The sequence below is a fragment of the Macrobrachium nipponense genome, chromosome 12 (genome assembly GCF_015104395.2).
Source record: "Macrobrachium nipponense isolate FS-2020 chromosome 12, ASM1510439v2, whole genome shotgun sequence".
In the NCBI taxonomy this organism is placed as follows: Eukaryota; Metazoa; Arthropoda; class Malacostraca; order Decapoda; family Palaemonidae; genus Macrobrachium; species Macrobrachium nipponense.
The window spans coordinates 15,776,578-15,848,666 of NC_087205.1; the positions used below are offsets into that span (position 1 = coordinate 15,776,578).

Here is a 72,089-nt window from a genome sequence, read left to right on the forward strand (position 1 = left end):
ATTCGTTTCTCTAGAAATTGCATCTCAGACACCTCCAATTCTTCCTTTACCGAATTGGAGGGGTCCTCTCTCTAGATCTGGAATTCTCCTTCATGATATCAAAAGGAATCAAGAAGGACCTTCTGTGGTGGGCGACCCTCTCCGATTTGCAGAAGGTCTGTCTCTGTACATGCCAATCCCAAAAAAAAACCCGAACCAAGTATTGTTTTCCGACGCGTCGGAGACGGGTTGGGGTGCGACCCTAGGGTCAAGAGAAGTGTCAGGCACCTGGGAGGGGGAACAGGTGTCCTGGCACATCAACAACAAAGAGTTGATGGCAGTTGTGGTTGGCGTTAAAAGCCTTCAAGCCCCACGTCCGAAATGCTATAGTTCAGGTCAACTCGGACAACAACACAGCCTTGGCTTACATAAGAAAAAGCAGGGGGGAAGGGGGGGACACTCCTTCTCCCTTTACGACGAAAACAGCAAAGGGCTTGCTGTTGTGGTCTCAGGCAAGGAAGATCGTTCTCCTCACCAGGTTCGTACAGGGAGAAAGGTAATGTCAGGGGGCCGATCTCCTGAGCAGGAGGGATCAAGTGCTCCCCTCGGAGTGGAATCTGCACTCAGAAGTTTGCCAAGACCTGTGGAGGTTATGGGCAGACCTCATATCGACCTATTTGCGACAGCAAAGAACAAAAGGATTAGACCTCTACTGCTCCCCGATCTCAGACCCAGGAGCAGTGTCAGTGGATGCTTTCCTTCTAGACTGGAGAGGTCTGGACGTCTATGCCTTTCCTCCATTCAAGATTCTGAGTCAAACACTCAGAAAGTTTGCGGCCTCGGAAGCGACAAGAATGACGCTGGTAGCTCCATTCTGGCCGGCCCAAGATTGGTTCACAGAGGTACTGGAATGGCTGGTGGACTTTCCAAGAGCTCTTCCACAAAGAGTAGATCTGCTCAGACAACCCCACTTCGACAGGTATCACAAAAACCTCCCCGCTCTCAATCTGACTGGCTTTTGACTGTCAAAAGTCTTGTCAGAGCGAAGGGGTTTTCGGCTAAGGCAGCGAAGGCTATCGCCTCAGCTAGAAGGCCCTCTACCCTTAGAGTCTACCAGTCGAAGTGGGACGTCTTTCGCCGTTGGTGCAGAAACCAGAAGCTTTCCTCTTCAAGTACCTCTGTGACCCAATCGCAGATTTCCTGGTTTTTCTCAGGGAAAAATGCGGTCTTGCAGTTTCAACCATCAAAGGATATCGGAGCATGTTAGCAGCTGTGTTTAGGCACAGGAACCTAGATATCTCCAACAACAAAGATCTACATGATCTGCTAAGATCTTTCGAAACTTTGCGCAAGAAACTCTCGACTGAAATTCCGAGCTGGAATCTGGATGTGGTCTTCGTTTCCTGAGGTCCTCGAAGTTTGAACCACCCCAGTCATCTTCTTTCAAGGATCTTACGAAGAAGGCTCTGTTTCTTTTGGCTTTAGTATCTGCCAGGAGAGTTAGCGAGCTTCATGCTCTAGAAGGAAGGTAGGTTTCAAAGGAGATTCCGTGATTTGTTCCTTCCTTCCTTCTTATCTAGCTAAGAACAAGAAACCCTCAAATCCTTGGCCAAGGAGTTTTGAGGTTACCAGGCTTAGCTCCCCTGGTAGGGGAAGAGCCAGAAGAACTCTTTGCCCTGTGAGGAGTTTAAGATACTACCTCCAGCGGAAGAAGTCTCTTAAGGGCATTAAGGACAGACTTGGTGCTCTGTAAAGGATCCCAGTAGACCATTGTCTAAAAATGCTTTGTCCTTCTTTATTAGAAGCCTCGTGAAGGAAGCACATTTGGCTTGCGGTGAGGATCAGTTAAAGCTTTTGAAAGTCAAGGCTCACGAGGTAAGAGCCATTGCTACGCTCCTTGGCTTTCAAACAAGAATATGTCACTCCAGAATCTGATGAAAGCAACATTCTGGAGATGCAATTCAGTATTCGCGAACCACTACCTTAGAGACGTCAAGATTACTTACGATAAGTGCTTCGCGTTAGGCCCTAGTACGTATAGGCGGATTCGGTGCTGGGCAGGGAGCTAAAGCATATCCTTTGTAAAAAATTTTCCCTTATTGTTTGTATTGTGTTTTTATGGTTGTTTGAAAGAGGATGCGGGTAGGGCATCTCTTTCTATTCGTATTGCTAACATTAGAATGGTTAGGTGATCTGTTTGTCTAGAGCTCCCTGCAATTGGTAGTGGTCAGGCTCTGTCATTTAAGAGGGCGAATCCCCATTGACATGATCCGATTGGGATTCTACTGAGTAAGCGGATATCAAATCCCTTCGGTAGACCAAAGAGTCTTTTCAGCTGTAGGTCACGCCCTCGCTGTAGCTCTTCAGGCTTTGCAGACTAATAGACAGTGCCTATGAAGTCTTCAGCCTTATCAGGTAAGAACCAAGGTTTGTTAGTATCCTACAAACAGATGTTGTTTCCCTTTTTCCTTGTTAGCTCTGTCTCTTTCCCTCCACCAAGGGTGTCAATCAGCTAAGTATATATCTGGCAGGAAAGTTCATGTACAAAAATGATATTGTTATTTTACAATAAAGTTTTGCACATACTTACCTGGCAGATATATACGATTGATGCCCTCCCAGCCTCCCTCAGGAGACAGGTGGAAGAGAAAATATGACTGGAAAGGGGGATTGGTTCATACACTGCCACCCAGCGGCGGGGTGGGGTAGATCACCTGACCTACCGGTCGCGTTTGCCGCGAGTTTTGTTTTGAATTCTGTCGTGACGTCAGAGGACGTAAGCTAAGTATATATCTGCCAGGTAAGTATGTACATAACTTTATTGTAAAATAACAATATCATTTTGATACATTAAGCAAAAAAATTTGTACTGACATTGTTTATAATTTAATTAACCAATTTCTCGTCCTTTCAGGTGATCTACAGCTTGCAGGTTCATTGAGGAAGTTCTGATGATTTTGAAGTAAATACTCCTACAACGTTTTGTGGCTCTCTAGCAAAGGTAGGTGTATAATGAACATAAAGTGAGGTGTCCTGGTACAACTACTATCCGACTTACAACTTGCTCGGACATACGACCACTCGTACTTAAACCTTACTTCAGACAGTTGACCATTGAGTTACTTGGCACTGCGCCTCTCATGAGAACTCTCATCACTCAGGCAGCATCACTTTGAGTTACCCTGCCCTATCTGCAGCATCATTTGGTATTAACTGTACTGTAGACTGAATTGCAAACCAATTTACGTAAGATCGACTTATGACATGCATGCAAGAACCTAACCCCATTGTAACTCATGCCTGATTGTGCTAATATAGTATACTATTACATAAATTATTAAAATGTTTTAGTAGAAAGTACATTATGGTAAAAAGATTGAAATGATTGTACATTACATTACAGTACTAGGTAGGCACTTTTATATAGCAAAGGTTTTGATAGTATACCCTACCCAGTATGTTGGCCACTTTCTAAGGTTCGACTTACATCCATTCTGACTTACAACCAGTGGGTCGGTCAACCAAACTTGGTTGTAAGTAGGATGGTACCTGTAAATGCATTATTACGGCAGGATAGAATTAGTTGTTCAGATGAACCTAAAACTGTTTGTTTTTTTTAGCTTTACAGGATTTAAACAAATTCAGTCGAGTTATGGACTATGGTTTAGGATAGAAGAAAATATTACAATGTGTTTTATCTAATTGGTTTCAGGAAAAGATTATTTAGTTGTACACTTAATACCGAATCCTTTGGTATGACCAAAACTTTATTATCTTTGGAAAACGTGAGATAAATGAAGAAATATAAACATACTGCATGTTTTTCTAAGTCACAGAACGAAAATATGACACAATGAGCGAGCGGCCTACCTCCCGGTACCAGCCAATCAGAGGCCGCCAAACAAATGTATCGTAAGCGCAAGAATCTACCTTAAATGAATCGATTATAGTGAGTTAAATTTTATTTAACGTCGAGTTTTTAGGGTTGTTTGAAAGGAGTTTGGGGATAACTCTTTTCAATTTAAGTACTAACCCTCGTGTTAGGATCAGGTGATCGGGATCGGTGTTGTGCTCCTTAATTATGCCACTAGGCAAGGTATGTTGTCATGTAAGTGGATAAGACCCCATTGACAAATGCCATCAGGGCTCTGTCGAGTAAGTGGATAAGACCCCATCGACAGACCCACAAGAAACTCTTAGCCATAGGTCACATCCTCGCTGGGGCTCTTGAGGCGAAGCAGACTCCTAGGCAGTAGCCATGAAGTCTTCCGCCTAAACAAGTAGGAAAACCAAAGGTTTTATTTATTACCTACAACGTATGTTGTTTACCTGTCTATTCAGTAAATAGCTGTCTCTTACCCTCCACCAATGGTGTGAATCAGCTAAGTATATATCTGACAGGGAAGTTGAATGTACAAAAATGATATTGTTATGATACAATAAAGTTTTGTACATAACTTACCTGGCAGATATATACGATTAATGGCCCACCCAGCCTCCCCTCAGGAGACAGGTGGAAGAGAAAATCTGATTAGAAAAACGGGAATGGTTCCTATTCCTGCCACCCAGCGGCAGGGGCGGTAGATCACCTGACCTACCTGTAGCGTGTGCCGCGAAATTCGAATTTCTGTCGGGGACGACGGAGTCTATAGCTAAGTATATAACTGCCAGGTAAGTATGTACAAAACTTTATTGTATCATAACAATATCTTTTTTTTTACAAAAAGGAAATTGGTTTCCTAGTGTACTTCTTGGCTATTCAATTAGCTGTTATTATTATGCAAGTCACATGTATTTCTTAACTAGTCAAGTTCCCCACAGAGGAACTGATTTTCATGAAAGATGTTTATTGTAGTAATTAATGTTAGATTTGTTCATGACACTTACCTGCCAGATATATATATATAGCTGTATTCTCTGACGACCGACAGAATTTCGAAACTCCCGGCAAACGCAGTTGGTCGGCTAGGTGGCTAGTACCCATTCCACCGCTGGGAGGCGGATACCAGGAACCATTCCCATTTTCTATTCAGATTTTCTTCTGTGCGCGTCGGTAAACATCTGTTTACAGACCTCCGCTTAGGATTTCGAAAACTTCATTTGTCACTTGAGTATTTGGATTGTCTTTTGGTTTCGGACTTGGCTTAGTGATTTGGCATACGCTATTGTGGTTTGGATTTTGATTTTGGCTTTGATTTTTCTTAGAATTGAGATGTCTGGATCTAGTTCTACTAGTTTCAGAGTGTGTGGTGTAGAAGAATGTAAGGTGAGGCTACCAAAAGCCTCGGTAGATCCTCACACAGTGTGTGTGAATTGTAGAGGCATGTTTGCTTGTTGGATGATAGGTGCAAAGAATGTGAAGTGTTAACTGATGTCGAATGAAAGGCGTTATGAATCTTACATTCGTAGACTTGAGCGTGACAGAATTAGGAGTTCTGAGAGGGAGGCTTCAACCTTCCGGACTCACCAGTGGTAGCTTACACACTCCCCCTGAAACCCCCCCCAAGAGGCGGCGCGAGCGCTAAACCACGCCCCCTTGGGCGGTGCTATCAGAGACGAGCGGGTTGACTCGGCAAAAGTAGTCACATTTTGAAGTTGACTTCGGCACAGAAGGTTCTCTTTTCCCTCCCGCTCTGCCCACTGCTAAAATATGAAGAGGCAAATTCTTTCCTACGTGGATGTTCATCGGCTGAGTGACGATTCCAGCGAAGAGGAGAATGTAGACCGTAACAAAAAACGTCCACAATCGACTGCAGGAAGTGAAATGCCTTCAAATTCTGATATCGTGAATATGTTACTCCAACAGAATCAAACTCTCATGAAAATTATTCAGAAAGGGTAAGGTTTTAAATTAAGTTTACAACGAAACCGGCATATGGAAAGCAGCGGAGTTAGACTTATGACGTCACAAATGCAAATGGATGCTCCAATTTATATATAACAAGCTTACTAACTAGGTATACAATACAAATTGCTTGCTTGACACATCAAACCACGTAGCTTAATAGGTAGTAGGCTAGGCCACAGGTAAGTTAGGCTGTTCGAGTTCACGTTTCTCATTTTAAAACCTATCGATGCTAGCCTGCCCTGGGGGCGATCTGCAAAGGGTACATAGGAAGCAGGTCTAGATTATGTTAATAATAAAGATACATTCCTTACATAGTCACTTAATAAGGCCCTGAATTAACCTAGAGGCTATTTGAGTCGTGAACCCCTTTGCTGACTTCGCCTTCTAGGTCCGCTGCTGTCCATATTTACGATACCTGTTTGATAAACACTTTAATTAAAGGTTTGGTAAATGGAAATCCTGAAATAAAAAACTTTCAACTCGGCAGAAGTGGTTTCACTGCTAAGAAGAATGAGGCTCCCCCTCCTACTAAACGCTCGAGACGAACCCTGAATTGCCTGGAAAGTTGCAAATTTAGACCTCTTTTCCTTTTTAATAATGAAGATGAAAGTGATTATGAAGATTTCAACCTTCTTACCTTCCATAAACCCATTCCTTTCATATATTTTCCACCAATTTCAAAGCTGAACCATCTTTTTCATAGAGAGGGAAAATTCAATTGAATAAAACTCACTAGTAGCATTAACTTTCAGTGAAGGCCATAGTGATAACATTGATAAATTCTTTGTAAGTAGTCCAAAATAAGGAGTTTTCAGACTTTTTTAAATAATAAATACTCCAAAGTTGAATTTCTGGCCTGAAGGTAAGATATTTATTGATGACACCCACAAGAGGAAATTTTTCTATGACATAGAAAATATTAAGAATAGGATTTCTGCCTTTCAAGGGCATGCAGCACTGGCACACATAGTGTTACCCCTCCAAAGTAAATGACATTGAGTTCTTGTCCAAGATTATTATTGGTCCCCTAAGGAAGAGCATAGACCTTATACAAAATTTGATAAGGAATTTCAGAAGTAGAGCACTTCCTAGATACCTCAAGGAAGAGATAAGAGATCTTATAATCAAAGCAGACATTAAAGAAGTTTGGAATTTAACTGAAGACCAAAAAACAGCCATTGCTGCCTGCTTCGTAAGGGTCCCCTCCTCAGAGGAGGGGCAGCAAACTTCAGGGGTAGGAAATTCACTTTGGGGGCAGATTTCAGGGAAGAAGGTTCAGTTTCCTCAAAGGTAACCCTAGCTTTAGATTCAAGTCTCAGCCGCTTAGAAGAGGTAATAGGCGAGGTGGGTACAGGGGGGGAGGTCCCAAAATGGACAAGCGAATAGTTCAGGAGCCAGAGAAAGAAATAAAAATAAATCATTCTCTATCCTAGAAATTGAGCCTTGCTCCACACCAGGTCAAAGAGAGGTTTTTTCAGCACTAGTTTCTTATGCACCGAGCACAATAAGCTTCACTCAGCGCCAGACCAAGATGTTTGCTCAGCACCAGAACATGAGTTTTTCTCGGCACAGTTGATAACGAGGGTTCACTTCGGCACCAGTTGATAAGAGCTTTGCTCCGCACCAGTTAATAATGAGCTTTGCTCCGTACCAATTAATAATGAGCTTTGCTCCGCACCAGTTAATAATGAGCTTTGCTCTGCACCGAATCACCATGACATTGGGCCTAATGCTATAAATAAGGGGATAGAATCAAGAGACCTGCCTTTGGACTCAAACCCAATGAATACTACTCTCAGAGACCCCCAGGCGAGTAGGATAGGTAAGTCATTACTATGAACAATTGATAGTTTGAGAAAGCTTCCTAATGCTCTTTTGCTTGTAAATTTATCAATGAAGGGGTGAGAATTCCATTTAATAATAAACTAAAAGCCCAGAGATCATTAAAAAGGGTAGGTAAAGATAGATGTTTTATTCAAAACTAACAAGCGGAAAATATTGGGAAAGAGAATGTGACAGACTGCTAAAACTAGGAGTCATAGAGCAGATCCCCAGAACTTCCTTTTACTTTTCCAACCACATATTTTAAATTAAATTAAAACCAGATGGAACAGTAAGACTAATCTTTGATATGAGGTGCTTAACACCATGATAAGAAAACCTTCCTTTACATGCTTAAGGCCAATACAATATTTCCCTACTACATCTAAACTCTTGGGCCTGCAAACTAGATTTAAAAGATGCTTATTGGCACATTCCATTACATACAAGTAGCCAGAAATTTCTAACCTTCAAGCTAGGTAAAAGGAAGTTCAAATGGACTGTGGTACCCTTTGGACTAAAGACAGCTCCTTATATATTTTCAAAGATAATGTACACGGTGATCAAGTATATTAGAACTACATACAACATCTTAATATTCAACTATCTTGATGACATTCTCATATTAGCAAAAGGAAAAGATATTTAAAATGTAAAAATCACATTCAGTTAGTCATTAGGATATTGTCAGACTTAGGATGGAATATCTCTTTTAAAAAATCTACAATTGAACCGGCTCAAAGAAATTGAAATTTTAGGAGTGCGTTACAATATGATTAAGAAAACTATGAATCCCATTCAGAAAAACATAGAGAAGTGTATCAAATTGGCCAAAGCTTTCTCCAACTCTGTTAAATCTGACCCTTCACTATCAGATGTTAATTGGAGCCTTAAATTCAGTGCTTCCTATACAAGCTGGGGAAGATTCCATCTTAAATATCTCCACAGATACCACAGTTTATTTTAATTCAGGGTACAAAATCATTCCACACTCCTTCAAAAAATACCTAAAGCCATGGGAACTGAGACAAATGTACAGAGAGGTTTAACATTCCCAAAACCACAAATAGATGCAGAACTTTTCACAGATGCTTCCAACAGGGTTGGGGAGGAGCATTAGTAAAAAAAGAAAAAAAAAAAAAAAAAACTAGCGGGTAAAATACTCTCAATAAATGGAACTTGGACACATGAAGAATCCTCCCTTCACATTAATGTAAGAGAGTTATTAGCGTGCTCTTCTCATTATATGGAACACTTCACTACAAGGTTTATCAACAAAAGTAGTCTAATTCATGTAGATTCAAAGGTTACAAATTGTTGGCTAAGGAAGCAGGGTAGTATCAGAAACAAGGTAGCTCATGAACTTGTCAGGAAATACTAAGTAACATGAAGGATCATACATACAGATAAATTCCAGATGGATCAGGGGAGTAAGTAACACCATTGCAGACTCACTTTCCAGAGACCTGGGTTCAATCCACAGAAACTTGCCTCAGTGACAGTCTATTCTCCTTAATCTGCACCGACTTCAATTTCAACCCGGAATAGATCTGTTCTCAAATGGCTTCAATACTAAGTGCAAAAAGTTTTGTCATCTCTTCCAAACCAAAAAGCCATCAGCAATAATGCACTTACGATTAGCTGGAAGGAGAACCAACACCTCTCTATGCCTTTCCACCAGGATTCTTACTACACAAAGTAGCTTTTAAAATCTATAAAGAATGCAATAATAACATGCTTTTCTGTACCATATCGCAGGGGACAGAACATGGATTCCATTAGTGCAGGTCAGTTTCGAAGCAGCACAAACTATATACGGTGAAGATAGAAGACTACCAGATAGTTCTCAAGACTGTATCTCACCCTCAGCAAAGCTCCAATCAACTTTGATCGCCTTCAAAATTTAAAGGACCAGCTCCCAAATGTCTTTCCTCCTGAGGTTTGCACCAAAATTGCTATCAGCTTGAGGGACAGCTCCATGCACAAGTATGAAAACCTGTATAACATTTTTAAAGTTTCATTCATAAGGAGTATGGAAGCGACAACAAATTCCCCCTGTTAGCAATTATTTTTATTTTTCAATCACCTTAATAGACAAGGGGACTGGCTTACAATACCCTGAAGAGCTACAGAGCGCTTAGGTCCTATATTGTCAGGATATTTCCCAGGTTACTGTCTTGCAGAAGACAAATATGTCAAAGCAATGATATCGGGGGTGAATAGAAGGAAGCCGGAGCAACACTCACCAGTTCCTGGCTGGGATCTAGACAAAGTAATTTCGTTTCTCAACACCACAAGAGATAACTCTACATTACTACTGACACAGAAAACCTATTTCTAGTAGCCTTAGCTTGCCCTTTAAGAGCAAATCAATTTAACAATCTCTGCATTCCAGGAGCACCTTCACCCCAGAACACATTGTCCTACGGAACCACCCTTCCTTCATGGCCCCCCAAAAACCAAAGAACAAACTACAACACCAATAGAGATCAGCTTTAGAAAGCTTCCTAACAGACCAAAAATAGTCCAGTCAGACAATTGAACTTCTATTTGGAATACACAAACAAAGTCTGTAGGGAAAGAAACATAGACAGAAACCACATATGGCTAGATGAACACTTCAAGATATGTCTTTACAAAAATGAGACAACTTTTTAGGGAGTGCATTTTTTTTCAGAGCCGACCCAAATGCAACTAAACAGTCAACTAATTTCCACTCTATAAGGGTCAAGCTTCATCAAGACTGCTATACAATGGTATATCTTTACAAGAAATCATGTCCAGAATGAATTGGAGAAGCGACTCTGTCTTCAGCTCTTACTATGCTCTCCTCGGCTTACAGGGTGCTTTCGATGCTGTGGTCGCTGGACTTCATCTTCAAGCCCTGAAGCATCGGCCTAGCTACCACTGGTGAGTCCGGAAGGTTGAAGCTCCCTCTCCAGAACTGTAAGTTTACTTGTGAACGAAGGTTCTGGAGTGGGAGGTGAGACTTCCGGACTCAAGTCTGGGTCACCCTCCAACCCTTCCCCCGGGAGCCAGAGGAGACCATGTAACTAGGAGAGGATATTCTAACAAACTTCATAATCCAACAGAGTAGGTTATATATACAAGAATACATACATACAATCACTATTATCCAGAGAAAACAAACTAACTGCAATCTTTCATTATTTATTTCAACCGAAACAGCACAAGAAGATTGACCTTACTAGTAAAAGACCTTTGTGTTCAACAAATTTGCACCTTCACAGTAATTTCTTCATAACTTGAACAGCCTAAGGTAAGCTCAACCACTTCTGTGTTAGTTTTTGTGCTTTAACAACTTCAAAAATGTGAATACTTTTGCCGAGTCAAACCCGCTCGTCTCTGATTAGCACCGCCCAAGGGGGCGTGGTTTAGCGCTCGCGAGCCTGCTTGGGGGGGGTTTCAGGGGGAGTGTGTAAGCTACCACTGGTGAGTCCGGAAGGTCTCACCTCCCACTCCAGAACCTTCGTTCACAAGTAAACTTACAGGTCTTCCTCCAGGAGTGCTTCTGTTAAAGTCAAAGTAAAGTTGCTCAATCTCAACAGAAAATGTAGAACATGTTACGCATAACCCTATAATTTCTCCTTCAGATAAGGAAGTGATTGTTACCGAGGGAATGCCCTTTCTACCATTTTAGAATCTATTCGGAACCTTGAATCGAAAATGAAAGTGCTACAATCTAATGTGCAAAGTGTTGTGATAATGTTAGTGCCCCTAGTGAAGTGGAGGGGGCGTCAGATCAGTCCTATAATGCCTCCAGGTTGAGACCTCTGTCGGACTCCCAGAACACAGGGAATGGACATGTCGAAGGCCGAAGGGAGGGTTACGGGAATTAAACACCGGTCTGGCGCCCTTCGGCAGATCCTGAGACGCATCCCAGGCTGCCAAAGATCGCGCGCAAGCTCGAATCTTGAAGGAATGCTTCTCTTCCTCCGAGACGTCCTCGCCTCACCGTGGGTGGGAATCTCGGAAGACCTCTCCAACTGAGAGTGGTAAGGAAGACGTAAGGTGTCGCACAAGCGGCCATCGTCTTTCTCGCCCTCTTAGGAAAGGTCTTACGGAAGAGTACGCAGCCTCTCCAAGTGAGAGTGGTAAGGAAGACGTAAGACGTCGCACTGGCGGCCATCGTCTTTCTCGCCCTCTTAGGAAAGGTCTTACGGAAGAGTACGCAGCCTCTCCAAGTGAGAGTGGTAAGGAAGACGTAAGACGTCGCACTGGCGGCCATCGTCTTTCTCGCCCTCTTAGGAAAGGTATGATGGTAGAGGACGCTTCATCGGGAGATCGAGAGCGTCCTCCGCCCGTCGATTTACGCTTCGGTCTTTCTCCGGAAGACTTCGAAGACAGTATCCCGCACAAGAGATTTAGGACGCTTTCTGAGCGTCCTGATTCGAGTCCGGAGAGAAGGAAGAAGGCGTCCCCTCGCCCATCTTCTTCTCAAAGGTTCATTCCATCATATGGTTCTTCACCATCAAAAAACTCTCTCAAGCGATTCGTCAACAGTTGGATACGTTTTTCGCCAAGAAAGAAGAAAGATCACGTAGTCCGTAAAAAAGATCTTTGGCTACCCGTCAAGAAATCTAGACGTTCTCCTGCGGCTTCTCTTCGTTCTTCGTCTTCGTCTGGATCCGTCGCCTTCTAGACCTCATCGACTCAATCAGGAACGCGCAAGCAGTCCTGCTGAGAGAGTCTCTAGAAGTATTGGCGGTAAAGAAAAAGACAATAGGTGCCGCACAGGCGCGGCCGCCGTCGTCTTTTCCCAGAGTCGAAGAACGTTCAGAAGGATCGCTCAGAAATAGAATTGGGAGGAATTGATCTTGGCTTACAGGAAGAGAATATTCAACAAAAGAAACGCTTTGCTAACCAGGACGCTCGTAAGGACGCTTCTGGGACGCTCGGGGTCGGAAACGTCGGCTGGAGAGACTTCAGACGCACGATATTAGTTCAGAGAAGGATATGAAGATGAATATGAGGACGTTTTTTTGAGGACGCGAGGCGTAGTGCTAGTAAGGACGCTCGTCGTCCTTCATATCAGTACGCGTTCCAGGACGCAAATGAGGACGCTTTCCAGGACGCAAATGAGGACGCTTTCCAGGACGCAAATGAGGACGCTTTTGAGGGCGCTCTAGGCGTCCGATGCATAAAGTCACCCTGAGAAGAAAAGAACAGGTCGCTAGTCAGAAGGGTTAAGCGCCATATGCTTCAAGGTAGTAGGAACTACAATATCAGTGCTCGTCAAGAGAAATCGTATGACGTTAGTTTGGAAAATTCGGAGAGAAATAAAATCAAGGTTAGGAGAACATAGCGGACTCTCCTCTTCAAAATTGATTTCAAACACAAAACCTACGGTTCGAAAGGGAGGTGAAACTTTGGTTTCTTCTCGTTCAATTCAGAATAAGGCTATGTCTCCATTAGAAAATAAATCGTCAAGCGAGGCTGTTTCGGAAGAGGAGGAGGATCCTACAACCTCATCCTTGTGGATTATAAGACTTTGACTCGTCTTTTAAAAGATTTGTTTCCCGAGAAGTTCCGAGCTCCAGTTCCTCTCTCTCCACCTTCGCAACTAACCTCTTCGAAGGCAAGGAAGACTCCAAATTTTGTCAAAATGGCCACCTCGCTCTCGACTAAAAGGGCTTTTAAAAGAATCCATGATTGGATGGAATCCAAAAAGACAAAGGCAAGACTTCTTTTGCACTTCCCCCCACCCCCCCAAGGCTAGTGGAAGATCGGGGAAGTGGTACGAGACAGAAGAGGAAGCAGGTTTGAGAATCCCCGCTTCCGCACAAGGGGATTTTGCCAACTTAGTGGAAGCTCCTAGAAGATCTTACCTGGCATCAGCGAAAGTTTCGTGGACAATGTCGGAGATAGATCACCATCTCAAAGGCCTTTATAAAACTTTGGAAGTTTTTAACTTTCTAGATTGGTGTTTGGGCGTCTTGGATGTTCAGTCTAGAAGCCCAGATTCCATCTCATTGGAGGACTTAGCAAGTTATTTTGTCATGCATGGACAGAGCAGTAAGAGATGGCTCCGACGAACTGGCATCACATTTTGCGTCGGGAGTCCTGAAGAAACGCGCACTCTTCTGTACGTTCACAGCTAAGTCAGTGTCGCCAGCGCAAAAAGCAGAATTGTTGTTCGCTCCCTTTTCTGCTCATCTTTTTCCACAATCGATGGTAAAGGATTTATCAGTAAATCTCCAAGAACGAGCGACGCAGGACTTATTGTCTCGGTCTTCGAAACGTCCTGCTGATCAGATGTCTTCAAGAACCACGCAAGCTTCTAGGAAGAATTATAAGCCCTTTCGTGAAGAGCCTCTTCAAGAGCTGCTGCTCGAGGAGGAGTTTCCCTAGGGGCAGAGCCCCCTCAAAACCAGGGGAAAGAAATGACTTTTCGGCCCTCCAGACACCAGTCGGGGCGAGACTCGCTCTATTAGCCGAAAGCATGGAGGATAAGAAGAGGGGCGAACTCTTGGTCACTCGAAGTGATCGAGAAAGGTTACAAAATCCCGTTTCTATTGAAACCACCATTAAGCATAGAAACCAATAGACCTTTCGCCCTCTTATCAGGATTCAAAGCAACAGATCTTATTAGACCTTTTTGGATCAGATGTTGGAAAAGAGAGCAGTAGAAAGAGTCGTGTCACGGAAATCTCCAGGCTTCTACAACAGGTCTTTTCCTTGTTCCGAAGCACTCGGGAGGATGGAGACCTGTCCTAGACGTAAGCAGGCTGAATCTTTTTGTAAGGAAAATAAAATTCAAGATGGAAACTGCACAGTCTGTTTTAGCTTCCCTGAGACCAGGAGATTGGATGGTGTCCTTGGATCTCCAGATGCCTATTTCCATGTTCCGATACATCCTCGGTCCAGGAAGTTCCTCAGATTCGTTCTGAAAGGACAGGTCTTCCAATTCAGAGCTCTCTGTTTCGGGCTGAGTACAGCCCCTATGATATTCACGCTTCTGATGCGAAATGTAGCAAGATCGCTCCATCTCTCAAAGATAAGAGTTCCACTCTATTTAGACGATTGGCTGATCCGGTCCACGTCAAAGGAAACAGTAAAAAACTGTCTGGAGGACCTGCATACGACATTACAGCTGACGAAGGACCTGGGCCTTCTGGTCAACTTCGAGAAGTCCCATCTGATTCCCACACAGTCCATTGTGTATCTGGGGATTCAGATGGATTCAGTGGCTTTTCAAGCATTTCCATCATAGAACGTCAGCTAAAATGCTTAGAGAAAGTATCGGTCTTCTTAGAGAAGGAAATATGCTCGGCGAGGGAATGGATGAGTCTGCTGCTCCGGGGACCATTTCCTCGTGGAGAAATTTGTTTCTCTGGGAAGGCTGCACCTCAGACAGCTTCAGTTTTTCCTAGCAGACAACTGGAAGAACAAGAAAGACCTAGACGAGATTTTGAGAATCCCTCAATCGATCAAAGAGCATTTGAAGTGGTGGTCCGATCCCGTCAAGCTATCGGAAGGGATGTCCCTCAAAGTTCTGAGCCCAGACCTAGTGTTGTTCTCAGACGCGTCCATGACGGGCTGGGGAGCAACACTGGGGGAGGAAGAAGTGTCAGGCCTCTGGAGAGGGGAACAGAGGTCCTGGCACATAAACCTCAAGGAGCTAGAGGTGATTCGTTGGCACTTCAATGCTTCGAGTCAAGGATTGTGGGACGAATTGTACAAGTCAACTCGGACAACACCACGGCGCTCGCATATCTCAAAAAACAGGGAGGAACTCTATCTCGCTCCCTGTTCAGGATAACGATGGAAATCTTACTTTGGGCGAAGCTGAGAAATGTAACGATTCTAACGAGGTTCGTTTCAGGACAGCAGAACGTTCGTGCGGATCTCCTCAGCCGTCAACATCAAATGCTTCCAAACGAATGGACTCTCCATCCAGAGATCTGCAAGGAGTTGTGGAAACTTTGGGGACGCCCACTGGTAGACCTCTTCGCAGACAGCAAAAACGAAGAGGCTTCCTATTTACTGCTCTTCCGGTTTCTAGACCCAGGAGCAATAGCAATAGACGCCATGCTTTGGGATTGGAAGGGGATGGATCTCTACGCCTTTCCTCCATTCAAACTCCTGGGAGAGGTAATAAGGAAGTTTGCGGCGTCGGAAGGAGCAAGAATGACGTTGATCGCCCCCTTTTGGCCTGCAAGCGACTGGTTCACAGAGGCCATATCATTTCTGGTAGATTTCCCAAGGACACTTCCAGAAAAAATCGATCTACTCAGACAGCCCCACTTCGAGAGGTATCACGGAAACCTCTCCGCTCTGAGTCTGACTGCATTCAGACTATCCAAAAGTTGGCCAGAGCGAGAGGTTTTTCAAGATCGGTGGCAAGAGCTATTGCCAGCGCTAGAAGAACATCTCCCAAGCTGTCTACCAATCGAAGTGGGCTGTCTTCAGAAGCTGGTGTAGAAGGCAAAATTATTTCCTCCTCCACGACCTCTGTGAGCCAGATTGCTGATTTTCTCTTACATCTTAGAGATATAGACAAACTTTCAGTGTCAACGATTAAAGGCTACAAAAGTATGCTGTCAACGGTCTTTCGACACAGAGGCTTGGATTTATCAAATGATAAAGATCTTCACGATTTATTGAGGTCCTTTGAAACATCAAAAGCTCCACGAGACAAGATTCCCTCATGGAATTTAGATGTTGTCTTAAAGTTTTTAATAAAGTCGGCCCCATTTGAGCCTATGCACGCTGCCTCTTTGAAAGATGTAACTAGGAAAGCTATTTTCCTAACCGCTTTGGCAACAGCTAAGAGGGTTAGCGAAATCCAAGCTATGAGTAAACATGTGGGTTTCAGAGAACACAATGCGGTGTGTTCGCTGAGCCCCTCGTTCTTAGCGAAGAACGAAAACCCATCCAACCCCTGGCCTAAAAGCTTTGATATCAAGGGGTTATCAGAGTTCGTCGGACGAGAGCCGGAGAGAGTTTTGTGCCCTGTCAGAGCTCTCAAATTTTATCTGGAAAAGACCAAACAATGTAGAGCCCGTCAGACAACCTGTGGTGTTCGGTCAAGAGGCCGGAATTACCAATGTCTAAAAACGCACTGGCGTTCTTCTTGAGAAACACCATCAGGGAAGCTCATTCATCCTGCACGGATGGTGATCTTAAACTGCTAAAAGTTAATGCTCACGAGGTTAGAGCGGTAGCTACTTCGGTGGCTTTTCAGAAAAATATGGCACTCAGTGATATCCTGGGTGCCACATTTTGGCGAAGCAACTCTGTTTGCTCACACTACTTCAGAGATGTGAAGGCGACATATGAGAATTGCTACTCGCTTAGACCATACATTTCCGCGGATACAGTATTGGGGACGAGAAGCACTACGAACCCCTATTCTTTAGAAAATGAATGTGTGTGATTTTAAGTTTATGGGTTTTTTTTTTGTAACGGTCGTAGGGTGGCCGCTTGAGGCGGTCTTCCCTTTAATTAGCTGAAAGTTATGGGACTAACTTTAGTGAGGCTAGGTTAGGTGTAATTTTTTATGCTTCGTTGTCTTCAGTATGGTCAATAATGGTCTAGTCACATTGTGGTCACGCTCCCGTTGACAGATCATCTAGAACTATCCAGCTATAACAGGTCACTACCTTGCTGGAAATTCTAGTTAAGCAGAAGCAGGCTTGGGTGACAGTAATCACGAAGTCAGCTATGCTAACAGGTAGGGAACCAAGATGTCAATCATCTGCATGTGAAATGTTTCTAAAATCCTTCTATTCTGTCCCTTCCCACCTCCAATGGTGGGATTCAGCTATATATATATCTGGCAGGTAAGTGTCATGAACAAAATGATATTTTCATGATACAATAAAGTTTGTTCATACTTACATGAACGATATATATAATCAAGTATCACCCACCCACCTCCCTCAGGGGACAGTGGGTAAAGAAAATCTGAATAGAAAATGGGAATGGTTTCCCGGTATCCGCCTCCCAGCGGCGGGAATGGGTACTAGCCACCTAGCCGACCACTGCGTTTGCCGGGAGTTTCGAAATTCTGTCGGTCGTCAGAGAATACAGCTATATATATATCTGTCAGGTAAGTATGAACAACTTTATTGTATCATGACAATATCATTTTTAAAATTTGAACATCAAAATGTTGAGATAAAGAAAATTTATTTAAAGTTAATGGAAGATATTTGATAGAGCTTTCTGTTATCGCTTTCGTCTTTACTAAGACATCGTCAAGGAATGGATGAAATAAAGTTGGAAAGAACGTTATCAGGTAAACAAAAAGATCAAGAATGCCAGATGGTTGTCAAAAAGGGTAAAAATCAGAGATAATCCAGGATTATCGCATATCACACAGTCAAACCTAAAGATAGATTTAACCCTAACAGAAACTACAACATATCCATACTCCAAAACATAAAAACTGAATATATTAATTTTGTTGCTTATATTTATCTCCAACTTTTTTCATTATGAAGTACCTTCCTTCTCCTCTTCCTTGTCATCATCTCATAGAAATGACAAGGTCCTAGAAGACTTTACATATCAAGTCCTGTTGGACTTCAAGTGAACATCTTCTTTCCTTGATGTCTAGAGGCTTTGCTTACGCCATGCAGGTGGAATGTCTGCCTTATGTGGGGTTGACACATAAGACTACCTGACTCCTCTTTTTTTCTTACTTAAGCCGAGGTACGCAGAGAAGTCAGTATGTATACTTGCTTTTTGCTCAGTATTTGCACAATTCCTTGATTAGCACTTGCAGACAGAGGGTTCACATGCAATGGGTTGCCACTGTAAGATATTAAAGGGTAATGTGGGTGACCCAGGTTCATGTTGATCATGCAGAAACTCAGGATATTTTTGTTCATCTAAGACCCCTGATGTGTGCATGCACTAAAGTTTTTTTAGTGTTTGTCCATACCCTTTACTACTTTGGAGTTGGCAATTGCAGGAATTGTTTATATGAGGCTGACCGGGATTCAGAGCTTTCATATTCTGTTTATAAGTCAACCTCAGATTCTGGCTAAGTGATTGTTACCACCAGGTCCAATCATTCATGTCCACAACCCTACACTATAGAGATGAGGTTGTCATTATAACTGCTGAGATCTCAGCTTGGTTGTAGTAAGTTGGATCAGGTTAAAAGGTTCCCTGCTGCCCAGCATATTGCACAAAGTACTTCCCTGCCATTAACATGCCAGAGGAAGTTCTGTATGACAATGGATGTAGAGACTAATCCCCTTCAGGTTTGACTTAGTCTGCAGACCGACAATGAGACCCCTGAAGGGACTCCTACAGGTATTACTTCCTTTGTTTCTTTCCAGGCAGCATTGTGGCTTAACCTTGTATTGAACACACTTGCCAACTTTGCCATCACTGGAATCTCATTTGTAGATGAGATGACAAAGCTCTCGAGGTTGGTGGTGTTGGGAGGAAAAGCAATGACTTCTCTGGCCATAGTGCAAACTTGACAAACCTAATTCTAAAAAGACATCATGTTCTCCTCCTGACAAGTTTTTGGTCGAGACTAGTTTCATTCCATTGGTTCTGTGCGCTTTCCAAAATGTAAAGCTAAGGAGGCAGTGGAGAAGAGGCTTTATTACTGTAGGATGACTGATAATTTTTTCAACTGCATGCAGCTTATTAAAGGCAAGCTTAATAGCCTATATTAAAATTACATGTAGAACTTTGATTCTGAGATTTTGTATAAACTAACTTGCTAATCTGGGTTAGGATGGCTAATGCCAGCATGGGCCCTTGCCTATTGAATGGTAATGCACTGAACAGTATAAGAGGCCTAGTGTGGGGAATTTTAAATCTGCCCAGTGACCAACAGTGAATATAATGTTATTGTAGTAACACTAATTTACAAGGGAAGCTCCAGCTTCCACCATTTAACTTTTCCACTCACAATACAGAAATTATAGCATGCCATGAAGCTACTTCCATTAGGGTATCAAAATAAAAAGGGATGATATTGCTTGAAGGTTATGATACATGTATAAAAAGATCAATTTTGAATTGTAACTTTATGCTATTTTTACAATAATATATGTTTTTTTACAAGGAAAAAAGCAAAAGAATTAATATAAGTTTTAGTTTTATTTGTGCTTAAATAATTTCTGCATACAATTTTTTCATATCACTAAACAATGGACGGACTAGATAACTATGCACCATGAAATATCATATGAGATCACAGGGACTTCACCGAAACAAGTGAGCCATCCTATATTACAGATACAATTCATGTCTTCCAAACTTATTCATCAATCTTATGAAGTTGCACGTATGTCAACCACATACAATGACAATTACAAGAGGCTAGAGAATATGAAAACAACAGATTAGAAAAAGAAGTGGTTAAAAACATGTATCATTACAGGACTTTTACCCAAGTTTGTATCTCTGAAGGATTATTTCCAGATTCGGTAAAAAGATCCTCACTTGACAGTTACAAATACGTACTCCTCTCATCTCCTGCTATAAAGAAAGGGTGCTATCAGATTTCATTTTAGGACAAGCTAAGTATGCAAGTATGCACATAAGTGCTAACTTTCTTTACATAATGTAGGAAATTAGATTATTCTTCATTTATGGTACAAAATAAATAAAACATCAAAGCATTACCTAATACACAAATATAACAATGACTAAAAACAGCACACGTGGCCCAAACAATTATATACGTACTGTATTTCAAAAGTCATCTTGCATAAATCATGTCATCACATTTTACAAACCACAAAACTAATACACTCATACTCAAAAATATAAAAAATCACACTGTTTAATACTTAACACTTCACTCAATGTGTGGTCTCCAATATCTGTTGAAGGTGTACGACAGAAAGGGCAGTGGCCTTTTTGCAGTACCTGAAGTATGTAATCATCAGTATGGAACATCTGAAAGTAAAATAAATATATTTAAAATGACAATCCAAAATTGTTTACAAAAGTATAACAGACAGTGACAGTCATATTGAGATGTTCGTATCAGACACCATTGCCCTACAAAGCCTTATATTTAAGTGTTCACAAATGATTATATTTCACTAAAACAGAAGACTAAAAGTGACTTCTTAAAAACACTACAAGATTCCTTGAGACAATGGTCAGATGAAGTTCTTGTTTGCACAATAAAAACACCCAATCATAAGTTGGCACTCAAGACTTTTATATTTTTACTCTGCAAAAGCCTGCTGGATAAGGTGCTTAACCTATAAGAGCCATGCAATAATCTTACCAAGTTATACATGTTTTTTCTAACAAGTAAATTTATTTTATTTTGTAAAATTATAATTACACAACTGTATCTGCACACTACTTGCAAATTATAAAAAAAGAATATGTTAGAGGTAAGCATATCTACAGGCTGGCACAAAAATATGAATCTAAAAACCAAATTGAAACATGAATTATCACTGACTTTAATGTCTTGTAATTTTGGTTTAAAAAACAGCACAATGCTGCTGAAAGTCATCAAGGGTACCTTCAAATTAATTTTTACAATTTAATTGGGTTCTTCAGTGTATTAATCATGGGGAAAATTAGTTAAGATTTTTTATCAGAAAGATGAGCCATTTTGGGATTTAAAATTTTATGGTGGCCATTTTCTTTTTTGTCTTTTTTGGGCCTTAATATTCAAAATACTGCTTGGTAACCTTTTTGCATTCAGCCTGCCCAAATCCTTTAGGATCAATTGGTTACCAAATTTTAACTAGAATACCTTAACAATTTCATTGGGGCATCTTTTCTGAAAATGGGACCAGACTAATTCTCTCTTCTTGGAAAGCTAGGAATCGATGTCTGATAAAGCCTTCTTAGGCAAAATAGATAAAATAATTTTAGAAAAAGTTTAGTGGTTCCTGCGGGTTGTCGTGACATGAAAGCAGAGCAAGGAGAAGATGGTGCCACTGGCAAAAACTACGACAAAACAGAGGAGGAAATAATTCATAAGAGCAGCATAAGATGAAGAGGGTTGCTCTTGCTCTACTTCTTCAGCCGAAGAGACAGATGAAAGAGCCGGGTAACAGTTGATGATCCTCTGACACTAAAGGGGAAGGCAAAGGTTTCTTCGAAGGAAAGTTCCATGAAACTGTCTAACCATCAAAGTATCGTCGATTCCTGACAAAGAGGAGGACCCAAGTCTGCAATTGCAAGGTTCGCACTTGCAACCTGTGGTACTGATTGTCCTGCTGTCAACCGATACTCCTTGACTGAACCTTCAGAAATCAAGTCATCATTCAAACCTCACTCTGACTTCCTTTCAATGAGAGATCAGGATCTGCTGGTTGAATTGCTCCCTTTGGACACTTGTGAGCCACTAGGAGCTTTGATCCCATGGGACGATCTGATCCCATTGGATGCATGGGTCACTTGGCACTAAGAGGCCATTGGAAGCTTGTGAGGTACTGGGAGTTCAGTATCCACTGGGCACTCATCATCATCCCAAAAGCTACAGGAGGGTTCTTGATCCCTGTGGCATTTGCAGGGAATCGATGGGACATTTGGCTCAGTAGCATGGCTCTTCAACATTCTGGATGAATCTTGGAAGCGCCAACTGCATCCTCTATACACATCCGAGTCAGAACCACTGGAAGACAGGATGTGCGCTACCCCTTGAACACCTTTCCAGCGGTTATCCAAAGGAACCTGGGAATTAGTGACAGGTTCTGATGAAGGAGCAACTATTCATGGGCAAGCCCCACTGACCTCCCTTGTTGGACTAATGGTTTGCTTCCTCCCAAGTTGCTAAGGAGTCTAGCAGGGACCTCCATCTTGGAGCATCGTGGGACAAATAGCCACCCCTTCCACTGATAAAAACACTAGCACTAGAATAACAAACTTTCACTTTGTCCATAATGACCTTCACTGAATCACTGATTTGTGCAACTGTCTCCACTAAAGCATCAAATTTCTTATCCACCAATAAGGGCTTTCAAGACTGGCAATGGCACTAGGTTCAGGGGTGGGAGCCAGGTAACAGAGTATAAAGAAGTGCAAGAGAACTGGGAATTGAAGAAAAAGCATTCAACAGAAGTCGAAAGTACCGGTTTGGGAGATGAAGACCTAGAAGCTCTATCTTCGGCTCTAGCAGCCACCTGTCCCTCTCTAGCTTCCTCTATTTTGTCCAAATATGAATTCAAAATTCACCACTTGCCGTCCTCCCAGTCTTTGCAATGTATTGTTGTGAAAACAAATTTGTCCACAGCAATTTATAGATTCACTTGAGGCTTAATTAAGCTAAGAAAATATATAGCGCAGAGGCTACCAAAACAACAGAACTTCACCAAATCCTTTTATCAGCAAAACCCTCCGTTGAGCAATCATGTCTAGCAAAAATTTTAAGTGTCTGGTGGTTGAGCAGCAGAAATGAAACTGAGCTTTTCAGCTATGTTATACCTATCCTTCTGCAGATGTGGGCAGCAACGAGATGCACATTTTAAATCTAAAGCTGCTGTTAAAACTAGAAACTGTAGCTATGTATTACTTGGTAAGTTACTTACAATATATAAAACTGAAATGTTAAAGGTACTTGGTACAGAAGGAGACGAATAGATACTAGAATTGATTAGTTCAATCTAGGAAAAGGAAGTAAGGCCAAATGACCAGGAAGAAAGTCTGATGGTAAATATGTTTAAAAAAAGAAGGAAGATATCAGGAGTGTAGTGATTGTGAGGAATTATGAAAATGGTGAACATTTTGGTATCTGCAATAAAGGAAAGTGCCAGAAAGTTGGTTTTCTTGGTTAGAATGATTTTTACAGAAAAAAGAGCAGTACAGTAACAACAGCCTACAGCAAAATAGAAATACTACCTCATGTTAGGGCGGCTGGATAATAATGGATCAGCAATTACTGTATATACTCGTGTAACACGCGATCTCGCACATCATGCGACCCACAAATTTTCACCCTAAAATTATTTTATCGTATCTCACGTATCATGCGAGCTAAATTTATAAGACCAAATAACAACAGGCTAACCTCTTTTCCTCCTCTTTATCTATTCCATTTTTTAGTGAGGCTAACCCCCTTTTTCTCCATTTGCTCATACGCGAACAAAAACCTTTGGTATTAAACAATAGGATCATTTCTAGTTTGCCTAGCTGGATCCGGTCAAATCGCAGATGAAAGCAAGGAATCTTGTGAGATCTGGCAACACGTGCGTATATCTGGTGAAGAGTGGTTAACGACCACGCACCCACGCCACAATGTCAGTCTTTTCTTAAACCGCCTGAACGAGAGTTGTGGTTGACCTCTCTTGGCCTTTACCCAGTTCATTGCCCATTTTTGCTGTGTTCTGTGTGTGTGTGCTTTTATTATGGCTGCTTCTGCTCCTATCGGCCTCATCAACGTGTTGTGCTCCTGAACTCCAGGTTTTCCGTGTTCTCGTTTTTAGGCTTCATCTGTGACGGACCCACACGTCAATTGTAGTAGGTGCCGTTCTAACGTTTTGTACTATATTGTAATCCCTGCAAGGAATGCCATGCGTGGCCTAGAGAGCACTGGAAGTTAATCTATAGTAAGGGAGAGCATCATAGAGTTTCTGCTCTTCCTTCATGGGAAGGTTTTTCTTCTCTTCCCAATGCTTTGTCTCCTGCCACTGTCACACCCCATGCTAGTGTTGTGCTTTTGTCCCCTTTCTTTTTCTTCCATCGATTCGTCGTTTGGAAGTATTGGGAGGCCCTCAGGTCCCCAAGGGGGTTGGTTGAGTGCTTCCTCTCATGCCAGTTTGTTGCAGCCCGGAGGCAAGGCATTCTCATATCCTGCTCGCCTCGGTGTTAATTTATGGCTAACCTCCTCCTGATTAGAAGAGACGTGGGGCTTTATCCAGGGATAGAAAGATCGGGTTGGAATCACAATTTCTGTTCCCTCAGACCGAGCTGGATTAGTGCACCAGGCAGTGTCTTAAGTCAGATTTTCATCCTCAAAGATGTCCCCCCCCCCCCCCCCCCCCCCCCCCCCCCCAGCAGCAGTAGCAGCAGTCACGAAGGTCGTCGCCTGGTAGGCAGTCAAGGAGTTCAGTTTTGGCAGGGCCTTCCTGTTCATCCCAGTCTAGGTCAGAGGACCAACGTCCCTTTCACTCCTGTTCCTTTAAGCCGAGAAGGGCCCAGGAGGGGTAGAGGTAAAGGGGGTCGTTGGTAGGTTAGGCGACTCTCCCTCTCCTGTGCCATGTGGGGGAGGGGGAACGCTTGGCGTGCCCATTGGGCCAAGTTGCAAATTATGGGCGCAGAAAAGTGGGTAGTAGATGTTCTTCAGATGGGGTATCTACTGCCATTCGACTTCTCTCCCCAACTTTCGGACAAGCCGCTGCTCAGGAGGTTGTATCCTCCAGATTCTCTGAAGTTCTTGGCTCTCCAGGAGAAAGTGCAGATGTTGGACAAGGATGCGATAAAGGAAGTGGTGCATCCGTCTCCGTGGTTTTTACAGTCACATCTTCTCCTTCAATCACTTCATCAGCAAGACGAGGTTCAAGATGGAGACCCAGTGTTCAGTGTTGGCGGCTGTGAGGGAAGCCAACTTCGTGCTGTCGTAGACTTGAGGGGACGCATACTTCCACTTCCAGATCCCTATTCATCCGATGTCCAGGAAGTCCTTCACTTCTCTTTCGGAGACAAGTTCTTCAAGTTCAAAGGCCTGTTGCTTGCGGGCTGACCACAGCTCCTCAAGTGTTCAGGTCTTTTCTCTCGTCTCAAGTTGGGCCCATGCTCAGGGGATCCATATGCTGAGGTACCTCGACAATTGGTTGGTCCTGGCAGGTTCCAAGGAGAAGCTGATGAAGGACAGAGATTGTCTGCTTTGGTTTTTGTCTGGAACTGGTATCGTGGTCTACCAAGAGAAGTAAGACCTTGTATCCAGTCAAAGGATTCTCTACCTGGGCATGGTCACCGATATGGCAGTTGCAAGTTTTCCCATCGGATCAGAGGTTGGAGAAGTTGTAAGTGGTGGCACAAACCCTTCCTGTCGGAACCACATCAGTCAGCTCATCAGTAGCAGGTTTTTTCTGGAATTTTATCTTCCCTGGAGAAGCTGGTACTTCATGGGCATCTTCATCTTCAGTCTCTACAGTGGAGCTGAGGGAATTCTGGTCTCTGGCCGGGGGACTCGTGCCTGTTGAAGGTTCCTCTATCTCTGGAAGAGAGAGAAGACCTTCATTGGTGGCTGGATGACTGAAATCTCTTTAAAGGTGTTTCCTCTGCGATATCTCTCTCTGGACTTGCTTCTGTTTTCAGACGCCTCCCTCTCAGGTTAGGGGGCTCATTTAGGCAGCCTCATTGCCTCAGGAGTTTGGAGGACAAACGGCAGTATATCAACGTCTTGGAGGGACAAACAGCAGCATATCAACGTCTTGGAGTTGAAGGCAGCCTTTTTGGGTCTGAAGGAGTTTCGGGAGAAAGTAGAGGGCATTCTGTTGTTCTCATGTTAGACAACTGCACGGTGGTCGCTTATGTGAACAAGACAACTGCATGGTGGTCGTTTATGTGAACAAGCAGAGGCCTGGTTTCACATCAACTTCACGCCTTGACCGTCGAGGTTCACCAGTGGGCAGTCAGCAATTCGGTGGAACTCTCAGCCAGAATATATCCCAGGCAAACGGAATGTGGTCACAGACAAAACTCAGTCATCAGGATTCAGATCCTAGGCACAGTGGTCCCTCCGTCAGGTAGTAGCAGACAAGCTCTTCCAGGTTTGGGGGAGACCCATGCAGGACCTTTTTGCAACCCGGTTTAACAGGAAACTGAAGATTTTCTGTTCAGTGGTTCCAGATCCTCTAACGTTAGCAGAGGAGGCATTCCAACATCCCTGGGACAACTTGGAGGTGTATGCCTTCCCTCCGTTTTGTTTGATCCGTCAAGTCCTTACCAGACTGATGAGTTTGCAGGATCTGGTTTCCAGATCTGCTGTCTTTGTTGTCAGAGGTTCCGAGGGAAATCCCCCTTGGTGGCATCTCCTGTGTCAGCCGCATGCAGAAAGGTTCCACCAGTCAGTAGAATCCCTGTCTCTTCACAGTTGGAGGCTATCAAGTATCTCTGAGCAAGAGGCTTTTCTAAGAGAACAGTAGGGCATATGTCCAGCAGTCTCAAGAGGTGATTTACTGTGATTGGTGTTGTAAACGGGGTTTTCCCCCACTCAGAACCTCTATTCAGCACATAGCAGACTTTTTGACCTTCCATCAGAGTGAGAAACATTTGTCCATTTCTGCCATTAGAGGGCTGCAGGGCGATCCTGAGTTTTAGTGTTACATCTTAGAGGTATCGACGTCTCCTCATCCTGGGAACTTTCCTTGCTAGTTACGGGGTTTGAGCAATCGAGTTCTCCTAAGGAGCGCAAGCCTCCGACATGGGAGTTTCTTGGTTCTGAGAAGTTTCACTAAGGGTCCATATGAAGCCTTTGCATCACTCATCTGACAGGAACTTGATGATCAAGACAGTTTTCCTCCTGGCCTTGGCATCTTCGAAGAACAGTGGAGGAGCTGTACAATCTGAGCTATGATGTGAAGCACACCAGGATTTGGGGTCAGTATTCTTCCAATTTGTCCTGGAATCTTGGCCAAGACCCAGAATCCCTTTGTGCACAATGATAGTTTCACCTCCTTTACCATTCCATCACTGAATGACTTTGTGGGCAGTGGTGCTCAAGAGCTTTTGTTGTGTCCTGTCAGCGCTCTGCATTGCTATCTTAAAAGGACACGGTACCTTAGACCAGGCTGTCGCAGACTTTTTGTTAGTACAAAGGAGTACAAAGAAAAGGGGGTTGAAGAATACTATCTCTTTGTGGGATACAGGAAGCCATCAAACAGGCATACTGGACTCTTGATGATTCCGCCGCATGTCTGTGCAGGCTTTCAAAAAGAACTTGGCTGTACATAGAGTGCTGAGCACTGGTACTTGGTTTACGCCAGTCCAAGTTCACCTCTTTCTATCTTAAGGATGTTGCCCACAGATCTATGGACATGTTTTCCCTGGATGTCCTGTGGTGGCTGCCCAACGATTGTAACTCATCATTGCCCTTAGCTGGGCACATTTGTATCTTACCTGTGGATGAGAAAATGAGTGAGTTGGCTGGTCTCTTATCTTTCTCTTGTACCTTTCCTTCTCCTTTGGACGGGTTGAGGATACACGTCAATTTGCTGGACTGGTGATACAGGTGAGTAGGTAGTCGTACTGATAGTTTGGTAGCTTGGTATGCAAATAACCAACCCTCTCGTACTGTAGTATATGTAAGTGGTGTTTACATAATAATAATATGGAATGTTAGTCCATATACATAAAAGATTGCTTGCAGGAATGTGATCAGACTAGAGACGCTAAAGATGACGTATACAATAAGTATGTAGGCTAAGATACATGCCGTCACCTGTAGTCATTCATTGTTCATAAACATTAGTCCAAGCTCCCTGCTTGAGACAACTACCGCCTACGTGATCTGTAGCGTGTCTCATTTGATTGTGTGTTCGTATGAAACTATGTCATTGTATGTATGTTCATATAGTTCGAACTTACTGTCTGTTCCTTCATAACTTGTAACAGAGAATGGTAGACAGGCAGAACAGAGTTAGCTATCGTCATTAGAAGACCTGTACCTCTTTAACTAAGCTTTATCATGTAGAGAATAGGATTAGCCATCATCATTGGCAGAAGCGATCAAGCTATCGTTATTAGAAGACTTGTACAACATATCTGATCTTCACCATGTAAAACTTCAGAAGAATATATAATTTTTTTTTTTATACTTAGTGTTTTCTACAAGAACCTCACCGAACCATGAGTTTAACACATCGTCGTAAAGATAATACCGACTTCGTAAGTGATCTACAAAACCCCAGACACTCCATGAAGATGGAAGTGCAATACCAACCGACTTAGCGTATAGATTATCGCTAGTCTAACATTACCTCACATGGGAGCCTTATCATACAAGGCACAAGCCCTAATATTGGTGGCAGCGGTTGTAAGTGTTTACATAATAATAATATGGAATGTTAGTCCATATATATAAAAGATTGCTTGCAGGAATGTGATCAGATAGAGACGCTAAAGATGACGTATACAATAAGTATGTAGGCTAAGATAACATGCCGTCACCTGTAGTCATTCAATTGTTTATAAACATTAGTCCAAGCTCCCTGCTTGAGACAACTACCGCCTACGTGATCTGTAGTGTCTCATTTGATTGTGTGTTCGTATGAAACTATGTCATTGTATGTATGTTCCTATGTTCGAACTACTGTCTGTTCCTTCATAACTTGTAACAGAGATGGTTTAGACAGGCAGAACAGAGTTAGCTATCGTCATTAGAAGACCTGTACCTCTTTACCTAAGCTTTTATCATGTAGAGGAATAGGATTAGCCATCATCATTGGCAGAAGCGATCAAGCTATCATTATTAGAAGACTTGTACAATCATATCTGATCTTCACCATGTAAAACTTCAGAAGAATATATAATTTTTTATACTTAGTGTTTTCTACAAGAACCTCACCGAACCATGAGTTTAACACATCGTCGTAAAGATAATACCGACTTCGTAAGTGATCTACACAAAACCCCAGACACTCCATTGAAGATGGAAGTGCAATACCAACCGACTTAGCGTATAGATTATCGCTAGTCTAACATTACCTCATAGGGCGCCTTATCATACAAGGCACAAGCCCTAATATTGGTGGCCAGCGGGACCAGAAGAACTCTACAACGTCCTACGAAGAAAAAACAGAATAATAAATCATGAAGTCAACGACGACGAAAGCAGCAGATTCTTCTAGCAACTTAGTATCATCGTTTAGTGAATAACTTCAAGAAACAAAACCGACGTGTCTTTTCCTACGACAACGCAAGCTTCGTCTCGCATTAGAATCATTCAAGAAAACATCGTTAGTGAGCGTTTCCGGCACTGCAAGAAACAACCGAACGCGTCTGCAGCATCGGATTTCAAGGGCTCGAAATCATCCCAACAACGCGCACGGGGGGAAACTCAAGCCAAAAACCAGGTCATCGCTAAATAGAGAAGGAGGACCAAGGCCGTTGTGGCGTTATCGGAACACCGTGACTTCCCACAAAAGCAAGCTAAGTACAATTTTTTATTCATTTGGAGTAACTTTGAGTGTTTCCTTTGCAGTCGAATTTCGTTATTCCTGTGGACGGAAGTTACGAGACATTCCTTAATCTTACTTCTTTTTTTACAGAAATTATATACAATCATTGAGATTTCGCTACTGCGAGTGTTTTTTATCATTGAGTGTCTGTTTCCAGAAGTTATACTGAAATATCATAATCATATACTATGTTAATTTTATCATTTTGGGTGATTATTAATCCCTTACGTAACAAATAATATAACAGTGAATATGCGTTTACGCAGTGGACGTCTGTATTTATACAGATGCATGGATAGGGTCGTTAAGCACCGTATGTGATTAGAAAACACACAAAAACAAGTGGAACACCCGTACGAATCTAGATAAATTAGAGGTAACACTATTTCGGGTCATGACAATAAATGCTCCTTTGCAAAGTCCCGATCGCATTTTTTTTTTTTTTGTTTTAGCCTTGAATTTTTGGTTTTTTTAGTTATATAAAATATCGAACCTCAATGACTCAACTCAACTTTAAAAATATGGCTGGATTGCAAGGAATAACATGTCTGTAAAAAAACTTTCATCAGGCTAAATGCGCTGACCAGGATCCCTCACTATTTCAAATTTTAGCAAAGAATGAAGTACAAACAGTTAATATTGAATACAGTAGAGATAACTTGTCTTATTAGTAATCGCTCAGTTCCATAATAGTTCGTCATTCATTGTTTTATACGTAACCAGCAACATAAGCTAAAACACACAATACGTTGCCGATAGGTAATAAAGAGAAGGATCCTATTTATTACAAAAAGAAATAGAAACAGTAGCCCGTTCAGAATCAAACAAGCAAACTCGGTGACTGTGTCACCTAGTCAAGCGGTCAAGGTCAGTTAAATCTGCCGAGTTTTCAAAGCAAAGCAAATTCCACACAATAAGCGACTCTAAGCAGAGTGGGGAAAAGCGATTTGTTTGGTTCATACATACCGATATCTTTTTGAATTAAAAAGGATTTTTCCTATGAAACACACGACCGTATAAAGTAATCAGAGCAGGTTTTCGTTTTTTTTAATACGTAAGTTATTATAAGTAGTGGTGGATAAAGCCCGACTGTACGCCCGCCGTAAAAATTAGAATATCTTGTTTATTCTTTAGTAGACGTAATATCCTGTATTTACGGACTCACCGTCTGTTGTTCGAAACTTCTCTAATGAGAAGTCCGGATAAGCGAGCGCTTACAGATACCTCTATAGTTATAAAAAAACATTGATCTGTATCTAGTGTAATTGTAAGATTCATCTAGGGGTATACAAAATATTATCTTACATCCTGCAAAATAAGGCGTGTTATCAAAGGAAAATCCTATAAACCTTCAAACATATTAAAATCCGTTTGAACAAAAATGAGACAGTTAATCAAATAATAACTTATATAAAAGAACAAATACATTTGTCTCATAAATCGTAACATTGTTCAAATGACCCAACAGAATTCTCCCACAAACCGCAGTCGCACTTTGCACGCAAAATCTCGAGAAGCATGCACCCTCGAATGTCTTAGTGCGTGTAAAAAGACTTTGCTGGAAATGAAATTTTAATCCTTCCCGACACTCTGAAATATAAACGATTTCCGCGAACAAAGCCCTAAAAGTATACATATCGTGGATACGGAAGTTATAATATCGCATTTTATTGTTGCTAATTTTTTAATCACTCCCAACTCCAGTCGTAGATGAATCTCTCTGATAATCTATCTAAAGTAATATCCGTAAAGTCATTCAAGCAGAGGTGATTCAGCAGAATTTTTTTTATCTTCTACCTGAATACCAGGAAGTTTCTCCACTAGCGATGTGATATCTCTGGGAGGAAACAAACGGAAAAAAGGATGTAATTTAACACAAAATACGGTCTAAGGACAAACATAAAGCTATATACGTACCTTCGTATAGATCTCACTGCAATTTCAAAATAGAGATAAATGACGAAGTTGAAAAAATGTTAGTAATAGGAGCCATTAGGAAATCAAATAGCCCATATAATTTTCCCTCAAAAAAACAAAAAGTCATTCCCCCCCCCAAAAGCCATAAAAGATCGGACTTGGCGTATCTGCGTAGATTTCTGTCACTTAAACAAGGAAACGACTCCCGATAGGTTTCCAGTGCCATGTACCGACGACATCTTATCTCTGTTAGGTTAGAATAATTTTTTTTCACCAACTTGGACTTACTTAAAGGCTTTTACCTGATACCATTACCTAAGTGATTGTACCTCATATACCGTTTTCAGACACTCAGGGGGACATTATCAATTTTTACGTATGCCTCCGGCTTACGTTGCACCCCAATTATAATATAGTGTTTGGAGACTTTTAGGGGATACCCTACATGCTATATGGATGATCTTGTAATCTTTTCTAATACCTTAGAAGTACAATTCACATAAACTAGAGCTAGTCTCAGAGTAAAATATATAAATGTGAGTTTTTAAAACCGAACATGTTTATCTAGGTTTTATGTGTCTTGTCAAGGTCTTAAAGTAATCTATGGTAAGGTGTCGGTATTCATAACTTTCCGGTACCTATTACGTAAAGGGGGGTACAGCACTTTGGCGCTGTGTGGGTATTACAATCGTATGTAAATATGTAACTCTTCAATCATGACAGCTCCTTTAACAGATTTTACGAAGAAGAGCGTAGATTTATTATGGTCTAAAAAGCATCAACAGGCGTTCGATATCTTAAAAGCAGAAAAATGCAGCTTACCTAACTTAAAAATCCCTGATTTAAATAAGGAATTTTTTTTATTGCAACAGACGCCTCAGACCAAGGGGTAAGAGGGATACTACTTCAGTAATATGATAAACAGTTTCTTCCCTATATATGCTTTTTATTCACGTAAACTAAAGCCCTCTGAAAGTAAATATGCAGTAATAAGCAAGGAAGGGCTAGGTATCTTTAACTCCACTAGTACATTTTAAGTTCATAATCTATGGCTATCTGATAAAGTCCTTACCGAACATGAGTCCTTTACCAGAGTTTTCAAAGGCTTTAATCACAGTCCAAAAGGAACTCGGTGACAAATGATCATTCAGGTTATTGGAGCCAAGATAAGATATCTACCGGGAAAGCAAAATATCATAGCTGACGCATTATCCCGCAATCCCGCACCATACAGCAAAGAACCATTAATTGGACTAAAAGATATAGAAACATCCGTGCCTATTGTTAAAACCGTATCTAAACAAGAAAATTCCTTAACCCAAGAGATCGCGAGCATTGAATATCTGGGTCGGAGCGCAGAACTGTTACAAACTGAACAAAGCAAGTGTCAACAGCGATAAGCAAAACAATAAACACCAAACAATAAACACTTCGAAACGGAAACAGGGTCAGCGGCTAAGCAAAAACAATAAACACTTTCGAGCAGAAACCCTAAAGCAAAAGTATATTTAAAGTATGTGTATCAGAATAATGTTAATCAAAATGTAATTTTATTATGTAGGTCTGTGACGAGGTAAACCCGAAGAACACAGCAGATGACTAACGACCAGGTAGTAATAATAATCTCTTTCATACCAATCGTCATAAACTGGTTGCATTCCGTCATCCAGGGTTCCCTACTATGTAACGAAAGCCAAAATCACTATTTTACTGGCCTACAATGCTTACAGATATAAAAAGCACATAACTAATTGTAATAACACGTGTCATGAAAACAAGGGACACACTAAGACACCTGTCAGTTAAGGGCCTATCCTGTGCCAAATCAATCCTTGAAAGAATATACGTAGAATTATTAACAGAATTACAAGTCTGACAGAGGGAATAAACACTTCTTAGTGTTAATAGTTCCTTGACACGTTATATAGAATTAATAGCACGAAAAACAAACACCGCAATTGAGTGCGTTAGGAATATTTATGAGTGCTAAATCAGTAAACATGGAATTCAACACATGATAATCTGGACTCGGGTGGTGTAAATCAATAATAATCTCCTTAACAGTTGTGTGAATTCCTTTCCATTAAGAAAACCAATAATATATTTTATCACCCAGAGTCAATCGGTTTGGTAGAATAACGGATAATTAATAGGAAGTGTCAATGTCTTACGAGTTACAACTCGTGATGTTGGATCCGAACTGGATTATAGCGGTTCTCGCGGTTTTAAATACCTTTATCCTTCATATCTCGTATCTGTAGAAATGATGCCGCAAGTAGCCTTATACGGTACGCCGCTAGAACACTTTTCCACATATTCAAGCAACCATTAATTTATCAAATATATATAAAATATATAAATAAAATATAAAAAAAAAATAAGATAAATATGGATACAAGTGGAGTCCAATATAATACATCCGTAAGAAGTCGGAAGGGTTACAAATTATAATAAAAAAAGGAATCACGATAAAATCAATAAGCAAAAAAAAACGTAACCATAGATAATTAAATATCAAATATATATGCGTAAAGATTTGAACTCCAACTTAAACGCTTTAGTAATGACAAATAAGCTAAAAGTTCAAACACATATCCAAAATCTACTGACATATTGTCTGTCCCGGTGACATTTATAATTCGTAGTCAATTAAAAAAAAAAAAAAAAAAAAGAAATTAAAATAAATAAATAAATAAATAATAATAATAAATAAATAAATAAAATAAAATAAAAGAGATTTTAAAAGTCAGGAAGTCTAGAAGTGAAAATGTTATCTATGGAATAATCCTATATGATCTTATACAGGGCTAATAATATATATAGAATTTGTATGGAAACCTTTTTCATATAGTTTGAATAAGGAATATTTAATTTAAACATAATCATGCAGTTTTCCAACATGAAACTATTATATTGTTCAATTTTGGTACGTGTTTTTTTTCAGACATTCTTTTCGTGTGGGTCGAGTATTAAAAGATAATAAATTTATCCTAAAGTCGTATCTCTTACAGCAAGTAACGTAACTCTTAAGCTGGTGACGACGTCATCAAGTTCTAGAAGGTCTGTGCGTTTGCCGTATCAGCAGTGATTCCTTTAACCTCAAATATCTGCTTTGCACAGGCTTCATCTTGCGCTTGCAAAGCAGATTGACTGGAGAAAGGAATGCTTAGCCCGAACTTCTCATGGGCAAGGCAGACATGTCTATCCGTATGCGCAATGCAACTTTAGCTAAGGACTTGCAATCATTTAAAATTAATGAACAAAATAAGCAAATAGAATTTCTATAACAACAAAATGAATTAATTTTTTTTTTCTGAACCTCATAGACATTTAGAAGTATCAAGATATGTATATATGAAATATTTACTTGCAACATTAGCCTATTACAATTCAAGTAAACATTCATGGGAAAATGTCACATTTTCTTGAAAAACCCAAAGTTTATTTAGAAATTAGTTACATGAGTGGGTTTTTTTTTCGTTGCATCTCCTACCTATTAATAAAGTTTAAAATTAACCTCAGAGGATGCGAGCGAGAAATTGAATATGAAACTTTTGTTAGGGCACATAGGATCAGATTTTATCACAACTTAATTTCAGTTAGCATAGAGAAATACAGAATCATGATTAATCTTCTCTTTGACTCTTATGTTGCCTGGCAATCTTCAAATAGCTCCGTTTTTCCACTTCTTGTCTAGTAATTTACTACCAGTAATATCGAATTTTCTTGGGATTTGTATTGTATCTGTTTATTTGTTATAATTATGGATATTTTTACAGTCATCATAGACCTGGATAGGTTCACTCATTGTTAATGCCATGGATAAAAAAGTTTGTACAGCGGACTCTTTTGAATTCCAAAATATCAGCGAATTCAGTGGGTTAAGTCTGGTCTAAATGGCTCTCTCTCTCCCGTATTTGGATGTTGTCTGAATTTACTTTGCCCTTGTGACAAGTATACTTTCACTTGGCAGGCTGATTAATGGAACCTGGTTACAGTATCCTGCAGTACGAGAGTTTCACATCGCAACTTCAAAAAATCGTTCGTCGCAGCGGACGACTACAGTCAAGTAACAACCGCCTACAATGTGAAAGGAATTTCATGGACTTCTTCGACCGACACCGTTCATCGTCGTTAATCTCGTTTTAATGCGGAACGCTCCGGCGGCTGTCGGATCGACTACAAAAAGGGACATACTTCCGACAATTACGACCCGAAGGATATTCAACTCTACTTTGCTGGCGAAGGACTCGTGCTGGGATGATCTATTCATCGCGAACGTAATCGTGTAGCTTAGGATGCAGAGAATAAGTATGAGCGCAAAATGGAACGTTGGACCCCGCCCCCCAGGCAAATTTTCCCCTCGTTTTAACCATTGAAAAAAGGCCGTTTCATGGCTATTGGTGGTTGTCTGGAACTGTGTAATGGACGAAAAGTTGTTCGAAACGCTAGTTAAAAGTGAAGTAGTATAACCTCGTAATGATCCTCCTATATATTAAAGTATCATGTATCTATAGATATAAATGATCATAAATAACAGAATCGAAATATATTTTTTGCGTGTACGCACTAGGAATCTATATATAAATGATCATAAATAACGGAATCGAAATATATCTTTGCGTGTACGCAATAGGAATCTATTTAAAGTGCACGTATATTAATCATAATTATATGAAATCCATATACATATGTATAAACAGATCAGGTATGCCTATAATCAATCTGTTAACTTTTATCTTACCAATATCTGCAGTTATATATGAGTTAGTATATTGATTAATGAATCAGATATATAACATTTAGCATAAAAATCAACGAATCAATTCAGCCCATAAACATTAATAATTTTATCAATTCATATATGAAATTTTTATCAGTAAAATATGATTTTTATCATGTTAATCTTCGTTCTATGCGATTATCAGAGTACATTAGTATTTTCTGTAGCATAAGTATCTTAATGAAATGAAGTGAAAAAACTGTATCTTATATATCACGTGATCACTATTATTTACCAATATCATTGTTTTATATTTTATTACTTGAATCAATTCATGTACACCATGAATTTTTTATTTACTTCTATATATATATATATTCACATAGTGTCTGTATCACACTCCTATAAGTTAAATGCAAGTCAAGTTTGAGTAATATTCAGTGGTTGGTTTTGGTAGCTGACCGAGCTGATGTAAGTGTTTACATCATAATAATATGGAATGTTAGTCCATATATATAAAAGATTGCTTGCAGGAATGTGATCAGACTAGAGACGCTAAAGATGACGTATACAACTAAGTATGTAGGCTAAGATAACATGCCGTCACCTGTAGTCATTCAATTGTTTATAAACATTAGTCCAAGCTCCCTGCTTGAGACAACTACCGCCTACGTGATCTGTAGCGTGTCTCATTTGATTGTGTGTTCGTATGAAACTATGTCATTGTATGTATGTTCATATGTTCGAACTACGGTCTGTTCCTTCATAACTTGTAACAGAGATGGTAGACAGGCAGAACAGAGTTAGCTATCGTCATTAGAAGACCTGTACCTCTTTACCTAAGCTTTATCATGTAGAGGAATAGGATTAGCCATCATCATTGGCAGAAGCGATCAAGCTATCGTTATTAGAAGACTTGTACAATCATATCTGATCTTCACCATGTAAAACTTCAGAAGAATATATAATTTTTTTTTTTTTTTTTTTTTTTTTTTTTTTTTTATACTTAGTGTTTCTACAAGAACCTCACCGAACCATGAGTTTAACACATCGTCTAAAGATAATACCGACTTCGTAAGTGATCTACACAAAACCCCAGACACTTCCATTGAAGATGGAAGTGCAATACCAACCGACTTAGCGTATAGATTATCGCTAGTCTAACATTACCTCATATGGGCGCCTTATCATACAAGGCACAAGCCCTAATATATATGCTCTGCTACTTGGCAAGGGGGAGTCAGGTGGGACGCGGTAACAAACACTGGTGTGTTGGTTTGTTATTGGACAGTAGTCAAAGTTTCTCTTTAGTTCCCTATGCAATGACTCCCATATATCACTGTACGTCACTCAGTGTTTGGGTGGTTAGATATCAATGTATCTAGCTTCTCACAGGCATCAGTCCCTCTCCAAAAGTTATTTCTTCTGAAGCTTTAAGCCCAGGAACAGAGTGAGGGGTGGCATGAGGTGGGACTAGTGTAAAGGACCTCAGGTTTGTATAGTTAGGAAAAAATACAATTTACGACAAATTGTAATTTGTTCCGACACGTTATACAAACCCTCGGTCCTTGTTAACATATGGAAGACTCACTTATAGGTGGGTGGAATCTGAGTCTTAAGAACAGACTGGTGTTCGTCCGACCTTGGTTCCTTCCCTGGTCGTAAGAGCTAAGGGAGGGAGGGCCTACCCTCTGCCCCAGCTGATCGGGTTGTGCACCGCAGGATCAGTGGTCAGACCTCTGGACCAAATTCATAAGAGGGTGGCAAGCATGCCTCTTATGAATAGCAAGCAAGAGCTAGTTCCTACTCAAGAGCCCAAATATAAGGTCAGGGTTTGTCTCTTGTTGGCGTCCACTCCCCCCTTGCTAGGGGAGTGGTGGATAACCACTCCTATCCCTAATGAAAGGGACAGGACGAGCTCAGTCGCATAGCTTACCTGCATCGGCCTCCTGTCCAGCGTAGAGTGACGACCGCAGCCCTCTGCCCCCACAGTAGAGGAGAGAAAGGAGGAGGAAGAGAAGCCAGTCACACACTGATTCGCTCGCCCATTCACGCAGTCTCACAGGATGGGATGCTGTTCTGTCCGCTCGGGAGCTGGGGTAAGCTACACAACTTGTTGAGCAGCCACCACGGGTCCCAAGAAAAAGGTTGTCCAGGACCTGTGGGCGATATCCCGAATATAAAAAAGATGTGAAGGTGGCCTGGTTGGGCCCAAACCCAGCTTCAGCACCTGTGCCATGGAGAAGTTCTTGCGGAACGCAAGGGTTGGACCAATACCTCTGAATTCGTGGGCTCTCGGACGAAGGGTACCGGTGTCGTCACTCCTATCCGGCGTACACCTTCCTGATCACCTCACGAAGCCAGAAAGAGTGTGTGTTCTTGGACACCACCTTCTTGGTAACCCCCGTGCTAACAAAGAGGCGTCAACACTCAGGCCTGAGGTGGCGAGTTCTCTACAGATAGCGCCATAGCACCCTCACAGGACAACGCAGCATCTCATCCGCATCATCGTTGGTGAAGTCCTTCAGGGAGGGAATCGTGAATGACTTGAACCAGTCATCAGGGACCAAAGAGTTCCGAGTCTTCGCTACGAAATCCAGGACGAAATAGTGTGTCACCGATCCCCATCCCCTTGTGGCTTTACATCGAAGGGAAAGACCATGAAGTTCCCCTACTCTCTTCGCCAACGGCCAGGGGCCAGTAGAAAGACGGTCTAGAGGTCAGATACCTGTCTGACGACTCCCGGAGTGGCTCGAAGGGTCTTCGAGTCAAACTCCTAAGGACGAGAGTCACGTTTCAACCCAGGGCCTAAGTTCCCTGGGTGGGCAAGAGCTCTTGAAGCTCTTCATCAGGAGGGAGATCTCCATGGAGGTGGAGATGTCCACTCCCCGCAGCTTAAGGACCTAGGGCCAGGGCGGCCCTATAAGCCTTTCACTGGGGAGACGGAGAGGAGCTTTCTCTTGGCGAAGGAAGACTAGGAAAATCCACTACCTGCTGAAGACAGACCACTCCCCTGGTACACAGCTGCAGAGGACTGCCTGAGGTACCCAGCCATCTCTGTTGCTGCTTGGCGAGAAAAGCCTCTCACTCGCAAGGGATGGTGGATAACAGCCAGCCGTTGAAGAGACAGGGACCGAACCGATCGGTAGGTACCGTTCCACGTGTGGCTGGCACAGGATGTTGTGCCAGTGGGGAATCTCTCTTGGTGCTTCGGCGAGAAGAGCCAGCCGTCCAGATACCAAACGGCCTAAGGCCATTTGGGCGCCACCAGAATCATCCAAAGATTCGCTGTGACCAGCACCTTGCTGATCACATTGCAAATCAGACAGAAAGGGGGGAAAGGTGTAAACGAAGAGATTGTCCCACGGATGTTGAAGAGCGTCCTCTGCAGCTGCCCATGGGTCTGGCACAACTAAGTAGAAAACCTCAAGTTTTCTGTTGTGCCAGGTGGCAAACAGATCCACAACTGGACGCCCCCACAGGTCGAAGAGCCTTTCCACCACGTCTGGGTGGACGGGACCAGTTCCGGTCCCTATCACCTGATTCTGACAGCTGAGCTTGTCTGCCACTACATTCCTCTTTCCTGGAATGTATTGGGCTGACAGCTCTACTGAGTGGGCTACGGCCCACTTGTGCACCTGCAACGTCAACTGGTGCAACGGGAGGGACACTAGGCTCCCCTGTTTGTGACGTATGCCACAACCATGGTGTTGTCACTCATCAACACCACTGAGTGTCCCATCACCCGTTCCTGGAACTCTTGGAGAGCGAGGAAACTCTGCCTTGAGCTACAGGACGTTGATGTGAAGGTGCTTGTCGCGATGGTCCCCCACACCTGCAGCCAGCAACTCCTGCAGGTGTGAGCCCCATCCCTTGGTCGACGCGTCTGAGAACAGCAGCATCTCCGGGGGGGAGTATGGAGAGGCACTCCTCTTACGAGGTTCCCGTCAACCAGCCACAAGGCTAGGTCCTGCCTCACCTCCTCCGTGAGAGGCACGGGGAAGTACGGTGGGTCTCTTGCCTGTGACCAACACTCCTTTAGCCTCACTGAAGAAACCGCAGGTGAAGACGCCCGTGAGGGACTAACTTCTCGAGAGACGACAGGTGACCAATCACGACCTGCCACTGCTGAGCTGGCTGCTCCTGTAGGGACAGGAACCGTCCGGCCGCCGCCCATGAACCTGCTGATCCACAAGTCTGCGGGGAAGGCTCGACCTGCTACCGTGTCGATCAGCATGCCCAGGTACTTCATCCTCTGCTTGGGCTCGAGATCTGACTTCTCAAAATTCACCATGATCCCGAGACCGCCTGTGGGGCGGGGTGGGGCGTAGAGAGACAGAAACAAAGTGCCCTGAATTGGTACACTGTCCCGTCGAGGATGAAGCGGAGGTACTTCCTGGAGGACTGGTGGATGGGTATCTGGAAATATGCATCCTTCAGGTCCACAGAAAGCATGAAGTCGTTCTCCCTGACAGAATCGAGCACGGAGTGTGTCGTTTCCATCGTGAACCGAGTCTGGCGAAAGAATCGGTTCAAGGGAGAGAGATCTATCACCGGGCGCCAGCCCCCCGATGACTTTTCCTGGAAAAGTCAGCTGTAGAAGCCCAGCGACTGATCCGTACAATCTCCACAGTTTGTTTGCTCTGCTTGGCTTCTACTTCCTGCCGAAGCGCAACGTTCCTGGCAGAACGGGAACGTACGTCTGCTCTTGGACCGGGTTGGAGGTGAGGGGTGGCCGTGACTTGAAGGGTAGTAGATGTCCCTCCCGAAGGACGTCCACTATTCAGGTCTCGGCTCCGTAGCTGCCAAGTTGCCCAATGGCTCGCCAGGCACCCCCCACTTCCGGCAGCAGGTGAGTGGGAACGCCGTCCCTAGCATTTCCCGTTCTTTGACTTCTTCCCGGTTTCTCCTCAGGAGGAGGAGGGCTGACAGTCCCTCCTTACAGAGGAAGTCGAAGGCTGGGTCTTTCCTCTCGACTTCGATGAGGACATCGTCTTGGTGGCTGCAGGAGGAAGCGCTACCTAAGCTCCTAGGCTTATGTTCGCAGTGGTTCGAGGCTGCCCAGTCACCTTCGAGACTGCCTGGTGGACTAGGCGGTCACTGTCATCAGTGCGCCGCTGTTCCACCACAGCGTCCACCCCATCTCTCTTGGGAAGAGAGAGGAGGAACCCAGCACACCGGTCCATTTATCTGACCCAAAGCTGCCTCGCGCCCTGCTGCCCTGGTAACTCGAGAGAAGACTGCGTCCCTACATCTCAGTACCAGGTTGGCCGTCTGGTGGGCCAGGTAGGAGATTGCCCTACCCCCCTGACTGACTCAATCTCCCAAAAGCCGGGTCCCCTTCAGGAGTGATGTTTCCCGAGGAGGCCGCGACCTTGGACATTGTGAGGGACCACAGGTCCAGCCAGGAGACTGCTTGGAACGCTGCCATGGCAGTCGATTCCAGAGCCAGTGCCTCTTGCTGGTTCTCGGCCAGCAGGTGTTGAAGAGACACACCGGGGTTAGCCTAGCTAGCTCCGGGTTAACCTGTTTGGGTGGCAGCCGTCCTCCGAAGGCACGTAGAAGCGCCTCTGCCGTGGTAGAGGAGGGGGAAGTAGCTTAGGATGACCATGCCAGACCCGAAAAGCGATCCCTCCTGTCCCAGAAGACGAGAGAGATTCCACATGGCCCAACAACGCTGTCATGGCCAAGGTCTGATTGGGGCAGACCCAACCGTCGTCCTGGGTTCCTTCTTAGGACCCCCAGAAAGACTCCAGCCTTGATGTAGGCTCGGAGGGCGGGAGCGGCACCAATCCTTCCCCAAGGTCATTGTGCTGACGAATCAGCGTGATGACCTCTACAAACAACCTCTGGATCTCAGGAGTGACTGCGTCCTGGGGAGATGGACCATCAAGCCCATCCAGGGAGAACACCTCCCGAGATCCTCCTCTTCCACAGAAGGAACCACGACAGACCTCTCTTGGTCTCCTCCAACCACTTGGGCGTACGAAATGGTTGATCCCAATGAGCGTTGCCAGGTTCGTAGGCCCTTGTGGAGGGACTGCGAAACGCAAAACGTCCTCACGGTCGCTCCTAATCACCCCGGTGTAGCCCAAGGAGGTTGAAGGGATAGGAGAGGAAGACCTGACGCTTCCCCCCCGCCCGCCGGCAGAACCAGTGTGCTGGGGGGCTGCAGCAATCGCCAACCCGCGATGACAATCAAGATGCAGGCCTAGTCGCACGGTCTCCCTGGGGAGAACCACTGAACCGAGAATGGTAGCGACGGTCCCCGGGCGCCAGGAGAGCTGCTACCAGTTAGCCTATCCGTCCGGTAACGGTGGGAGCGACGGTCAGGAGACGGCAAGAGTCCACTGTCGCGGGTGGGGAGCGTGGCCCGTCCTCATGGCGCGTCACGGTACCTGGACTAGCCGAGGCTGGTCCTGGCGACCGGGGGACCTCTTCCTTGCCTCGGACTGTGCACGGTCTGCCGGGAGTCACCTGAGCGACTGCCACCAGTCTTCCGCTCCGTGCCTGGGTCCTGGCGGCGAGCAGGGGGGGGGGGCTCGGCTCGGTGCCTGGACCCGGCCTGGCTGCACAGTCACCCGCGGGCGACCGTACACTCGCGAATAGAGCGGCCGAGACGGTTTCCTGGTGCCGAGGCAGAACCTCTAGTGCCAGGAGAAGAGGTACCGGTGTAGCCGGCACCCCTCCAGTCCCCATCATCATCTTCCTTGCGGAAGGAGAGACGGGCCCCGTTCCCAAAAGGAACAGGAGGACCAGCGGAAGCCCCAACTCTCCCACCGGAGTGGGACAGACCCTGAGGTCTCTGAGCGAGGACTTCTTAGGGGAGGAGGAGGCTACCTTCTTCCCCGGTCGGCGTCAGTGACCCTAGTAGTTGTGACGCCAGAAAACTCAAAATCAATCAATCAACTTCTTCATCAGCTGTGGGGCCTTGGAAGTCGAAGGGAAAAGGCAGCTGCATACGACGATGACACCTTCCTCTTCTGCTTTGTCAGCTTCCTCACGACCACTGTCAGGTCCTCCATCCAGGACGGAGCTGGGGCAGTTGCCGAAAGCAACAGGGCCCAGCTGCACCTGCTGGAGGGACCTGCAGTGGGGGCAGCAACACCACGGGCTGGAGTGACGATGGCAGGAACTGGTACGGGAGTAGCAGCAACATGAACTGGCGGCAGTACAGGAGCTAGCGGCATCACAGGCATGGCGGGAGGTGGCGTGCAGGGAACTCTTGGGACACCGAAAGTCAGGGGCTGGAGCAGAGGGCAGCAAAACCAGGCGGCGGGGTGATCTCCCTCCTAGGCAAACACAGCAGCGGAGCCTGGACTGCAGCTGTCGGTGTAACCATGGCCACATGTTGAGTGTATACCAGGTGAGGAGGAGCGGAGGAGCTGCATACCCCGGCGTCAACACCGTTGTTGTTGTCAACGTCTCTGGTCCATGGGTGACCAGCCTGGATCCATGCCCAGCCAGGTGGTACAGCAGCCCCTGAATACTCATTGTGCTTGGGAGCCCAAGCGAGTACCGGACCTGCTCGAGATCGCCATCCATGGCAGGCATACCTGAGGAAGGAAAGGTCGGGTTAATGGGGGGGGGGGGGGGGGGGGGGGGGGGGGGGGGTGGGGGGGGGGGGGGGGGGGGGGGGGGGGGGGGGAGAGGTTTTCCCACCCCGAGCGAATGGAAGACCCGCATATAACTGAATGTCAGGGTCCGCGTCCCAGACCGCGACACGCCCCTCGAAGGGGAAGAAGCCATACGCGGGAGCTGAGACAGAGGAAGGAAAGAGGGAAAACGTGTCCATAACCAGGGTGTCGTGGAGAAGCCCTCCGACGACTCCTTGGCAAGCTTACGCGCCTTCTATATTTGACTGTATCTCATAGCTTTAATAATGGAAATGTGTGAAGTACAGTAAGCAATCAGGCATTCTCTATACAATATACACGTTATCTGTATTGACCAAATCTACAACTCTAAACCTGTACATAATACTTTAGGCAGCAAAACTAATTACAGTACAAGAAATAATATAGAAAACAAAATAAATAATGCTGATCTCTTTGCATTAAACTTTGAATTATGTTGGAACTGGAAAAAGATTTATGTTGAATCCTAAACAGCTTACCTTATTACAGTGAGTACAGTGTGTGATAGGAACATCTCCGGCATAATGTTCTTAAAGAATTGATACCTCAGAGGCTTCGGCCAGCGACAGACAATAATGTCATGTGTTTCAAGAGCTAATAGTGCTGCTCGGTTAAGAAGAACTGGTTGATACTCAGAACCGCCAGGCTAAAGGCACAAGAAATTACAAAGACCCTTCAGCAAATTACATTAACGTAAATGTGTAATCCTTTCTTTGATAAGGCTCATTTATGTAACAAGATGATAAAGTACAATTATAAAAAGGGGAGATTTGAGGTTATTGTTACTTCTAAAATGCACAAGATATTTTTCTGCAATAAAAATTCAGATTTAGGCAAGTACTCTCAACACTGCATGGTTTTCACGATTTACTGGTCTACAAAATTTTAGCCTGATTATTATACAAATCTATGACACTGGATAATTCAAATATTTCAAGTATCCCACAATTAGGCAATATATGATAAAGAAAAAACTCTGACCTAAAACCTATCATCAACAGACAATACATAGCTTACATAAAAGCTCATAAGATTAGCAGTGAATGGATCTTCATTGTTGCTTCCATGTACAGGTGAGCTGTCCAATGTCAAAGCCTGGGCATTTCCAGAATGAGTTTGTTTCCATCTGCTATCATCATCATCTTCATCATCATCATTACCATCATTTTCTTTTGATCCACCTTCCTGATCATCTGGGGCCATTTCCTCCAGACTGCTGAATCAGACGTACCCCCTCTTCATCTGTAACGTTCCTCCTCTAAAACAAATTCAACCACTGGAAGAATCTCTGAAAACAACAACATAAAAGCAAAGGTATAGTTCAGAATTTAATATCAGTAACACATCTTACCTAAAATAGTACTAATATCGTGATAATGTAGGAATAGAAAAATGTTAATACGTATTGCAATTTTCATAAAATTTAAGCTTAGCACCAGGAACACAAAAGTGTTCAAAATTTACTATTTCAGAATTTCAAGACACTGAAGGTACTTTCAAGTCAAGTTTTCTTAAAACTTGCCTTACTTCAATACAGTATACTGTATCTTATATTCGTACTATGGACTAAACAGAAAAAACCATAAGTGTAATAAGTGGTCTTGCCTTTGTATTGACATTTAGTCAATATAAAATCACACAACAAACATGCTTTTATAACAATATTGTAAAGACATTTTGCTTACCAAATGACACAAAAGAATAAACAAAGGGATGCCCACAGTTAACACACTGGTTACCACTGTTGTTTACTAAAGGATTAGTGGTTGAGCAACGGTAAACATAGTGGCTGGTGCTCTTCATTGTCATGAAAAGGTTTGGCACGGATTTTGAGAGCAGCTAACTCTACATCTTCCTGTAATTAAATTAATTATTAGAATGCATTCAACAGGAATCTCTTCAATCCCACGAATTATCAAGGACTTTTGCATATAAACATCAATATTAATCATTTAAACACCTTTATAATGCAGTAGTAAACTAATGAAATATATCAAATCACCTGAAATCTTGGTGGAATACGTAGTGTAATCTTATCCAAACATATCTAGCAAGTTAAATGCTTCTAGATTTCGTGATTGCTTGGCTAGAGATACATGGTAGAGCTAAACCAAATTAAGGAAAACAGCAATATAAAATGTAGCCATTTATAACCCTAAAAACATGTACTCTATTCTGACTACAGTATTTAGTTTGTTTGTTTTGCCACTAAAGTACTCGCACTCTCAAGATTCGCAGACTCACCATTCATGGATTTGTCTGTGGAACATATCTATAAATCATTCTTGAAAAATCTGGCCATTTGCAGACTTTTTTGTTGAGAAATATTCACTAATTACTGTGTTTTGATGTTTTCATGACTAAATACATTTTTTATAATAAGATGTTTACTAATTTTTAAATAGTAAGTTTAATATGATTAAATAACAACATTAAAATATAAAAAATATAACAATCTCTCTCTCTCTATCGTACTGAGATGAGAGAAGTTTTATGTGCATTAAGAATGTTTTATTTTTGTATGATAAATAAATGATTTACCCTAATAATAAGTACTAATTTTCAAATATTAATAAGGTTAATAAGATTGATTATAATAATATAATATAAATCCAAAGAAAACTCATAATCACATGAGTCACTAAAATGGGAAAGTAAATCCACAGTAGTATGCCTGTTGAATTTATTTTGTTATTTATTTTAAATAAAATCAAACTTGCATACTACTGGGGATGGTTTACTTTCCCAATTACTTATTATAATATTTCGTAATAAATAATAATAACAATAATAATATGTACACTGTTATTGCTATATTCATGCATTCTGTAGTGTAGTAAGTATTTAAAAATTTTAAAGAAAAAATTATCCTCCCTGTGAAGCTAGGGGGGAGGGGCAGACCTTGTTCAAATATTTTTACATTACTCGAAATTTTCTGCCGCAAGGGTTGGTGTTGCCACTCCCTAATCAAATAACTTTTGATCTTCCTTCATCTCTCTCTCTCTCGCTCTCTCTCCAATGGGCCAATGGGTACAATGACAAATGGATAGATAGATAGACAATAGATACATAAAGTACTAAGTTCAGCTCTCTCTCTCTCTCTCTATCTCTCTCTCTCTCTCTCTCTCTCTCAGGGAAAAGATACATGCTACTAATTGAGTCTCTCTAATAGTTGGTATTAACACATATGCAAACTGTGTGCGTGTATTCATAGTGTTTTAATTGCATAGAAAAGGTGAAAACATCTCTGGAAGATAAAAAAAAAAAAAAATTTATTTGCAAGCCAAAGAGAAATAAATTAACACTGATTAAAGACATTAAACTCCCTCTCTCTTTTGTCCGGCACAAGGCTAGCTGAATATGCCCATAGTGGTAACTCTCTCTCTCTCTCTCTCTCTCTCTCTCTCTCTATCTCTCTCATCTCTCTCTCTCTCTCTCTCTCTCTCTCTCTCTCTCTCTTTTGGTGGAAGGGTTAGAAGTACATATGTACAGCGGATCCCCCTTATTCGCGTTCTCGGCATATGCACTCACGTATTCGCGGAGTTCTCTATGGATCATATCTACCTATTATTTCCAGGGAATCTGTGTATTCGCAGAATGTTTCTAAGAGAAAAAATCCACAAATTATTGCATTTTCATATAATTTCATGATTAAATTGCCACTTTTGATTCTTTTTTATAAAAACTATAAAAAAAAAAAGTGTAAGCATTCTTATAAGTTTTTCTTGAATTTGAACTAATAAAATAGGCAGTTTTTACGCATTTTCATAGCATAGTATTTACGGATTCTAGCAATTTGCAGGGGTCTGGAATGTATCCCCGTGAATATGAGGCTTCACTGTATGTATATACTTATAAGTTTTAAGGGTACTAATGGGAGCTTGGTCCCTATCCCCCACGAATACCAAGGATCCACTGTACAAGAAAATCCTTGCCAACAATATATTTCAACTTTGCCCAGACAGCCACTGGACGCTATGAAAATTGCCAGACAGCCACTGGACGCTATGAAAAAAAAAATTGCCTGACAGCCACTGACGCTATGAAAATGACACATCTACCTCCTTGTCTTTATTTATAAAAAGGCTTAAAAAATTATGAAAACTACAGTAAATTTCACAATTTTCTATGTATGAAAACTGCTAAGAGAATAATAACTGCAAAACTCTGCTATTGATACTTCCTTTAGAAACTTCTGACAAATGCAATAAAAGTACCTACCGATCTATTTTTCTGAAAAAAGCATAATTTTTAACAAAATCCATAACGGTGTAGCACTATTTCTTTAGTAGCAAAATATTGCCCAAACAAACCTACTCATAAGATAATGAAAACCACAAGTCTCTAACTGGTGAATATAGTGCACATGAGCTGTATGTACATCAAGTCTCAGATATGACAACTCATTAAGTGATAACGCCTTTGGGAATTAGAATGTGGGTCAGAGAGCAAGATCATCAACCATTAGTTATGGGTTTTTGTTAAAAATTTAATTGGTTTTCATTTTTATTTTTACAAAAAACTGACTGCTTATATATAATTTGTATTACCAAATCTCAATTTAGGTAAGAAAGATTCAATCTGTCAAATCTGGGCTAAGATGAGATACTTGGTCTCAATGGGTGAATAAGGGAAGAGCTGCAAATCATGTGTAACCCCTGCAGACTGACAGTCTTGAGCTCAGAGCCTCTTACAAAGACAGGTAATATAGTCTCATATGGAATTTTAGATGTATTACCCTGCTTTTTAGGATATCAACCCATACTGTGAATAACTCGCCCCTAAAGCACAACTTAAAAGCAAATAAAACTAGAAGATTAGGTCATAATTATGACGATTGGAGAATGGAGAGGAAGTGAGAAGTAAGTGATGATTGTTCCACTTCCCTAGTCTTCTACACAAGGGGATACTTGCTTACTGCTGACAGACCACAAGGAAGATGTCTGCAGATGCTAGTGTGTCACACCTCATAATTCAAATTCAGTATCACAGCACGTCTCCAAGGCCAAACCATTAAAACAATGTTGACACCCAAACTTCACTTTACAAATTAGAAAATTTCATAAAAGCCTTACCTTGTGGGAAATGACCTAATTAAGATAATTTAGCACTCAGCACATCTCAAAAGGCTCTGATTACAATTCCGGAAAAAATATCTCATGATACTTTTAACTGGTGTACTTTATCAAAATTCCTTGGATCCTTGAAAGTACAACCATATAACAGTGCAATCAAGAATCTTGTAAGGTTTGTCTTCACAACAATCCTTGTGGCAAAAGATAGGCTGGGAGACTTTATTTAAATGACTAAAAACAAGAAAACATAAAGCTGACACACACTTCAAAATATGCAAATGCCAAGAATGTATACTGCCTTCAACGTAAATTCAAGAAAAGATGCTTATCCTAATGTGTAATTATATGGTACTCCTGCTAAACTTTTCAGGAAAGAACTATTTCCCATCCTGGAGAGACTTCGAGTGTTCTTTCGATGCATGCTTCTGAAAAACAACGACATGAGAGAGAATTTTTCCACTTCTGAACAGACTGAGAAAAGACAGCCGTGTAAGCTTGAATGTCTCCTACTGACAAGCTATTTTCTTTCCTTGATAAGTGGTCTATCCTATTTTCTTGGAAGATATGGCTTGGACCAGATTAATTTTAATCCCACTACAAGGAGTTCTACAGTCTAGTAGGAAATAATTTTGCTGCCCTTCAAAAAATGCTCTGCTTTCTGAGCTGTTGTTAAATCCTCTGGTAGGAGGCCTATTAGAGGACAATGGTTTGATCAAACTCCTCTAAAACAGCAAAACAAAAAATCTTCAGGTTCTATCTTTCATGATCAAACCAAACCTACTACAGTACCATGCATATCTCTCAGTATTCCTTTACAACTGTCCTGATTAACTGAGGGAGCCTTTGCAGGTGGTGACAAGAGATATCTGGGATGAAGGACAAAAGCAATCATTCACCCAAACCAAATATCTTCTAATGTTTATCTATTTGAGTAGTGCCCAGATCATAACTGTTGCTAGAACCCATATGGAAACCTGAATGGTAGTAGGAAATCCAAGTCAAAGCAAAGGGCTTTCAAATGGAACCCCTACAGCTCCACAAAATAAAAATGCCAGCCTCCTGCTGATTTCTGAGCCATAAAGATCCAACTGCAAAAACAGGACCAGTCTCTTACTTCTTATAACTCCCTTGACCTCTGTTGATATCAACTCCTGCATGATGTTGAGCCTGATCAAGGCACTTTGCACCTACAGTTCATTCCTAATTTCTCATCCAAATTTTCAGTGTTTTAGGTGAGATACTCCTAGAGGAGTTTAAGGTCATAGGGAGGAGATTTAAACTTCCTATTTCGTCTGAAAGGGGATCTCCTAAAACTTTTGTGTCTCAAAAGGGCTGCTATATATGGTTCCAAAACAAAGCCACATTATCTTAGGGTAACTGGCAAGATTGACAAAAGCAATCTGTAATACTGAAGAAACTGTTTGCAAGTCACCCTGACACAGTATAAAATTGCCTAAGGTGGGCTCAGCAAATGGTAGGTAAAAAATTTAAAGGGAGACATCCTTTGACCTGCCAATTGTTCTGTTAGCAGCCCAGACTAGTTATTATTCACTTTATAATGACGTTCCCAGCTTAAAAAATGCCACAGCTCCAAAATAACATTTCGTTATAAGTAAAATCGTCCCATTCTGTGAAAAAACCAAAGTACGTATAGTAGTCCAATTTTCTATTAGATCTCTGGCAATAATGTATGAATAGCATGGAAATGCTGCTTGCAAAAGTGCTTTAGCATGTGAATAACCCTCCCTCTCTGCCTTCAAGGAGTTAATGATGTAAAAAAACAGGACTAGAGTATGACTAAATCTGGGAAGCACTTCTTCACAAGAGTAGTTCTGCTGGAAGGACTACAATCACAAGGGTTGTTCGGCAACTGATATCCTTATAAGCTGAACTACTTGATACCACATGCTAAGCATGGCTCAGGTGTGCCAACTAACAATTGCCTCTCCTTACAAAGAGAGATAAACAACTCTGGTTCTTTGAAGATATATGGTTTATTATTTATATTCTGAATGTGAGCAACTTAGGTCCTTAGCAGATGAATAGTTCAACAATCTGTTAAATGACTAAAGATCAGTTTGGATCCTTTAAGGATAAAGTAGCTCAGGTCTGCTGTTGATTATTTTTTTTGGTGGATAGGAGCACCTCTGCTTCATATAAGAGTGGCTCAATAATTATAAATGCTTGTAGCTGTGATCAGCTGGCACAAAGCAAGTCTACTATTCTTGAGTGACTAGTGTCATTAAAAGATCTAATTAGATCCTACAAGGTATGATGTGGCTGGTAGGGTGTCCAGCTAAAACCTTCTGAAAATAAATTGTTCAGATTGTGTGGCTTTTGGCTGATTATGGCAAAGGGTTATTGTTGTAATTCAGCAAAATGGTGATAAAATAATTATGTACAAAAACCAATTCATCTAAGGGGTCTTTAGGGATAAGTATGTGCAATGCACAGACAAAGAATAATCTAGAGTGTCAGCTGAGATCTATTAAGGGCGCATTTGCATTATAATCACCTGTCGGGACTTCTTATTCTGGAGAAAGTTTGTCTAGGACACTGCACAAAATATGAATAGCATTGTAAGTTTTGGGATGGTTATTACAGCAATTTCAGTTTTCAACAACGTAACACAATAGATAAACATACAACTTAGTAATGGGTGTTATAATCCAATGCCTCACTAAAATCTTACAAACTAGAATAACTTGAATGTTCATGAAATTATAACAAGAAGGGGAAAGATAACTGTAACATACAAAATTTGTAAGCATTTATAAAAGGATACAATTTTGAAAACACCATCATGGTTGCATCGTCATCAATTCATGCATTAAAAACCTGGAGATGTTAAAGAGAGCCTCTGGCATGTAAGATGTAAATGGTTCATCCTGGAAATAAATACATGAAATTAATGGTAATTCAGTATCAGAAAAATTTCTGGCAAGTTATATTAACACAAAAGACAAAGCCAAGCCAGTCTTTTTAGAGCAGTGAAACTTGGCTCAATACAGTAGCCTAATCACATACTGATCAATGATGAAAAGATTTCTAACACCATATAAAAAAGACAGCATAACAAGTGAAATTAATTTGAGGACTCTTCTCTGTCAAGTACTATGAATTATGTATGACACAATTATGTAAGAAAAGACATTATTATTAAATTAAGTTTATTTATACTTACCCAGTAATTACATAGTTTCATCATCGGCAACTAAATTTTGAAATCATGGTGGCGCTAGTTTTGTTTTTGGGTAGGTAACAATGACGCCGCCATTTTCGGGGAAAGAGAGGAACAACTTACCAAAGAGCTCGGTTGTTTAACGCCCCTTATTGTCCATGCAAGGGGATGGAGGGAGGGCTCCGATCACGTAATTACTGGTGTAAGTATAAATAAAACTTAATTCTATCATAAAAATGTTATTTTTATTTAAGTAACCTACTGCAATTACATAGCTGATTCCCACATGACAGGAGGTAAGAAGCTCGGACAATTCTTTACCCCAAAACATGAATGGTAATGAATTGAAAATAGACAAGTATTGCACCTGATAGAGAGTAGCCACAGGTTGATAATGCCTCTGATTGGCACATCATCTATAACGTATGGTGTGGTGGTATATTGTTTGTTTTTGTTACATGGTGTTTTTTATGTTGCATGGAACCAGTGGTTATTCAGCAACGGGACCAACGGCTTTACGTGACTTCCGAACCACGTCGAGAGTGAACTTTATCACCAGAAACACACATCTCTCACTCCTCAATCGGATGGCCGAGAATCGAACCCGCGACCACCGAGGTGGGATGCAAACACCATACCAACCACACACGGAGGTGGCTGGTGTGGTGGTGTAGCCATGGAGCACCTTCTACTTCAGTGAGTACTTTTCAGCAAAGGACAATTCCGATGGATAGCAAAGATAAAAAACATTATGCACCTACCAGGGCTCAGTACCACCACATAACCATTGGTAGAAGTAGCCACAAAAAGGCTTTCCAGAAGAATCTAGGATCATTTTTAATGTTGTGCCTTATATGAACACTATGGGAAGCTCTCTATGACTTTTTAGACTGGTGCATAAAAGTGTGAATGGAGTACTGGAAAACAATCACTTCCCAATGTGACTGCCATTATTACAGTCCAATACCTTCTGCCAAGACCTGTTTGAGGAGTTATTGTGACTCAAGTAAAAACAGCAAGCACATCAACAAAATTGCAGTGTATGCTCTACTAAGAAAAGAGTTTCAGGAAACAAAAAAAACACCAGAAATTTCCCCTTACCCCCACCCCATCCAAAAAAGGCACGCTTTGATAAAAAATATATAGGCCTCCATTCGCTTAAAATAGCTCTCCTCATACGCAGGTAGGTAGTCAGAAGGGACAGCTCCCTCAAAATGGACAACAACCTGCTCAGCAAAAAGGGTATCCTTTTCACAAGGTCCAAAAACTGGGCTATAAAGGAAAAGGAACACCTGGAATAAGCCCATTAAGGGAAAAGACAGAGGGAGGGGGGATCCCAATAGGAATTGTTTGCTAGGGGGTGGCTTCAGAATATCACAAGGAATGGAAGTCTTCTCCTTGGGGAAACGCCATTATTCTCAATGGACTGGGGTGGAAATGGTCTTAACCCCCTCCACCTTTGAAAAAACCAGAGACCCCTCTATGAAAGATTATGTGCAGAAGGCCCTCTTAAAAGGAGCCATGGAGAAACATTCTTACATTCGTCACCAAGCACGTCTCTTCAGCGTTCCCAAAAAGGATTTTTCAGAATGAAGGGTGATCCTTGACCTGTCAACACTGAACAAACACATTGTTTGCCAAAAGTTTCAAATGACTACCATTGCCCAAGTATATTCTGTCATTCCAAAAGGGACCTGGACAGTTTCTATAGATTTGAAAGATGCTTATTGGCATGTCCCTATTGCCGTTCCCTTCCACCCCTTCCTAGGATTCCGGATGGGGAAAAATATGTACAGATTGAAGGCCATGCTTCGGACTACACATTGCCCCGAGAATCTTTACAAAATTAGTGACGGCAGTTGTCCAAGAATAAGAACTCAGGATAGAAGGAATACATCTGATAGCTTATTTAGACAAACTGGTTAATCTGGGGAGCCACAAGAAAAGTGCCTGAAAAACCTAGGAACAGTATTCAAACAGACTCCACTCAAAAGGCTTTATAGTGAATTGGACAAAATCTCACGTCACACCCAGCAGACAGTTTCAGTGGCTGGGAATGTGTTGGGATACTGTTCATGGCCTTTTGTTTGCCACATATGAGAATCACAGGACTCCCCAAGTATATGGGTCCCGAATCTGGACAGTCAAGCAATAGCGAGAGATGCCTTCCTACAGGACTGGAACAACTGGAAGAAGATAAATCTTTTTCCTCCGTTGTCCAAAATTCGAAAGTTTGAACAAGCTCCTAACCTTCAAAGGAACAGCTTACCTAATAGGCCCAAATTGGCCAAGCAGGCATTGGTTCCTATTACTTCAACAATGGACAAAGAGATCAATTCCATTACCGCCTGCCGTACTATCCCAGAAAGAAGGAGGGAAAGTTGTTTATGCATCCTCCTTTCAAAGCTGCATTAACAAACCCTTGCTTTATGGATTCTGGATTGATTCCAACATAGATAGTTGTCACTTCTCTTCTGCAGTCTTTTTCTCTACAAAAGAGCTGCTCCCCCAAAAGACTTCCAATTACTTGGTCCCTGAATAGAGTACTTCAAACATTTTTATGTACTCCTCAATTCAACAGACCGATGTAACTACCACTTGCATGCTTCCAAAAAGCGATCTTCCCAGTAGCATTAGCATCAGGAGACCCGTATTAGTGAATTGGGCTCTCTTAGATGGGGACGATATATCACACAAACTGCTGATAACCAATTATGCTGCCCCTGCCCCTGGGCCATCATTCCTGGCCAAGAATGACAATCCTTTAAAGAGGAAATCCATTCTTTTAAGAAAACTCAATTAGCAGACTAAACATTATGCCCAGTTCAGGCACTAAAGGTTTACCTAGAGATCCTAGCAAAGGTCCAAATTTTCCTACATCCAAGCACAAACAAACAAACCACTTCTCTTTACAAGGGCTAAGATAATTTTGAGTGTCCCTCACTAAAAAGGCTAACCACATTCCTTTCCTAGGTCATGATATTAGGAAAGTAAGTACATCATTGGCCTTCTTCAGAAATGTATCATTCGAAGAGGTCTCTGAATGTACTGGGTGTGTCATCATAGTCAGTATTCTTAAAAACACTACTGCCATGAGCTGGAACAAATTTGACTGTGTATCAGTAGGTGTATGGTTAGTCCTGACCCCCATAGGTGCCACAGCAGAAAACCAGGGGTCTCTCTAATGGGTGGGTATGTTAAATATCCCTGGGGGAAGGAGCATCAAAATCACAAACTATACCCAGCATGCTTAGGTAAGTCACCATAGAACCCTAAGCTAAAAGTATATCCTATTGATTTTTTATTTTGTTATCTTTTTTACTGAAAACTAGTGGCTTGACATTGGACCTGAGATGATTTAGTTTTAAAGAGATATTTGGGATGAAAATTTTGTGCGCTTAAGTTTTTCGTCACCTGTCAATTTCTTTGTAATGCTGCTTTGAAGACAAAACAGTGACTATGCTATAAAAAAAAAACAGGTTTTGACGTAGGAAAAAACCTATTTTTGGCAGTCGCTGTCGAGTCCTAAAAACCCTTCCACTTCCCTGACAAAAAACCATGGGATTTGGGTACAAGGTTCATCCTGCATTGACCAACAGAATAATGGATATTGATCTTTTAATCAGCCGATCATTAAAACAAGATGGCCGATGCACATGCGCATGTCACTTCTACAGGTTTGACTGAGTACAGCTTCGCTGAAGACAAGATAAAACGCCTTCTTGTCTTTGAATCCATTACAGGCAGTCCCCGGGTTAAGACAGGCTCAGCTTACGACGTTCCGAGGTTAAGGCACTTCTCAATTATATTCATCAAAAATTATTTCCAGGGTTACAACATATGTTCCAGGTCTATGACGCCTACAAACGCTGATTTGGGAGGAGAAACATGACACCAAAAATGCAAAATAATCAATATCTGAAGGTTTTTTTTTTGATGAAAAATGCAATAAGGATGCAGTTTACATAGTTTTTTAATGCACCCAAAGCATTAAAAATTAAAGGTTTTCTTAGGATTTTAATGATGTTCCGGCTAAGACGACGATTTTTTCGGGTTACAACGCTCTTAAGAACGGAACCCCCCGTCGTATCCGGGGACTGCCTGTATTACTCTATCACTTGTTCATACAGTTTATCAATATCACCATGGGGCACTAGCACACACCATGGAGGGTAAATCCTTTCAGGACTCAACAGCGATTACCAAAAATTGGCTTTTCCTACATCAAAACCTGTTTTTTCTGATAATATTTTATTCTATTTTGTAAAACTATAATTACAGCTCACACAATGTCATAAGAGATAAGAACTACAATCAATAACAAATTCTGAGAATATTTGTTGTAAAATATTTATGTACATTTACTGAGATCAAAGATGCAGTAACTTTTTTGGATTATACATGTTTTTCTAATATTTCTGTGCACTTCTCTTTGCAAAATTACAATTAAAACTGACATACTACCATAAAAGATAAGAACTAAAACCAACAGCAACCCCATGAGTATATTTGTGAGCAAATATAAAAAGACATCATATGGGAGAGGCAGTACATGCCCCTTGAAGTCAAGAACACAATTAACTCATGAAACGCCTAGAATCAGCAAGCTGGGCCAGTCTAAAAGTTGCCATTAGTAAATTTATGGGCTATTGAAGTAATGGAACCTCTTTCCTGCCGGAATTCTCCAAATCGATAATCACCAGGAGGTGATCCACCCACCACTCAAAAAAAACCTGTTATTGTTACCCATGAGGGTATCCATCTACTAAGGATTAATGTTTGATTTAAAATTATTACCCATTTTGTAGTACACACACATGTGCAATTACACTTCTTTTAATCACATTTCTTAGGATTCCTTTAAGATCTAAGTGGGACAAAAGGAAATGTGAATGAAAAGTAATAATAGCTAAATTTATTTCTGTAGTCCAAAATATGTGCTATGTGAGATTGGGCAGTATGTGAGACTGAGAAAACTTCCTAGAAACAGAGAGCATTAGGACTACCAGGTAGACTACCCAACAAAAGCACTTGAGTTAAATTTATTTAGATCTTCACAGGGCTGGGTCCCAAAGAGTGTCTTTATTCCTTGATAAAAAGTTAAATTTATTAAATTACATCTGCTAAAAATTTAATATTATGGTTAATTTAAATGAGAGCTTTACCTTATGTAGCTCCTTCTGACTGTAATTAGAAATTTAGCACTTGCTTTGTTGTGTGACTATCATACAATAAAAATTACTGTATGTAAAATAAAAGCAATTTTAGTTATATGGACACCTGCTTGTAACCATTTACAAAAAGAAAAAAATGCTGCTATTACCATATAACGCTGTATTGTGTGGTAAACATAATACATTGAAGCCTTCCTTTGGTAGTTGCGAAATTTCTCCATCATTGCATCGTGTTCTTCTCACTGTCAAAAAATAAAAAATGTTTTAACATTTTGCTTGAAATTATATTCTTTGTTGAGTAACACTTATTCATATCAACTTGAATCACTTGCCTATTTTTATTGACTTCACATTCTAGGACTAACAACATACATATTTGAATATCAATTTCAGTTAGTTTCTTACTGCATTTGCCCCTGAACTTTCAATGACTCAGGAATTGTAGTTGAATCAATCTTCTCAATACATACACATATGAGGTTCTAAGTATCCATACCACTATGAAGGATTAAAAACCTAGTGATAAAATTTGACAACTGTACACAAATAATGGCTCCAGATGCTACTGAAATATTGCTGCATTGCTTGTAAAGGAATAAATGTTCCCCATGCAATAACTGCATTGAACAAAAAAATTATACGTAATAGGAAATAAACATAAACATCCAATATGCTCTTGTTCCTTAACTAGATGGTAGCAATTAAAAATGCCCCTGAATGTAATAGTGCTAACCTGTTTTCTAAATGGTACAGAATATCTCATAGTATGTAAAAGCAATAAATGAAGAATTAACATTTTGAATACTAAACATATAGTATCAAAATTTTCATAGCAAGATACAGAGATGAATTAACTCTTTTATTCAGTCTTACCAAGTAATTATTAAGCTGTAGGATTCCTACACATGGCAGACCAAACTTCAAGTTTCTTGCTGGCACCGCCATCATTAGTGTAGGTAACCAGTTACCAACCAATTCCGGTGTAAACAGGTATGATGACGTCACACCTCTCAAGGATTTCTGCCAGCTCCTGAGTAACATCGGTAGCTCTGCAGACCTTCTTCGTCATCATTTGGATGGTTTTTTTTTGACTTTCCTGGATATTGATGACGTACAGTTTCGGTGTGATCTTTGATTTTCAGAATTTGATTAGCTTATTTTACTGCCTTTTTGCATGAATATGTTGGATTTCAAGTCACCTAGAGTAGGTTTTGCGCACATGGCCTGCAAAACTAGACTAGTAAAAGAAATTTATGATCCTTGCCCTAGATGAACTAAATGTAGGGGTCAGGAGCGTTCAAAGGAACTTAGATGTTCTGTATGTCAGGATTGGGATGATGAGAAGTGGGAACTTTACAGTTCACATTATAAGTGTTACAAGATAGGAAGAAAAAAAACAGCCCTTGGAGCAGATAATAAGGCTAGTGTAGCTCCTCCACTTTCCGCTGTGTTAGCAGAGATTTCCTGCTTCTCCAATTCCTGGAAATCTCTCTCTCAAGTCTCAGTCCTCCAACCCCTTCACTGCCTACTCTTTTACCAGCTTCCCATGTTACATTTTCTGATATCATTGCCAGCCTCGAAACCAAGATTCAAGAGGCAGTTGAGTATTTGAGGAGTGCTTGTCCTTCTTTAAGGGTAAGATGCCGCAGTCAAAGAAGGAAGAAGTGACCCTGTCTATGTCTTCAGAAAAACAAGAGCAAGAGCAAAGGCAGAGAGCAAGAGCAAGAGTTATAACAGGTCTCGACTCAACCATCCGACAGTTTAAGCTTCTTTAATGAGGTTCCTTTTAGAATATTTTCTCGACCATTTCTCTCCTGCCACTCTTAGTTCCCCTCCTTCGATATTCATGATGAAGAAAAAGAAGCAACCAGAAGACCACCTTCCCAAGTAGTCCTCTCCTCTCAGCTAGAAAGGCTCTTCATTTGTTGATAAGGGCTGGCGGCTAAGAGAGAACATGGCAAGGCGTCTTTCGCCTTCCTCCTTCATAGCTCATCAAGAAGTGTTATCGTTTCTACATAACCTGGGAAGCTCCTTCCTTGGGAGTATCTGCCTCCTCCCAGGGGGACTTCTTGGCTCTGGTGGATGCAAATAGGAGAGCAGCGTTTTCGGCTGCAAAACATTCTTTTCTTTGTCGGAGATCGACCACCTAGTTCGCAATCTCTTTAAGGTTTTGGAGATATTTAGCTTTATGGACTGATCGATCAGAGTGTTGGCAAGGAAGTGGAGGACTGCCCTTCACTTTCCGAGGATCTGCGTTAGGGACTGGCTGGGAGTGCTGTTCAGATAAGGCAATTAGAGGTGGTGCGGACGAAGTAGCTTCCTCATTCACCATGGGTTCACCATGGGAATGTCGAAGAAGCGTGAGCTGTGGTGCTCCTTTACCACTAAAGGAGTAACAACGATTCAACAGTCTGCTTTTGTTTTGTCCCCTTTGGCCAAGTTGCACCTGTTCCTCAAGACAGTACAGGATACTTTCAGCTCTCAAAAAGAAATCCACTACATATTTGCTAGCGCAATCCACCAAGCGCAGAGTAAGTCCTCAACAGCAGTTGTGGGCTCCAACCAATAAGTCTTTTTCACGCTTCAGAAGCAGCCATTTTGTGGGGAAAAGTCGCGCCCTTTGCCAGACCTTGCTCCAAACTTCGCCCACCCTCTAAGTCCGTCGTCGATCCGCAGCCTAAGCCTGCAAATAAGGTTGTTCCAGTCCTTCGCACGCCTGTAGGTGCCAGGCAGCACCAGTTTTGGGAGGAGTGGAAGATTAGAGGTGCGAGAAGCCTGTGTCATCGAAGTGTTACATCTGGGTTACGCCATTCCTTTCAGGGAAAGACCTCACCCTGTCCCAGGTCCCATTGTATTAAACATTATACTTAGTCAGCTCAGAAAAGTTTTCCCGGTTGCTCGAGGAAGAAGTAAATTCCTTGGTTCTCAAACGTGCAGTTGAGGAGGTCAATGACACTTCTGGTGGGGTTCTACAATAGGCTTTTTTGTAGTCCCTAAAAGCATCGTGGGACTGGAAGGCCTGTTTGGGTTTTGAAGTCAGCGCATTGAATCACTGTGTTCTGAAAGCAAAGTTCAAGATGGAGACGCAGAGTTCCGTACTTGCCTCGCTTCATCAGGGGGATTGGATGGTATCCCTCGACATGCAGGACGCCTACTTCCATGTTCCAATCCATCAGGACTCCAGGAAGTATCTCCATTTTGTTTTTCAGAACAAGATCTTTCAGTTTTGGGGGCTGTGCTTCGGCCTGTCCAACAGCACCTCAGGTGTTCACCAGGATTCTAAGCTCCCTGGGACAGTGGTTGCATTTGATGGGGATAAATGTGTCTGTATTTGGACGACTGGCTTCTCCACACCCCTTCGGGGAATCAGTGTGCGAAGGACCTAGAGAGGACTCTCTGCCTGACGCAGAAGTTGGGCATTATAATGAATAAATATGTCAAAAATCCCAAGTTCTTCCTTCTCAGAGAATTCTCTATTTGGGAATGACTCTGGACTCTCAGATTTTTTTGGGTTTTGTCCCTGAAAAGTGTGGATTGTGTCTTTAGACAGTTCAACAGTTCCTGACCAGCTGTTGTGCACAGCAGTACAGTGGATAAGTTTGATGGGTACCCTCTCCTCGGTAGAGAAGTTCATGAAGCTAGGATGACTGCAACTCAGGGACTCTACAGTTCTTCCTCAAGGTGAACTAGTGCAGGAAGTCTCAACCAGATTCAACAGTTTTCCCGATCAACAAAGAGATAAAGAGCGATCTCGCGTGGTGGATTTCAAGAGAAAAGCTTCAGGAGGGGCCTGTCTCTTCTTCCACTGAACCCCTGCCTACAGTTTATTCAGACGCATCATGTAGGCTGGGGAGCCCTTTCAGGATCACAAAGTGTTTGGAGTTTGGACAGTCTCTCAAAAATCCCTACACATCAATGTCAAGGAGCTCCTGTCAGTGTTCCTGGGCCTTAAGAAGTTTGTACATCTAGTCGAAGGTCGGGTGGTGGGCATTTCATGCCGACAACTAAACAGCAGGGGGGACTCACTCATTCACTTTGTTCACAATAGCACAGGATCTCTTTGGGCAGAGGAACATTGTTTCCGTCTGGTGGCCATGTAGAGGGCGGCAAGTTCTGTCATTGGAATGGACACTGAACATGAAAGTATGCCTAGGCCTGTGGAAGGTTTGGGGAAAACCATCAATCGATTTGTTACAACGTCCAGGAACAACTGTCTTCAGTTGTTCTGCTCCCCAGTCCCAAATCCTCTAGCCTGGGCAGTAGGTGCAATGTTGCTAGACTGGTCAGGGTTAGATGCATATGCTTTTCCTCCCTTCAGGATGATCAGGGAGGTCATTAACAAAGTTAAGCTCAATCAAAATGTTCACTGACTTTGATTAGCCTCCTTTTTTAGTCAAGGAAAGAATGGTTCTGGACCTTCTTTACATAATGGTGGACTATCCAAGGCTTCCTTCCTAAAAGAAGGCGCTTCTCAGATAAACCGCACTTACATTCTATACATCAAGGGTTGTCTGCTCTTGTGTGACAGGCGTCAGACTGTAGGAGTCTCGTCAGAGCAAAGGATTTTTTACACAGAGCTGCAGAAGCGATTGCAAGATACAGACACATTTCTTCTAACAAACTTTACCAATTGAAGTGGAATGTCTTCAGAAGATGGTGTTAGACAAGCTAAAGTCTTCTGAGACCACTGTGAGTCAGATTGCTGACTTTCTTCTCTCCCTAAGGTCTTCAAGGAATTAGTTATCCTTTCTACGATTAAGGGATATCGAACATGCTCAATTCAGTGTTCTGGAATAGGGGACTTGAACTATCATCAAAATATGATCTGACAGACCTTATCCAGCCTTTTTGAGACATCGAAAGTGCCAAAGGACTAAGTGGAATCTCGATTAGTCCTGAAATATATTTCCGGACATCCCTTTGAGCTTCTTCGATCGTCTTCTCTGAAGAATTTAACAAAGAGAAAACTTTTATTTTCACTGGCTTCAGTGAGACGTGTCAGTGAAATTCATGCTGTGGCCAGAAGAGTAGGTTTTGCTCAAGGAAATAAAGTTTGTTCCTTAGCCCTTTCCTTTTTGGCGAAGAACGAGAATCCGTCGGAACCTTGACCTCGCTCTTTTGTCATTAAGAATATCATGGATATTCTTGGGCCAGAAGAGGAAGAAAGACTTCTCCATCCAGTTGAGAACACTAAAATTTTATCCGCATAGGAACGGAGAAAGCTAGAGGTCCTTCTGCACGTTTATGGTGTTCAGTGAAGGATCCTTCTGTCCCCTTTCGAAGAACACTATGTCCTTCTTTCTCAGATAGCTCATCACCAAGGCGCACTTCCAAGTTAAGGATGAGTCATTCGTACTGTTGAAGGTTAAGGCACATGAAGTGAGAGCTGTCACTACCTTGCTAGCGTTTCGCAATAACCCTATCATTATCGGCAATCTTACAATCGACATTTGGAGATCTAAGTCGGTCGTTTGCGACACATTATTTGAAAGAGGTAGAGACCATGTTTGAGAACTGTAATACTCTTGGGCCTTATCCGCTGCTGGAATGGTATTAAGAGAAGCAACATAGAGGGGATTTTCTGTCCCTCTATTATTTTGCTTTGTATGAAGGTTGTAGGGTTTTTGGGAAGTCTGGAGGTACTTGTGCTGGAGTACCCTCCAGTCAGTTTGGAATAGAGGATATTGGTTTTGTTTGGTGTACGTGACCATATCATTGTTTTAATTGGTGTCATCTGGTTCTCGCCCGAGGCAAGGGGATTCTTCAAATTGTCTTGTTTTCCTTGCTAAGTCAGCAGTTAAGCCCATGACTTCAAGGAAAATTCCACTTTGTAGAGGAGGACACATGGTCTAGCTACCATTCTCTCTACTAAGTAAGCTGAGCGCCAAACCAGAGGCAGTACTCACCTGCAGCAACTCGCTTACAAAGTAAGGTATGACATGCACCACAAATGCCAGCCAACCAATCCTGGCGAGTGACTGCCCACTCCCCCTAACTAAACCCCCATCCACCCAAATGATCAGCGCATTCATCTCCATCTTTGTGAGTAGCCATGGATACATTAAAAACATAATCTCTTGGAATAATTTTGGCCTCAAGAGGAACATTCCTCTCCTAAACATGTTCTGCAAAAACTTCAAACCCATTATTGCATTGCAAGAAATGTTCCTATGGCCTCACCACCTGACCTTGTCATCTGCGATTCAATACATGAAGACTTCAGAACCTTCTCGACTTCATCAGTGCAAGTTACAGATTAAATCGTACCCAGTCGCCCAAAAGGGGGTCTTCCTTTCCTGTGGCACAAATTGTTAGACAACATGGTAAATGTGAAGACCTACAGGAGTGACAGATTGTTGGGGCTTTATAGGACACTAGGGGACTAAAATCCTAATGATTATGTTTATATGCCAGGGAAAATAACAATCATTTTGATCAATACAGAATGATCCTAGGCGAGTACACAGTATTATTCAAGATTCTCCTGCATGATCAATATTAGTATAATCGGGGACCTTAATTCTCATCCCATAAAATTTTATAATGAACTTACTCGCCTCTGTCAAAATCATCCTTTCCATATTAGCGATGTAATGCTCCTCCCTCCCTCCCTCCTATTCATATTGTACAAAATAGAGCAGACACAATTACAACCTCCAGGCTGGAAACATTGCCAATTGCACATCTCCAAACAACTTATAATTCTATTAACCACCTGCAATATTCACTACGATCTTGCAACAGGCTACAATCACATCCCATAATAGGTGTCACTCAGTACCCCATCCGTGAACCCCCTAACTGACTGCCCACCAAGTGTAAACTGGGATTTTAAAAACAACAGAAAACCAGATACTTTAGGGCGACCACGGAAACCAGGTTGGTCAGTAGTTCAACCAGCAGATTTTGTCATGGTAATTCTGGTAACATAACTGGATGGAATGACTTGGTTAAAGGTCTGTATTCATATTCACGAGAAATGTTTTTACTGTGGAGGCAAAATGGTAGCCCGAGGGAAGGACTGCATTGTTGATGAGACAGGCAAGAGCGCAGTTCAAACTTGCTCTTGAGTACTGCAGATTAAATGGAAAACCTCTAAGAGCCAATGCAATGTCTAGAAACTTGGAATCTTGGTTTATCCCCGTCTTTGGAAAGATATCCAGTCCTTAACTCTTAAACGCCTATTGGACATATTAAACATCGACGAAAATTGTCTGTTGGGTGCCGAATTGACATATGAAACGTTGACACAAAAAAGTTATTTTAAAAATTCGCGGGTTAAAAAAATAGTTATAGGCCTACTTGGCGAAAACTTTTGAATCATGCACCTTAAGGGATGCTGGGAGTTCACGGATCAAGCTGTTGTTTTGTTTACAATCGTTACCCAGGAGCGCAAGCGCTTTCTTTCTTCTCGCACTAAAAAGCATCAGTGACACATCTCAGAAATATTTTGTCACTTTGACATCATTTTTGCACCATTTTATATTAGCCGTTACATAGAGTTTTATATATGAAAATGTGTGCAAATTTCATGTAGAATACAAAAAAACAACCCATAGTTGTAGCTTTTATCAGTTTTGAAATATTTTCATATAAAAAAACGATAAGTGCCAAAATTTCAACCTTCGGTCAACTCTGACTCTACCGAAATAGTCGGAAAATGAAATTTTAAGCTAAATTCTTATATCTAGTAATATTCAATCATTTACTTTATTTTACAAACAAATTGGAAGACTCTAGCACAATATTTCGATTTATGGTGAATTTATGAAAAAACTTTTTCCTTAAATCCGCGCAGTAACTCTAACAAAAAAATCAGACATTTTTTTGTCCGATTGTCGTAATGTTTGCACCGTTTTATATTAGCCGTTACATAAATTTTTTCTATATGGAAATGTGCGCAATTTCATGTAGAATACAACAACAAACTAAACCCATGGTTGTAGCTTTTATCAGTTTTGAAATATTTTCATATAAATAACGATAAGTGCCAAAATATCAACCTTGTCAACTTTGACTCGACCGAAATGGTTGAAAAACGCAATTGTAATCACAACGATCACGATGAAGATACTTGAGTCAGTTCTTTTCTAGTGAGACTTCTCCCCTTTCTACACACCACTGACAACCAGTTCGGATTTAAAGCAAACCACTCAACTGACACCTGCATCTACATACCGAAAGAATTGCTGAACTATTACCTATCATCAGCCTTTCCTGTTTTTGCCTATGTTTTGTGGATGTGAGAAAAGCATTTGACATAGTAAACTATCTGAAGTTCTTCCTGAGGCTGCAAAAAAGAGGCACACCCCTATATTTAATTGGCATTTTATATTGCTGGTTCTCCACACAGCAATTCTGTGTCAAATGGTGGGTAACGTAATGTTGCACACCTTCGGCTCCCTAAACGGGCTTCAGCAAGGGGCATTCTCTCTCCATACCTGTTTAATACATACACAGATGCCTTGAATGTCAAACTGAACTCACTCCCAATCGGATGTAATGTCAATGAAACAACTACTGTACAAACAACTTCTGTTACGCTGACAATATGGTTCTTTGATTTCCCATCAGTACAAGGTCTCCAGCAACTCATCGACACTTGCTGCCAATATGCAGAGGAATTTGATATCCTATACAATGAAACCAAGACCCAGTGCATGTCGCTGCTCCCGAGATTGCTTAAGCAAATTGCAGAACCACAAATTTTCCTCAGAAATCATCAGCTGGAATTCGTGCACGAATTTCCGTATATGGGTCACTATCACGAATGACCTAAAAGATACGGACACGACATAGAAACAGAGGCATCGTAAACTATGTGCAATTGGCAACATGATTGCAAGGAGGTTGCCTTCTGTCACCAAGCCTTGAAACCACTGCTCTTCCACTTGTATTGCTACAGCCATCTATGGGTTTTTCCTGTTGACGAACTACACCCAGGGAGACTATGAGACGTATCACTTGTTCATAATGACATTTTGAGACGCCTACAAATACTCCTTGCTACCACTCTGCCATAGATGTTCACAGAAAACCATGGAAATCAATGTTAAAAATCATCTAAGGTGAACAATGTCCGGTCTGATCACCCGACTGCAAAACAGCAGCAATTCGCTCATACAAAGCATCCTAAGTAGTGAGACAAAAAGAAAATCTAAATTGTGGGGAAGATGGGAAAATGAGGCATTTGTTCCCTAAATGACTTAATCTTTGTTTTGCAAAATGTCATCTGCAGAATCTGTCATTATAATTGCATTGCTATGATTATTGTTCATTACTGGTATTTTCCTTTTATCATTATTACCGTGATTATAATCAATACATATAGTTTTTACATTAAATTTTAACTATTCTCAATCTTCGTACGGGTATGACCATTATTTTGATACCATCTTTTATACTACCTCAGCAAATATGGATATTACAGATTAATGTATGATTATTTTTATCATGTTATCTTATGCATCTAGACTATGTTATTGTCTATTTTTTGTATATCCCATGTACAGTAGATGGCCTTGAGCTGAAAATAAAAATCATTATTATTATTACTATAACCCTTTTGATAATTGAATTATTTCAGGTGTTATCTCCACTACCCTCCACCTTTCAATTTTGAATCAAATGAATAATGTTTGGTAAGACGAATAAAAATATCTTTATAATATAATAATGTTTTATTCATACTTACCAAGCAATTATTTGATTCAAGCCCTCCCTCCTCCCCAAAGGTGGAGTTTGCGGCCAAAAATCCAATTAAGAGGTGACGTTCCCATACCTGTTTACCAGAAGTGGTCAGTAACTGGTTACCTAACACTAACAATAGCAGCTCTACGGAGAAACTTGAAATTTCGTCTGCCATGCGTAGGAACCCATAAACAGGAATGGAATACTTGCTTGGTAAGTATGAATAAAACATTTATTTTTATTTTATTATAAAAAAATATCCTATTTATTGATAAAGAACTGCTGGTGAAAGTCTTAAAACATTTTTTTATAACTTCTGGAAACGTTTAACTTTGAAAAATGGATTCTTGCATCTGTTTATTTGTTCAATGTCAAGGAAACCTAACTCATCTTGAGAAGTTTCAGATATCAGGAATTTCTCTTTTCACATAGTTCGTCTATTGCTTCTTTGTGGAAATATTTGAGTTAATTGTGCACTTTTCTTACGCCTACAACCTAGTGAATATTTCATGTAGAGTAGCACAGTATACTTCAAATATGAAAGCCAATAATGATAAATGCTTAAGAGGTCACAGCAATAAAATCCTGCTTTAGTCTATGAAATTCTAGTAACTATAATTACACACGATCCTTGAAACCCTAATTACAATAGTGAGAAGAATTTGGTCAGGGTAATATTAGAGCATGTACCTTCCCACAAACAAAATAGGATTGATAATAATGTATTTCGTTTCCAAAAAAAACTACTGTTTTTTTTCTGTTACAAAGTGAGTGTTTTACTGCTGCCATCAACAACAAAGTGGCGACAGCATAAATAAGGAAATATTTAAACTCATTATTCTTCCATCAAAGTTTTACAGAGAGATAATTGAGGCATCCCCTACCAGAAGGGCACAACCCAAAAATACGAGTTTGAATAAATGCAGTTTCAAGTTATGTAACCCAGAAATACTACGAGTTTGAGTAAATATGCGCAGATTGGCTGCCATTCAGGTGTGTACCAAGCCGGCTCTCCCACTGGCTCAATCACATCCTTCTAAGTCCTCACACAAGATATAACCCTATAGTTTGAAAGAGCTTCGAATACGTGATTTCAAGCCTTCTTTGCACTAACTTGGACCCACTTCTGCCTGAAAACGTCCACCACGTGGTTAAAAGTGGCCTCTGGTGCCCGTATCCAGCAATAACCACCAAATTTTGGATTATGCCTTCTGGCAGGGGACGCCTCAATTCATATATAAGAATTCATTTCTCAGTGATAATGCAGGAGACTTTACTTGACAATAATCGCAAGGAATAACTCTGTCACTGAAACAGAAAATACACTTTGTTTTCACATACTGAAAACTTAAGAGTACAAAAGAACACCACAAGTAACAAGGGACTTGCAATAGATATGCACCAAAATGCTTTAGGTGAAGGACACATGCAAATTTTTAAGGCAAACATGTGGTAGTATAAGTAAACTTTAACAAGTTGATGAAATTATATTTCAAAGCTATTTGAAATAAATTTACCATCTATTCTCATAAAAATATAAAAAATAGTTAAGTAAAAGTCAAAATAAGAAAAAGAAAGAAAAACCTGTATTCATTTTCATTCCATGACTTCAAAAAATATATTCTCCCTTTACAAGAGAACAGTGAAAAAAACTGACTGACTTCTCTATCAAAAGTCTTCCATTCAAATTCCCTTTGTCTAACAGAAGTTTAAAAAAATACTTCTAAAACTAGAAAATACAACTATGCCTAATATGCTGCATATTGCAGAAAAAATCTCTCCATTTCAGCTTCTGAAAGCTCTGAAAAAACCTACTTGACAAAGAACAGGCATTTAAACATCAGAGGTTGCATGCGAATTTATTTTAACATAGTATTTATGCCCTAATGAAAATCACAAATAAACAGCTCTTGGAAGACAAGCATGCTCTAAGGCAGCCACAGAATAAGACTAAACAAGCTATTCCCCTTGCACAAAAGACCTACTTACAAAGTCTGTTTTTACACATGTCACACGGTGATACAAAGGAAGACTCTGTGGATATCTAATGATGTGGATGTTAATTACAATGGTAAAAGAGTTATGAAAATAAAAAATAAAAATATTATAGTTGCAATATCTGTTACAAAGATATATAATAGCTGTATTGATGTATAAAAATGGCTGTATAATAACATTTCATATACTGTGAATTAAACTAACCTGGCATAGCAATTGATGCCTAATTTTGTATACAAAATCAATGAATATAATAAGAAAACAAATTATAAAATTATTCTGATTTAAAATTAAAATATTTTTCATTTCATAAACAAGCTTGCAAATCAATTACATATTCTGTTTAACTTTATCATGTCTACTGGGATGAATACGCACTTGATTAGAAATACAGTAGTACCTCGAGATACGAAAGGCTCTACTTACTAAAAACTCGAGATAACGAAAGCCAATGCGAAAAAATTTTACTGCTCTACATACGAAAAGTTTTCAAACCGATACGAAAGGTTGTTGCTGTAAATTCCCGAGATTCGCCCGACCACGGACCACCGAGAACAATTTTTTTTAAAACTCCCGCGCCGCCAACTGAGGTAAACTCGCCACCATCCCCCGCCCCCCGCTCTCCCATTGGGTTCCTGATGCTAGTCACCCCATAAGGTCCTGCTCTCCTATTGGTCAGCCTCTACCCCTTCTGCTTTAAGTATTCTATTGGTAAAAGGTTGCTGTAAATTGAAAAACTTATTCATGCAATTAAAACATTAGGTAAAGATAGAATAAAGAATAGAAATGAATGGTTATTATACTGTTTGGTAGTTTCAGTAGTTGAAGAGAGATAATGAAAATTTATGGGCTTACTGTGTAAAAGTGATTGCTTGGCGATCGTTCGATACTGTAAGTGCTGGATGTAAACAGACGTTTGGAAGCTTTTTTTTTGTTTGTTTGATTATAGTTAATGGTTACTTAATAATTATTTGAAATGAGTACATGCAATACATTTTATTTAAAAAATTGTGAAGTTAGATATCATAAATATAAAATAAATCAGTCTATCAACAAATACGTAATTTTTTTAGAATTCTTCTTCTTTTTTATTATTACGTTACGTATACGTATGTTTCATTATAGCTGTCAGTAAACAGGTATATCCATTAGGTAAAGATAGAATAAAGAATAGATGAATGGTTATTATACTGTTTGTGGTTTTCATTAGTTGTAAGAGAGATACTAATGACAATTTATGGCTTACTGTGTGATAGGAAAAATTATTGCATTGGCGCTCGTTCGATTCTCGTAAGACGGGTAAGAGCGCTGAATGTAAACAATCGATTGGAAGGTTTGTTTTTTTGTTTGTTTGTGTATTATTTAGTTAATGATTAATAATAATTATTTGAAATGAGTACATACTGATTATTTATACATTTTATTGGCATATTCTAAGCTCTTATGGTTTAGATGTCAGAATCATAGACTAGGCTACAGTAGCAACCGCTAACATAGGCTAGGCTTATTGCTAAGGGAACATATGCTAAAGTCCTAATATATGCAGTAAAAATAAAAATGGGGTTGAACATTGCATGCAGTTGAATATTACTCAAGTATGTACAGTATTTTGCCTTTTGGAGTCATATTTCTTCCGTCGTAAACCCTAGAACATGTGTTTTAGGCCAATGGAAATGTAATTTACTGGGGTGTTTTGGAGGGCTTGGAACGGATTAGCCATTTTACATGTAAAATGTGTTCCAAGATACGAAAAAATCATGATACGAAGGCCGTCTCGGAACGGATTAATTTCGTATCTCGAGGTACCACTGTACCTATGATCGAGTCAATTTGTTTTATCATTATGACGTAATAAAGAAAAATCTATCAAACAACTACTGTAACATACTATTCTCCTTGCTGTTATAGTTTACTGGGGATCCATTTGCTTAAATAAAAACTGGCAAATGGCAAACTCATATCTGGCAATATCTGGCAACTAAATACAGGCAAGTCCCTCAACTTATCGGCAGCATAAGTTAACAGAATTTGGTTTTTTCATGGGCGCTTGACTAACACAACATCATTAACCAGATATTTGGCCAACGGTAAGCAATTTTGGCGTTGGTAGGCAGTTTATCAGCATCAGTAAGTCCTTTTATCAGTGTCAGCTTTTTAAGCAGTTATCACCGTCAGTAAGCATTTATCGGCGACGATAAGCAGTTCACAGCAGCGATAAGCAGTTCATGGCATCAATAAGCAGTTTACTGGTATTTATGAAGTTATAAACACCATTTATTACCATATTTATCTGAGATTTTTGGTGTACAGCAAACTAAAAAGGGAACGAAGCCAATCCACTGTTAACCAGGGGGACTGCTTGTGATGTCAAGGGGCGTGGCCATTCTGATTAGCATGACTGTCAAAATGTATATTTACCAGAAATGCTGAATTGCCTCTTGCTGAAAACCATTCCACTTTGTGAAGCATTTTCTTTATATGTAAGGAGAAATTTTGGCCTAATGTCAAATTTTCTAAAGAAAATATTCTGAACATCTTCCCAGAGTATTTGTGAAGAATCCACGATTTCAAAATATTTTCTCACAAAATCCGAAATCTGTGCAAAGCCAAGACTGGATGTTTCCACGCTATAGATAGATAGATATATAGATATATAGAGATATAGAGATATAGAGATAGAGAGATATAGAGATATAGAGATAGAGATATAGAGATATAGAGATATATAGATATATAGATATATAGATATATATATATATATATATATATATATATATATATATAATATATATATATTATATATATATATATATATATTATATATATATATATATATATATATATATATATATAAAACCTGTAGGTTACTAATGTCTTTGTTCCCACCACCACACACCCCAACAAAAGCCAAGACAACCTCTGGTGCAATGTAAAAACCCACAATTCCTAACCCTT

General features: G+C 41.2%; 1 protein-coding gene across 1 annotated transcript; it reads right to left on the reverse strand.

Annotated features, from left to right (window-relative positions):
- Positions 1 to 20,403: 20,403 nt before the first annotated feature.
- Positions 20,404 to 45,872, reverse strand: LOC135224953 (intraflagellar transport protein 122 homolog). The gene is made up of 4 exons (XM_064264266.1): positions 45,702 to 45,872; positions 45,034 to 45,304; positions 44,496 to 44,662; positions 20,404 to 20,545 (listed from the first exon to the last, which is right to left on the reverse strand). Exons 2-4 carry the CDS (start codon positions 45,217 to 45,219, stop codon positions 20,449 to 20,451), a joined length of 450 nt encoding a protein of 149 aa, XP_064120336.1. The 5' UTR covers positions 45,220 to 45,304; positions 45,702 to 45,872; the 3' UTR covers positions 20,404 to 20,448.
- Positions 45,873 to 72,089: the final 26,217 nt, after the last annotated feature.

Excerpts from the sequence above, each read along its gene's own strand:
- LOC135224953 (XM_064264266.1), bottom strand. The coding sequence starts at position 45,219 with ATGGCCCCAGATGATCAGGAAGGTGGATCAAAAGAAAATGATGGTAAT. Across the intron at positions 44,663-45,033 it reads CTAATCTTATGAGCTTTTAT|CCTGGCGGTTCTGAGTATCA; the intron begins GTAAGCTATGTA and ends TTGTGCCTTTAG. Across the intron at positions 20,546-44,495 it reads ACTGTACTCACTGTAATAAG|ATGTTCCATACTGATGATTA; the intron begins GTAAGCTGTTTA and ends TTTTACTTTCAG.